The 72,089-nt window shown below is 34.9% G+C and overlaps 1 long non-coding RNA gene across 1 annotated transcript; it reads right to left on the bottom strand.

Moving 5' to 3' along the window:
• Positions 1–26,117: 26,117 nt before the first annotated feature.
• On the bottom strand, positions 26,118–66,532 carry LOC141697169 (uncharacterized). The gene is made up of 3 exons (XR_012564608.1): positions 66,310–66,532; positions 66,150–66,226; positions 26,118–26,206 (listed from the first exon to the last, which is right to left on the bottom strand). It is a non-coding gene; the product is annotated as an uncharacterized LOC141697169 (long non-coding RNA).
• Between the last annotated feature and the right edge of the window lie 5,557 nt (positions 66,533–72,089).

The raw sequence follows: 72,089 nt of genomic DNA, 5'->3' as shown, positions 1-72,089 counted from the left end.
TAAAGAGTGGAAGAAGAAAAAGAAAAAAGAAAGAAAGAAGAGAAGAAGAAGGAGCGGGGTCGACGGAGTTGTGGGAGGGAGGCGGTGAAGGAAAAAGAAGCAGTCGGGGGGGGGGGGGGTGATGTGAGAGTAAGGAGAGAGAGGGTTTTTTTTATTCATTTCATTGTTAAATATATATATATATATATTAATTTTTTTTAATAACAGCAAAACCAACAATTCTATATACAACACGTGTTTAGCAGTGGGATGATAATTCGACACGTACCAATTAAAAGATTTGTGTCCCGCAATCCGATTATAAGCCCGCAATTGAAATTTTTACTGACTAAACGCGCGGTAAATAAAATCCGAAAAATTACCGAATAATTATTAAAATTCTTGAAATAATTAAAAACTAATAAAAATAAAATTTCATGATTTTTAGTGAATTTTTGAATCGCACTCTATACCCGCATTTCACAATTAATGAACCGAGCTGCACTTAAAACAATTTCAGAAAAGCACGAAATTAGTCTTAAAATGTTACAAATATCCCGAAGTTTATAAAAACATAAATTTTGAAATTTTAAGACAATTTCTGAAATACAGTTTATACCCGCTTTTAACGAATAAACGAAACAACGCACGGTTGAAATTAATCTCAAAAATTCCCAAAATCATTTTAAAATTTTCGGAATATTCCAAACTTAAATAAATATGAGTTTCGTAATTTTTGAAGAATTTTGGAATTAAATACGGATTTTACAAATAAATGAAACCAGAAAATCATACAGGGCTAAATAATACATAAAATATTGATTTCTAAATTTTATAAAATCCCAAAAATAATTATTGTAATTATAAAGTCATAAAAATAATTGTAAAGATAATATAAATATTTATGAAATTAAATTTTCAATAAAATCACTTTTAAAGACAAAAACAAAATGATAGGACTCAGTAATTAATAATAGAAATAATCCTCAATCACAATTGAGTCCCATACAATTAATATTACATACAACACATAGCAGAAAGAATATCCATCCAATCCCTAATATTACTAAACAAACTCAATTTACCGATATCAATAAAATGATCGGTTTTCAAATAAACTTTTGAAAATAATACATTTAAGTAAATATTTTTCAGAAATTAATAAGGATCGATATAACACTTAACAATTAGCACATTACCATTTAATAATACCAACTCATCAAACAGGAATAAAATATCCAAAATTTTATTCCTTATAAATCATAAAAGCACATATATATATATATATTCAAATAATATTTATAATAATTCTAAAAAATATGGGATATTACATATTAGGTCTTGTATCTTTAGAACCACGCTTCCATGTTCAATATTTCTATAATTCGACCCTATTTGCACTCTTTACGAGATTTACAATCACAACTTCAAATTCCGCTTACACTACTGATCATTCAGTATATCCACTCCTTTGCTAATAACATTCTTTCTTTAGAAAGTCTGGAGATTTCTTTAATCTTCTTTGCTCGTACTCGGCTTCCTGTGAATCGACGTATTTTTTGAACTCTAATCGTCTCAGAAATTGGATGAACAATTTCTCCGTACATTGATCCTATCGTTAAACTTATCAGGCAATAATTGTACTCCTATTAGGAACAATCAAATCTTCCCCATAATAGCGGGTCTACTTGGCCTTCTAAATGAAACATACTAACTTCTAGAATAAGTATTCTTCTAGATAATCCAAATCTTATAACAATCGAGAAACTCAAGGAGTAATTGGACAACCAAGTTTTAAAACTTGTTTTGTTTAAAGGACTTTTAGAAAATATTTGTTAAGAAAAAATCTCTTTTGAAAACTGTTTTAAAATTTTGAAAATCATACACCTGGTCATCATTACTATATGAGTTGGTTGTCGTTCTTTTCAACCACTACAAAGTATCAAATTGGGAACACATTCAGATAAAAGATCTTTCATTTCTGTTTATCCTCTATCCCTCGTTGGGTCCATTTTTTACCTTCATTGGTCGACCAAAAATTCCAATTACCGTTGTGTATTATTTTATTCATAACTTCACTTCTAGTCTTTCATATCGGTAACACTCCCATCATTATCTCTTATGATTACTAGGTATAACAAGTCTATCCATTAATCATTAAATTCATTTTATAAAACAAGGTCGACTAATATCACATCACATTACTACTATACGTATCAGGATTTATCATAACATCATCATCAATTCCAAGAAAACTCTCGATATCCAACCTTCTCAAATTCTTTTAAAATCCATCTAGCTCACTTCACAAGATAATCATGGGTGGCATACTTACTAGTAGTTCCATATGACCTGGTAGCGGCTATCTTCCGGAACACACGTATCCTCATTCTAGGTCCTTTCTCACATTTCTTAATACCTCCATCCTCATAGGTGTTGTTACTTCATAAGACGAGTTCTAAACGGATGTTATAGGACAAGGTGTAGAGTAGACAGAAAAGATGCACTCATAGTTGAATATCCGGTAGAACCAGAATTAGCATGTGGGGGATTCTAGAATAGGTAGTCTCGCATCAGGGGATGATATAATAACGTGAAAAGATGCAAATGCTACAGCAGGATTTAGCATGGCTAACACCGGTGGATGAGCAGCGTGTGAATCAAATGATGGTCCTCTGGCTGAATGCTCTGAATGATCAGACGATCCCGGGATAAAAACGAATCTGCCATCGCCACTATCTGACAATCGCGTCGCTAGATAAGAATCTCGAATCTCATCACGAATCATACCAAAACCTATTGTACAGTCGCACTTAACCTCTCGACATTCTATCTTTGTATTTCCTAATCCTAATCCTAACCCTTTATCCATTCCCAACAATCTAGACTTGTTTCAGTGACTTATAACATGTGGCTCTGATGCCAAACTGTAACGCTCTCCAAACCCGGGTCCGAAGTTTGGGGCTCACAACACACACACCACAATATATAAACTTGTATATAAAATATTATATGTATTGACCCTTCTTTACACAACCACGGATCGCAACAGTTTAAAGTATGAAAATAAGCCAAAACCTTAACTTTTATTACATCGTACCAAATCCCAACTAGTTCAACTTACAACTGATAATGATATCATTCTTACAATTTCGCATAACTCATCTACAATATAAGGCTCCTGCTAGCTCGATCCAACTTAACCTGGAATCCTAGCTCGCACACTAGACTGGGAATCCTCATTACCCACAATTTCCTTTTCAACTGTTGAAAACATAAAAAGGTTTGCAAGAGTGAGCTAACTAGCTCAGCAAGTCATAATAACAATAACTGAGGTTAAACAATAATCAATTGAAATGATTCAAAAGAATCAAGTTTCTAAATAAGCAATGATTAGAATTAGATATTCACCTTTTATTTTAAAAACAAAGGTAAGGCTGCTGATCAGTCACGCACTAACCCCAAGCAAGGCTCCCAGCTTTGCTCTATATACTGGATCCAAGACACGCATTAGCCTATTATGACCACGAATCTAGTCCGACCATTAATCTGATCCGCATTTATAAAACCATCCAATTCTAAAACAATTCAATATGATAACCAATGTAATTCAATAAGCTAAATCATAAACAACATTTATTTTGGAGCATAGGGTGTTTCACAATACCATGAAGGTATAACAAGGAATTCAAAAATATTAGTTTTCAATCAAGGAAAGAATCAGAAAGTAGAAGACCAAGGGTTCAAGGGTTCCAAGGATTGGTCTTCTGTTAAACAAGGAATAAGGGTTGGTATGTCAAGCAATTCAATATCAGAAATCAGTATGTGGTAGATATGTATTTGTGGAGTAGTATCGTATGTGTCTGGCTCGAATCTGGGAATTCAACAATCAATGGTTTATGAAGAATAAGGCTTATGGCTTAAAATCAATAAGAATCAGGGTTAAAGGTTAAATAGTTTAAAGCGCTTGCAATATAAAACATGATTTATTTTGAACAATAGCGACATGTTATGAGACAGTTCAAAAATATTTGTAATATATCTTGAAGAAGGTTCATGTTAGGTCACACACACTGTAGAAGGGGGTTGAATACAGTGTATAGCACAATCAAATCAAATTCAAATAACACAAGTAACAGAAAACAGACTTTATTCAATGCAATAAACTCTATTACAATATGGAACTGTCCTCTCTCAGTGATGAACAAATATCACGAGAGCTGCTAGGATTACAATGAATAATATTCTCGATAATGATAACACTTATAGTGTAAACTCTATGTCTGTGTTTATATACTACACAGTTACAAGATAATCGCTAATTGATATGGAATATAATTCTGCTTCCTAAAATATATAAATCAGATATCTTTTCTTCCAAGTATTCCATTCTTCATAGAATTCCTTCTTCATGCATATCTCTTCTTACGTTTGTCTTGATCTTCTTTCCTTTCAATCAGCCGCCTTCCTTATCTGAAAGTTTCCTTTAAGTCCTGATATTATCTCCTGATAAATAACTCCTGAACCTTAAGTACTGATAACTTAAGTTCTGACTTCAGTATAAGTGATGATTTCAGTTAAGTACTGATTTGTCCTGTTTAAGTAAGATCTGAAAACTAAACATAAATCATATTAGTCATGACATTATCAAATATATCTAACAATCTCCCCCAACTTGTAAATTAGCATAATATACAAGTTTAACATATATTTGATTATGTCAAAAACATTAAGTACAAATGCATGAGAAATTGACTAGATAACTACAACTTACAGTCCTTAAAGCTTTACCAACTTTAACTTCTGATAACAACTTCAGTCTGTATATATATCAGAATTTGAGCAGTTGTAGATCTTGACTTGGCTTCACTTTCTGATCTCTCTGATGTCAGGAGTTGTTCTGAGATAGTTCTTTAACAAACATCTCTCAGCATATCTGAGTTCATCAATCATCCTCCTTTTAGCATTTTTAAGCTCTGTCAGAATCTTCACCAGTTTGGAAGATAGCAGCCCTGAGATCATTAATTCTAGCTTTTCTTATGTCCTGATCCAGTCTGATCAAATATGCCTTGTCAGACTCAAGATTGAATTCTAGAGCCTTATAACCAAGAAAGGTAGTTATAATCTTAGTAGAGTTAGGCTTCATCTCAACAATATCACCCTTGTGATCTCTGTACTTTGGAAGATATGTGCTGTCAGACTTTACAGAATAAAGTCTTTTCTGTTTCTGAATTTGAGTCTTCAAATAGTTTGCAGCACTTTCGGTTATTATGTCATTCACTTGAAGTAAGAATAAAACATGTTCCGGTTTTTCAAAATACTTCAGTGGAATAGCATTTTCCCTTATATGGTAAACCCTACCATCTGTCATGAAATATAACAAGATGTGTTCTTTCAAGTAGGTATGATAAACCATCTGTACAGATTCTAGTTGATTCAATCTTTCAGGATTTGCTCCAACACCTGGTTCACTTAAGGAAGTTGGATCATTGGTTGTGTTCTGTACTCTTCTTTCATCAGCACTACCCAATCCAGATTTATCTCTAGCTTCCTTTCCAGTAACCACTCTTGCTTCAAAACCACTTGCTGCAGTCTTCAAAGGTTGAGTCTATTTGGCTTTAGTGAAACCTGGTAGGAGTAACCTTGAGGATTTAACATGAGCAATGTCAGAGGTTTCCTTTGATTTATCTTCTGATATCAAGTCAACTTGAGCTATGTCAGAGGTTGTGCTTCATGGTTATATTAGAACTAACTATATCTTGACTCTGAACAACTTGAGCCATGTCAGAGGTTGTCTTAGAAATCTTTCTTGAAGTTAGAGTAAGATCAGCATCTTCAACAGAAATTTCATCATCCACAGGAGGCACATAAACCTTTATAGGTTCACCAACTTTTTCTTTGCCCTTGGACCTTGGATCTATCTGCAATTGTGATTTAGCCTTGGTTGCCTCAAAATTTGTCCTTTCTTTTATCAAAATGCCTTTGGCCTTAGGAAGTTTCTTTTTACCAACAGAAGCTTCAGATTTAGAATTAACTTTTTCTGACTTAAGTCTAGCTTCTTCTTCAATCAGACTCTCAAAGTCCATTCCTGGATTTTTTTTAAGAAATAACTGTCTTGAAATTTCTTTATCAAGATCCAAAAGTTCATCAGAACTTATCCTTTTACCAGTATCAGAGGTTATTCTTCTCCCAGTATCAGAACTTGTTCTATGACTTGTAGTTCCATCTCTTCTTGATGAGAGACTTCTACCTTGACCATGACCTCCACCCATTCCAGAGTTTCCCTGGTCATCTTTTTCATCATCCTTCCCTTTCAGTGTCTTAACATTTTTGCATTTGGACTTAATTTCTTTCTCCCCCTTTTTGGCATCAGCAGGTAAAAGAAGAGAGACAAGCAATTCCACTGAGGATTGGATTTCATCGAGTTGAGATTGCTGAGAAGCTTGATTTTTCAAAATTTCATCAATCTGAGATTGTTGCTTCTCTTGGGTTTTCTCAATGTAAGCAACTCTATCAAAGGTAGGTTTGAAAAAACTTTTCTTTTCAATTTTCATAGTCATTTCTTGCTTGAGCAAAGTTTCTTGAATTTTATGCAACTCAGCATGAGTTGTTGAGTGTTGACCTTGAAGATGTCTCGTACTCAATGCAGCAACTCTCAGCTGTGTCTTGAAATCATCATTAGCTAGCATCTCATCAGCTTTTGCCAAGTGATCAGCAAGAATCGATTGAGAAGGAACAAAAGTAACTGTGTTCCACTCCTTAGTCCACTCCTGTCCTCTAGGAGTTTCACTCCAAGGTACTGGTGCTTCCCCTATAACAAACTTCTTAACTATTTCAGCTTTATGAACAGTTTGTTAAGGTGCATGTCCTGATGGACCAGCTTCATCAGCATCTGCATTTGTAGCAGCATCACTAGTATCATCAGCATTTGTCATATCAGATGTTACAGATTTAGCATCCTCTGATAAAAGAACAGTATGAGAGGCTATGGAGGCTTCAACATCATCATCTAAGTGCTGATCTGCTTCCAAGTTCTGATCAATAGCCATATTCTGATGCTCACCTATAATCTGATCATCAATGTCTAGATGCAGAGAAGGTGTTGTAGACAATCCTGGAGTTTCATTAGCATCAGTAATTGATGTTGTTGATGGATTAATTTGAGCTGTTGGAGCTTCTAAATAGAGAACCTCAGGCACAATTAGGTTGTGAATATCAATCTCAGCACTTGTGCCTGGGTCTGCAGTAGATACCGGTTCATTGATAGGAGACACAGGTGGTGTTGATATTTTATCTTGAGCATTTTCCTGAGTTGGTGATAATGGAGGTGGAGATGCAGTAGCTTCAGCAAATTCTGGCTCTTTTGAGATCAGAGATTCCTGATCTCCTTCCTTAGCTGCTTCATCCTCATCCTCGGAAACTGGCATGTGAGCTCTCTGTTTCTTTCTTTTCTTTGAAGATGGAGATGTTGGGAACCACGGACTTAGGGTGTTACTACGTTTTACGATAAAGATTACGAAAAGAGGATTACCTTGTTAATGGTTGATTCCACGCTCTTCTATTGTATTCCCAAATTCCCTTGAGCGAAGTGTGGCCTCCGTCTTCTCAAGTTATCCTCTCTTCTTGCTCCTTGGTGGCTACAATATGTTTTCACACAATCCCAAGCAAGAAGAGAATAAGAATATATATAGGCTACAATAGGGACCATGGATAATTAGGTTGGGCCTTCTAATTACATCTTGAGCCTAGCCCAATGTAATTAAATATTAATTCAATCCACTAAAGAATTAATATTTGCACTACCTTTCCTAATACCGTAATTTAATTAATTCGGTTCCAATATTATTTGCTTATTAAATTCCCCATGTTTAAAATATCATATGTCCATTAATTAAATAAATTACTGATAATTTATTTAATTAATATCTTTTATCCTTGATTATCCACTCAACCTTTATTTAATTATGCCAGAATAAATTCCACCTGCAGGGTTTCACATAATTAAATCTTTTTGAGCTTTCAAGGGGACATCATTAACCCGAATATTATCAGGACATGGATTCCTTCAATAAATAATATCCACCATGTATATAATTCCATCACCCAAAATATAATGATATAATTCAAAAGAATTATTTCATATATAAATCAAAGCATGTAAATAATATACACGTGTCAATTACTATTTCCGGATTAAGAACCTAAGCATTAATAATAACATAGAATCTTAGTTCTCCTTCTTAATCAGTATTAAGGGAACAATTCTAAATTTGATCTTGTTCAATATACACAAAGTATACTAGTATTATTTATTAGTCAATATAAACTAATCTAAATAATAATACAGCCATACCAGTGGATTGTCCAACACCACCTGTGCTGTGAACCTTATTATATTATATAACCGTATTTAACAATCTAATATTATGTATCCCATTTGATACTAGATTGTTCACAATATATAATATTAGACAACATGTAAACATTCAAATGATTCTCAAATAAACTAGCCAGAAATAAATGTACATACTTCAAATAAATATTTTCAGTATACACTAACAATCTCCCACTTATACTCAAAATATTCTATGTGTACATCAGTGTTTATTTAATCCACTATTACATAAAAATCTATGTGTCCATCCATCTGACTCCTATCGCTTCCACATGCTTGTCAAAAACCTTGGTTGGCAAGATCTGCTCGGTTGTCTTCTGATGATATGTGAGCCACAACTATATCCCCTCGCTTTACGATTCCTTGTATGAGATGATACTTACGTTCAATATGTTTAGCTGCTTTGTGGTCTCGCGGTTCCTTTGAATTTGCCACAGCACCAGTGTTATCACAATACACCGTCAAGCTCCTAGGAAAATTAGGTACCACATCTAAGTCCAAAAGGAAGTTCCTGAACCATACAGCCTCCTTGGCAGCCTCAGAGGCCGCCACGTACTCGGCCTCCATGGTGGAGTCTGCAATGCATTTCTGCTTTACACTCCTCCATATAACGGCTCCACCTCCCAAAGTAAAAACATATCCCGAGGTTTATTTCCTCTTATCCCTATCTGATTGGAAATCTGAATCAGTATATCCCAAAGGAAATAGATCTGAGGCCTTGTAAATTAACATATACTCCTTAGTCCTTCTCAGGTACTTGAGTATAGTTTTTACTGCACTCCAATGTTCCTAACCTGGGTTTGACTGATATCTACTAACCATGCCTACAGCAAAGCAGATGTCAGGCCTCGTACATAACATAGCATACATTAAGCTTCCACATGCTGAAGCATAAGGAACTGCTTTCATGCTCTCTATATCCTTAGGTGTCGAAGGACACTGCTTCTTAGATAGAGCAACTCCATGCTTAAAAGGTAAAAAACCTTTCTTGGAGTTCTGCATGTTAAAACGAGCTAATACTTCATGAATGTAAGGCTCTTGAGATAAAGCGAACATCCTTTTCTTGCGATCCCTTATAACTTTGATCCCAAGGATGTATGCCGCTTCACCTAAGTCCTTCATGTCAAATTGTTTGAACAACCATGCCTTTACTGATGACAACATCTCAACATTGTTTCCAATGAGTAAAATATCATCTACATGTAGTACTAGAAAAACCACTGCATTACCTTCACTTCTCTTATACACGCATGATTCGTTTGGACTTTGATCAAATCCATATGACTGGACTGCCTGATCAAAATGAATATTCCAGTCTCTAGAAGCTTGTTTAAGTCCATAAATAGACCTCTTAAGCTTACATATCAGATGCTCTTGGCCTTCCTTAATGAATCCTTTTGGTTGCTGCATATAGATGGTTTCTTCAAGACTTCCATTAAGAAAAGCTGTCTTGACATCCATTTGCCAAATCTCATAATCGAGATGAGCTGCTATAGATAAAAGACTACGGATTGACTTAAGCATGACTACCGGTGAAAAGGTTTCCTCATAATCGATACCTTCTTTCTGAGTATACCCTTTCGCAATAAGTCTTGCTTTCCAGGCTTTCACCTTTTTATCTAATCCCCTCTTTTTCTTGTAGATCCACTTACATCCAATAGGTTTTATACCTTTGGGTGGTTCCACGAGCTCCCAGACCTGATTAGAATACATTGATTCTATCTCAGATTCCATCGCCTTTTGCCAAAGATCTGCATCTTTGTCTTGTACTGCCTCTTCGTATATACGGGGATCATCATCGTGTTCACCAGGGACCAAGTCTGAAGACTCTCCCAAAAATATGAATCTATCAGGCTGTTGAACAACCCTCCCACTACGACGAGGCACTGGTGCGGTATTAGTGACAGGTTGTACATTATGTTGTGGTTGTTCTACTTGTACTACAGCTTCATGGGTATTATTTGTCCCTCCCACTAGTTCCTCTAAAACGACACTACTCATGGGTTTGTGATTCATTATATAGTCCTCCTCCAAAAATCTTGCATTGGTGCTAATAATGACATCCCGATTCTTCGGACTATAAAATAAATATCCTTTCGTTCCCATGGGGTAGCCTACAAACAACCTTACTTCTGTACGAGATTCTAACTTAGTCGCGTTCTTGTTCAGCACATGTGCTGGACAACCCCATATTCGAATATGTCTTAGACTCGGTTTATCCCCGTTCCACAATTCTAAGGGGTTTTAGGAACCGACTTAGAAGGTACTAAGTTCAGAAGATAAGCTGCTGTCTCTAAGGCATGTCCCCAAAACGACTTGGGTAAATCCGAATAACTCATCATCGATCTAACACTCTCTAAAAGAGTCTGGTTCCTTCTCTCTGCTACACCGTTCTGCTGGGGTGTGCCTGGTGCAGTTAACTGGGATTCTATCCCATTTTCTGATAAATATTCCCTAAATTCTCCAAGCAAGTATTTGCCACCACGATCTGATCATAGTGACTTGATACTTTTATTAAGTCACTTCTCCGTTTTAGCTTTGTACTCTTTGAACTTATCAAAGCACTCAGACTTACGGCGTAACAAATAAATGTACCCATATCTAGAATAATCATCAATGAAAGTGACAAAATATTCATAACCCCCTCTTGCTTGGATATTCATGGGTCCACATAAATCAGAGTGAACCAATTCTAACAGTTGTTGGCTCTATTCCCTTTTTTCCTTGAAAGGCCTATTAGTCATTTTACCTTCCAAGCAGGATTCACAAACTGGAAATGGCTCCACTACCAATGAGCTTAAAGGCCCGTCTACTACCAGTCTTTGAATCCTCCTCGAGTTAATATGACCTAATCTCAAGTGCCAAAGATATGTTTGGTTCAAACTAGAAGGTTCCTTTCTTTTAGTAGAGTTAGAAGATGTGTTGTTCAATTTCCTAAATTGCAGTTGCAGTGCAGGTTGACTAGGATTAATTATATACAAATTGTCTTGCAATGTACCAGAACATATAATTCGTTTATTCATCATAATAGAAACATTACGATCCAAACAAACATTATAACCATCCAAAGCAAGTTTAGAAACCGAAATTAAATTCCTTCTAAAAGAAGGTACATAAAGACAATTGTTCAAAACGAAAATCCTATCAGAACCAAAAGATAAATGAATAACTCCTACTGCAACTACTGCTACTTTCGTAGCATCTCCCATGAACACGTATATCTCACCATCTCTAAGCATTCTGGATAGTTGGAACCCTGCATAGAATTACAAACATGATCAGTGGCTCCTGTATCTACACACCAAGTGCTCGTAGATATAGCCGCTATAAATGTTTCTGTAACTAGAGAAAGAGACATACCAGTATTGTTTGTCTTCTTAGGAAGAGGACAATCCTGTTTCCAGTGACCTGACTGTTTGAATCTGAAGCACTTTCCCTTAGGCTTTTTCACACCACCCTGAACTCCCACTGCCTTCACAGCTTTCTGTGTCTGAGCCTTTTTCTTCTTCTTAATACCTTTCGGCTTAGAGGAAGAACCTTTCTCAGCCACATTCACTTGAACACTCTGCCGAAATAATCCTTCAGCTGCCTGAAGTTCTGTCAGCAATTCCGCGAGACTATACTGCCTCTTGTTCATGTTGTAATTCCAGCGGAACTGCTCAAAACTCTTGGACAAGCTCATAAGGATAATGTCAATCTGGGTTTCCCCGTCAAGTTCAGCACCAAGGATCTCTATCTCATTCAGATGAGACATCATCTTAAGAACATGATCCCTTACAGGTGTGCCTTCAGCCATCTGAGTGTTCATTAAAGCCTTCATGGCTACTTACCTAGCAGCCCTATTCTGATCTCCAAAAAGTTCCTTGAGATTAAAGAGCATATCCGAAGTAGTGGCCATCGACTGATGCTGATGCTGCAAAACACCTGACATTGCTGCCAGAATATAACATCACGACATCTCATCAGCCTTAATCCACCGTTTATAATACTCTTTCTCATCTTCAGGAGCATCAACACCAGGCTGTTCAGGCTTGGGTTCATAAGTGCAAAACTTGTACTCCTCAGCAGTCAACACAATGTCCAAATTTCGTTTCCATTCAATATAGTTAGGTCTGGTAAGTTTGTTATCCTTAAGTATGGTGAATAGTGGATTAAAACCCATTTTATCCTGAGAATCATGCATAAAAACATCACATAAATAAGGGTGCATTAATTATTAAGATTTATTGATTCCTCTAACAATTATTAAAATTTAATGCACTAACATATAAACACCATAAGCTTCTGGTACGCCATGATGTGTGACATGTATACCACCTAATTTTGTTTAATTATTACTTCGGTCCTATTACTAAACAATATGCCACATTGGGGTGGACTATATTATTTTTCATAGCTAAGTGTATACCATCATCAAATCTTAAATTATTTGAAATCTATGGAACTTGGTACGCCACGATGGGTGGCATGTATATCTTCCAATATTCGTAATTTTGCCTTGAATAGAATACTTCAATTCAATATTCATCAATGGTTTGATTTCCAAGTAATGGAGGAGTCACATCGGTCTCGCTTAAAACCCACAGCCTTAGAAGTTCAATGAACCCGTTTTTGACAAGATCGCCCCAAATCAGAAATAAAGAAAATTCGTATTTATTCCTTTCAAAATTTATTAATTTAAGAAGTTTGTTCTAGTAATTTCTATAACATTCTAGACACCATAAATTACATGCCACGATGGGTGACGTATATATAATTTATATTCGTCTTTATGTTAAATTACCTACAACCAATAATGGAGACCATGGGATTTCATATTATTTCCCTCTCCCACTTAGAATTTTTTATTAAAATTGAGGAATTTTAAAATTAAATGGGGTCCTATGTCATTATAATTATGTCTAATCATGCATTCAAAATACACACATAATTTTAACAACATATAACATTTAATCAAAGAAATAAATAAAATTTATGTCCATGTCATCCTAATTAAGTTAAACATGCAATTTTAAAGGAATTACACACATAATTAACGATACACATAATCAATAAATTAAAGCAATAATTAAAAATTTAATAGAAAAAATTAAAATAAATTTTCCACTATTATGGCCTTTGAAAAAAAAATCCAGCTCTCAAAAAAATTCTGCCCCAAGCGCGCCCCGACGCCCCCAGTAGCCCCAACAGCCCCAGCAGCCCCAGCTCCCGCAGCAGCCCCAGCTGCCGCAGCGGCTGCAGCACGCGCGCCTGTTGCTTTTCTGTGAGTTTTGTTTTGATTTTGTTCGATCCAAACACCAACAGCAGCCCCTTGTAATCGCACAGCGGAACAGAAAACTACCGAAATTGATTTCCGATCGCACATAACTATTACAAAATACCCGGAACAATTACAAAAAAAATCGATCTAATATAAAACTTATTTTGTAAAATCTATTCTAACACGATCAACCCTCGTGTAAATTACAACCACGATTAAACCACGTGGAAACCAAAACAGAAATTAACCACGATTAAACCACGTGGGATCCAAACATATAATTAAAATATACATGGCCATAATAGTGGATTAACAACCTGTGTGACGGCGTCCAAACCCGGGGTCTAGATTTGGGGGTCACTAGCCAATAAACCAAAATGAAATAATCACAGCGGAATAATATAATAAATATGACCCCTTGCATGCAACTGGATCGATCACAGGTTATAGTATGGAACAGGCACTAATACAAACCAACTGTTATTACAAACCATAAGTCTAATTAGTTTTACAACATATTCAAATTTTATTACAAACCTTTATACTATTTAAGCGTCCCAAACTGTCTACCTGAAAAACACACCAAACTAGTTACAAGCACTCGACTTCTGATCAAACTTGGGACTCAAGCCTGCTCTGGCTTAGCTGAAATATTAGAATAATAAACAAGTATGAGCGAAAGAAATGCTCAGAAAGCAGTATAAAGTTTGTATATGAACAACAATAACAATATCTGAGTAAAATCAGAAGCTGATATAGACTTTAAAGTTTAAGCGACAGTTTAATAAAACACAATTATGCACTATGCTGTTCCTGATGATCGGTCATGAAATAACACCGGTATCCCGCAGCCATACCGTAAATATAGGTATCGATATCCCGCAGCCATACCGTACCTATTGGATATCCATGAAGAAGGCATATATTCGCCTAGCAAGATATTACACTTTCGTATAATAACTCACAGTGGACCGGTGCCTCGGCCCCTTATGCTAACCGAGAATCAATTCACGAAACAATTTTTGATTAAAGGAGTCGAATCAATGACATCCTTCTCTATTCAACTCCCCATGTCACATGGTCCGGAGTTATCTCAACAACTGATGGTGAAATAACTAAAACAATTAGTTATTCGCTAATCTCAATTCAAAGTCTCACTGTATAGAGTATATCTGGATAGTATAGTTATTAACTATCTATCGAATCAAAAGGTTGGTTCTAGCAGAATGATTGCTAGAATACGAGAATGTAAATAAATATAGGAATATTGATATTCAATATGCTATCAAAGTATTTATAACCAGTTCTTATATTTGAATATGTAAAATAATAAACTATTCTGAATTTAGAATAGGGGAGAATACTTGCATAATATAGTTCGAAATGAACATCACTTGAACGATAAGTGAAGTTAGGGTACTTGCCTGGTATGCTCGATAACCTCTTACTATAACTCTGCTTATAGATGCTAGCTACTATCTCCGTCTAACACTTGACTGCACTCCTTGCTACTCGATTCTATAAACAAAAGAACTATCTTAATTGATAGACCAAACTCAATCGACATAACTATACGCCTTAACATCTACCCGATCGTTTATAACTAGCATGGCATTTTAAAACTGTAACAGATAGCATGTATATCACGTAACACGTAATCATGGTATTCGTATAACACATAATTACGTATTTCATGTAACACATAAGTCAGATCATTAAAAGATAGGTCCTAGGGCGTTTAAAATGAAAATCAGATCAATATTAGCATTTACCGATCAAATACCGACTCAAACTGATTCACAAATCAAATGACATTGCAATACAAAAGAAATTAGGTCTCAAAAGTATTTTTATTGGAAGCGCAATATTTTTCTGAGTCTGTACGCGTTCGGTTCGTATTAAACGGACGAACAGTTTAATTATTATGAATAAAATAAGGAATAAATAGATTTAAATCAATTAATAATAATATTAATTGATTTTTAAATACCAAAATATAATTTTTAAAACCTAAAAAAATAATTTTTAGGAATTATTTGAATGAATTATAAATAATTTACATTTATTTAACTATTTATAAATAAAATTAATTGATTAATTAATTTTAAATCAATTAATTATATTCATAAATAATTAACTAAAATGAATTATAAATAATTAAATCAAATGGTATTTTTGAAAATAATTAAAGAAAATAATTCTTAGAATTTAAAATAATTAAATACATAATTTTTAGAATTTTAAAATAATTATTAAATGGTTTTTGAAATTAAATAAATGATTTTCAAAAATAGAAAATGAATTTTTAAAATAAATAAAACAGAAAATCCCACAAACAAGTTTTTAGGGCTGGGGTTTGGGGAATAAAAATCAAAACCGGGTCAAGGGTATTGGGTTTCCGGGTCCTGCAAGAACCCTAACGGGTCTGTATGAATGTGGCCGGAAAATTCCCGCCGGTTTCTGGAATTTCCAGATTCCGGTCGCCAGGAAATTTTCCGGCGTGGCCCTTTTCCAGTCCAACACAGTCCCATCGAATCCAGCATCAACCATTTAGCACTACAACACTTACTGGGTTTGTTTACCAGTCAAAAACGACATGAAATCGCCTGGAAAACACACAGGTCCGGTCGATTAACGCTCAAACACCGGCGAACTCGCCGGTTTTCCGACGAGCTGCCCAACATCAACCAAATCCAACCTCCTATAGCTAAAAACGAAGCCTACAATCTCAGGAAGTCATTCGTGTATTCACAATCATCAAATCATCAACAAGAAAAGCAGAGAATTCAATCAAAAATTCGATCCTTAAAACGAATTTGTACTACCTAATTAAGTGATCGTTTGCTACATTTTTATATACGAATAAGTTCAGAATCATCCTAGGAATCTAATTCAAGCATCAAAATCAAACGAAAATCAACAGATAGTAAAGACCTAAATCGAACAAAACGAAGAACAACGTTTTTTTCTAAAAACTGAACCTCAGTTCGTGATATTTGTATCGAAATAACGGCTGTGCTTTCGGCTTTGATTTGGGATTGAAATCGTTGTAAACGGATGCCTCCAGAGGAACCAATCGATCGAATTGGCTCAAGAACGAACCCTAGAACCCTAAATCCCCAATTATGATTTTCCTATTTTTTTTTCTGAATTTTTAATAAAATAAAAATAAATAGATAAATCAGTAATCAGCTATTTATACGTACAACAAATTATATCCCCAAAATTATTTAAGGGTGTTTTTATCCTTTAATTATAATAATAGGGCCCCAAAATAATAATTACGGGGAATAATTTTAAAAACAATAAAATACAAAATTAATGTCAAAATTCCCAAAAATTGTGAATAATTCAAAAATACCAAAAATAAAGGGTATTTGAAGTACGAATAATTTTATAAAAATAAAAACATCGATTTTGTGGGGTTTGTCGTCCCGGTGGGGTCCCGGTCCGTTGATTTTTGAAAAACAAAAACGATCCCTAAATTACCAGAAAATCCCGAAAACACGTAAAATACATTCAAACCCACATAAAATCAAATAAAACAGGTATCTTAATAAAGATGCTAATAATACGCGTCCCGATTGCAAATAAGTTCTTATAATTACAATTTAAACATATTTTTAATCAATCGAAAAAAATTTCTGGCCCGCACAAAAACACACATAACAGTTATAACATCTCATATCATAGCAACAATTACTTTAAATTTATAAAACACACAATATTTATTTATTTAACATATAATATTCACATAATTTTTCCGGATATTACATCCTTCCCCCCTTAACAGGATTCTGTCCTCAGAATCAGCCTAGGAAAACAAATGAGGATACTCGGATTGCATTTCGCTTTCCAACTCCCAAGTCGACTCTTCAACCTTAGGATTCCTCCACAAGACTCGTACTAAAGATACAGACTTATTCCTAAGTACTCTTTCTTTCTTATCTAAAATCTGCACTGGTTGCTCTACAAAAGACAAATCTTGTTGAATCTCGATTGGCTCGTATTCTATCACATGGTTCGAATCAGGCAAATAACGCTTCAACATTGACACGTGGAACACGTTGTGAATATGCTGCATGTGAGGGGGTATCGCTAATTCATAAGCAACCTTTCCCACACACTTCAAAATCTCAAAAGGACCAACATAACGCGGACTCAGCTTTCCTTTCTTCCCAAATCTTGATAGACCTTTCCAAGGAGAAACTTTTAATAGCACTGCTTCACCAACTTCAAATTCCATATCCTTTCTGACAGGATCAGCATATTTACATTGACGATCTTGAGCTGCTGTTAATCTTTTCCGAATGAGTTCTATTTTCTCCTTTTTCTGCTGGATCAATTCTGGACCCAAAATCTTTCTCTCACCAACTTCTTCCCAACATATTGGAGATCTACATCTTCTCCCGTATAAGGCTTCGTAAGGCGGCATCCCAATGCTGGCATGATAGCTGTTGTTGTAGGAGAATTCAACTAATGGCAAATGCCCGTCCCAATTCCCTTCAAAATTTAGTGCACATACCCTCAGCATATCTTCAATAGTCTGAATCGTCCTTTCACTTTGACCGTCCGTCTGCGGATGATACGCGGTACTCATGTTCAGCTTCGTTCCGAGACAATCTTGAAAACTTCTCCAAAATCTTGAGTTAAATCGAGGATCTCTGTCTGAAACTATGGATACTGGAACTCCATGTTGGGTCACAATTTCCTTAAGATATAACCGAACCAATTTATCCATTGAGAATCTTTCGTTGATAGGAAGAAAATGCAGTGACTTCATCAATCTGTCGATAATAACCCAAATAGCATCATGATTCGCCCTGGTCCTCGGTAATCCAACTAAGAAATCCATCGCGATATGCTCCCACTTCCATTCTGGAATGTCCAATGGTTGTATCAGTCCACTGGGCCTTTGATGTTCCGCTTTGACTCGCTGGCAAGTGTAACACTTACTTACCCATTCTACAATTTCTTTCTTCATGCTTGGCCACCAAAAGTTTTCTCTTAAATCTCTATACATCTTCGTACTTCCGGGATGAATTGAGTATCTGGAGTTGTGAGCGTCTCGAAGAATTTCATCTTTCAGCTCGGCTATGTTGGGTATCCATATTCTGGAAGAAAATCTTAATATCCCTTTATCATCCTTTTGACTCTCTATTTCTTCTCCTGTCAAACTGTCTCGTTCATGCCTCATTACTTCTTCTTGACATCTTCTTATTTTCTCTAATAATTCTGGTTGAAAAGACATTGCACACAATACCTCTGTAGACATACTTGGAATACTAACCTCTATTTCCAGCTTCTCAAATTCCCTGATTAATTCCTCGGATGAAGTTATCATGTTTAACCTTTCTTTTCTGCTTAGAGCGTCGGCCACCACATTTGTTTTGCCTGGATGATAGTTGATAGTACAGTCGTAGTCCTTGATCAATTCTAGCCATCTTCTCTGCCTCATGTTCAATTCCTTCTGGGTGAAGATATATTTTAAACTCTTGTGGTCCGTGTAGATCTCGCACTTTTCCCCATAAAGATAATGCCTCCAAATCTTCAATGCAAACACTATAGCTGGCAATTCTAGATCATGCATTGGATACTTTTCTTCATGTGGTTTCAACTGTCTTGAAACGTAGGCTATCACCTTATCATGCTGCATCAAAACACATCCCAGTCCTTTGTACGATGCGTCACTATAAATTACAAAATTTCCTTGATCATCTGGCAAGACTAGCACTGGAGAAGATACTAATCTATTCTTTAATTCTTGGAAACTCTCCTCACACTTCTTATCCCATTCAAATTTCTGGTTCTTCCTGGTGAGCTTTGTCAATGGCGTAGCTACCTTTGCAAAATCTTGCACAAATCTCCTATAGTAACCTGCCAGTCCCATAAAACTTCGCACTTCTGTTGGTGTCTTTGGCCTCTCCCAGTTGATTATGGCTTCAATCTTTGCCGGATCCACTTCCACTCCTTTATTGCTAATCACGTGCCCAAGAAATCGTACTTCTTTTAACCAAAATTCACACTTGGAAAACTTTGCGTACAATTTCTCCTGTCGCAGTATTTCCAGAACTATCCCCAAATGTTTTGCATGCTTCTCTTCTGTTTTAGAATAGATCAAGATGTCGTCTATGAACACGATCACGAATTTATCCAAATATTTCTTGAATACTCGATTCATCAGATCCATGAAAGCTGCTGGTGCGTTGGTTAATCCAAATGCCATCACTAGAAACTCATAATGCCCATATCTAGTTCTGAATGCGGTCTTCAGAATGTCGTCAGGCTTGATCTTCAGTTGATGATATCCGGATCTTAAATCTATTTTAGAAAACCATACAACGCCTCACAATTGGTCAAACAAATCATCGATCCTCGGCAACGGGTACTTATTTTTAATGGTCAGCTTATTTAGTTCTCGATAGTCGATACACAACCGCATACTTCCGTCCTTCTTCTTGACAAATAGTACTGGTGCGCCCCATGGGGATACACTGGGTCTTATAACTCCTTTCTCTAAAAGATCTTGTAGTTGAGTTGCCAATTCTTTCATCTCCACTGGTGCCATTCGGTACGGAGCTTTAGAAACTGGTTCTGTTCCGGGTGCTAGATCAATCGCAAACTCAATTTCTCTATCGGGAGGTAATCCTGGTAGATCGTCTGGAAAGACATCTGAAAATTCGTTGACAACTAGAATCGCTTCTAGTGCTGGAACTTCTTTGCTGGTGTCTAGCACATGGGCCAAATACGCCTCACAATTCTGACGCAATAACTTCTTTACTTGAGCGATCGTTAAGAACTTCTTCTCTTGCTTATTCCCCCGAAATATCACTTTCTTCTTACTATCCAAAGTTTGAAGTCTTACTTTCCTATTCTTACAATCAATCTGGGCTTTATTTTCTGACAACCAATCCATTCCTAAAATAACATCAAATTCTCCCAACTTAAAAGGTATCAAGTTGGCATAGAAATGATGTCCTCCTACCTCAATATCACACCTCGGGCACACTCGGTCGACGAAAACTTGATTCTTATTAGCTAGCTCTATCATTAATGCTTGTTCTAACAACTTAACTTCACAATGCAGTTTATCGACAAAATCTTGAGAAATAAATGATCTTGTAGCTCTAGAATCAAATAAAACTTTAGCATCTACGGAGTTGACTGGAAGCGTACCTGCAACCACGTCAGAACTCTGAACAACATCCTGCATAGTCATATTGAATGTTCTAGCTTTTGGCTGGTTCTTGACTGGTGCTCCTTCAATCCTTGGCACACCTTGAGATAATGGTCCTGCAATCCTTGGAACATTTACACTTTGTGCTTGCTCTTTGCAGTTGTTGGAATAATGTCCTGTCTTCCCACATCGAAAACACGTAACTTCTTGCATCTGATTGCGGCACTCATGTGCATGATGTCCCTTCATATTGCACTTGTAGCACACATAATTAGCTTTGCAAATCCCAGAGTGTTTCTTGCCACAAAACTTGCAATCTGGCATTGGTGGACGATTGGACCTCTGCTGAATTGAATTCTGAAAACGGTTGCCTTGTCCTCCATTTCCTGATTATTGTCTCTTGAATCCCACATTCCTATTACCCTGAAATCCTGGTCTTTTGTTGAAATGGCCCTGAAAATTACTTGACTGCTGACCTCCCTCTGAGGTTTCCATTTTCCTTTTCTTCCTATCCTTTCCTTTCTGAGACATGTCACTCCTACTTTCGATCACCATTGCTTTCTGAACCACTGCCACATATGAAGTCAACTCAAACATGGCCACTCTGTTCTGAATCCAAAACTTCAATCCCTGTTCAAATCTTCTGGCTTTCTTTTCATCCGTATCAACCTGGTCTGGCACGAACCTTGCTAACTCAGTAAACTTAGCCTCGTACTCAGCCACAGTAAGATCACCCTGGGTCAGATTCAAGAACTTAATCTCCATTTGATTCTTCATATACCTCGGGAAATACTTTTCCAGGAACAACTCTGTGAATCTCTCCCAAGTTATAAACTCACCTCCTTCCAATGCTCGCGTGGATTCCCACCAATAGTTCGCCTCGCCCTTCAAAAAGTAGCTTGCAAACTTGGTCTTCTGCTCAGTTCCTGCTCTGACTAATTCAAAAGCCTTTTCCATCTCCTTGAGCCATGCGTTAGCTTCCACAGGATCAGCACTTCCTTTGAACTCAGGTGGCTTCAATGCTTGAAACTGCTTAAAAGTCACTGCAGGTGGTGCTGCTGCTGTTGCTGTTGTTGCTGCTGCGTAAGATGTAACATGTGCTGCTGCATCAGTCCCAACATCTGGATAATCGTTAAATTCGTACAGCTCTCGGTACCATCCTCTCCTAAATTATTTCTTCTCTTTGGTGCCATTATTCTGGTAAGAAACAAGCAATATATATAATAATCTGTCAAGCATTGTGTCAAATATGTAGCAATTCCTTAGCATATTAAAGTTCGCAAACACTATCTCTTCTCAAAATATCATAAACTTGCTACCATATTAACACAAGCGACATGATTATCACATAATCCTGCTTAATATCTCGAGAATAATAACACAAAGAAAATTTACTCCGAATTATCCAAACTTTTTAAATCCTTGCTCGAAATCTTAACTAAACCAACAAAATAGCAGGGCAATGACATAAGGCCTAAAGCTAAACGCAAAACAGGAAACCTAAACAATTTAACTACAACCTAACCCAATAACCTAAATTTAATCCTATAAAAGCTAAACTACACGCGCCTATCTTATGTGATCTTCATATGACTCATCTATGACAATCCTATGCCTGTTTTAGTGACCATAACCTGTAGCTCTGATACCAACCTGTGACAGCCTCCAAACCCGGGGTCTAGATTTGGGGGTCACTAGCCAATAAACCAAAATGAAATAATCACAGCGGAATAATATAATAAATATGACCCCTTGCATGCAATTGGATCGATCACAGGTTATAGTATGGAACAGGCACTAATACAAACCAACTGTTATTACAAACCATAAGTCTAATTAGTTTTACAACTTATTCAAATTTTATTACAAACCTTTATACTATTCAAGCGTCCCAAACTGTCTACCTGGAAAACAGACCAAACTAGTTACAAGCACTCAACTTCTGATCAAACTTGGGACTCAAGCCTGCTCTGGCTTAGCTGAAATATTAGAATAATAAACAAGTATGAGCGAAAGAAATGCTCAGCAAGCAGTATAAAGTTTGTAAATGAACAACAATTACAATATCTGAGTAAAATCAGAAGCTGATATAGACTTTAAAGTTTAAGCGACAGTTTAATAAAACACAATTATGTACTATGTTGTTCCTCATGATCAGTCATGAAACAACACCGGTATCCCGCAGTCATACCGTAAATATAGGTATCGATATCTCGCAGCCATACCGTACCTATTGGATATCCATGAAGAAGGCATATATTCGCCTAGCAAGATATTACACTTTCGTATAATAACTCACACTGGACCGGTGCCTCGGCCCCTTATGCTAACCAAGAATCAATTCACGAAACAATTTTTGATTAAAGGAGTCGAATTAATGACATCCTTATCTATTCAACCCCCCATGTCACATGGTCCGGAGTTATCTCAACAACTGATGGCGAAATAACTAGAACAATTAGTTATTCGCTAGTCTCAATTCAAAGTCTCACTGTATAGAGTATATCTGGATAGTATAGTTATTCACTATCTATCGAATCAAAAGGTTGGTTCTAGCAGAATGATTGTTAGAATATGAGAATGTCAATAAATATAGGAATATTGATATTCAATATGCTATCAAAGTATTTATAACCAGTTCTTATATTTAAATATGTAAAACAATAAGCTATTCTGAATTTAGAATAGGGGAGAATACTTGCATAATATAGTTCGAAATGAACATCACTTGAACGATAAGTGAAGTTAGGGTACTTGCCTGGTATGCTCGATAACCTCTTACTATAACTCTGCTTATAAATGTTGGCTACTATCTCCGTCTAACACTTGACTGCACTCCTTGCTACTCGATTCTATAAACAAAAGAACTATCTTAATTGATAGACCAAACTCAATCGACGTAACTATACGTCTTAACATCTACCCGATCGTTTATAACTAGCATGGCATTTTAAAACTGTAACAGATAGCATGTATATCACGTAACACGTAATCATGGTATTCGTATAACACATAATTACGTATTTCATGTAACACATAAGTCAGATCATTAAAAGATAGGTCCTAGGGCGTTTAAAATGAAAATCAGATCAATATTAGCATTTACCGATCAAATACCGACTCAAACTGATTCACAAATCAAATGACATTGCAATACAAAAGAAATTAGGTCTCAAAAGTATTTTTATTGGAAGCGCAATATTTTTCTGAGTCAGTACGCGTTCGTTTCGTATTAAACGGACGAACGGTTTAATTATTATGAATAAAATAAGGAATAAATAGATTTAAATCAATTAATAATAATATTAATTGATTTTTAAATACCAAAATATAATTTTTAAAACCTAAAAAAATAATTTTTAGGAATTATTTGAATTAATTATAAATAATTTACATTTATTTAACTATTTATAAATAAAATTAATTGATTAATTAATTTTTAATCAATTAATTATATTCATAAATAATTAACTAAAATGAATTATAAATAATTAAATCAAATGGGATTTTTGAAAATAATTAAAGAAAATAATTTTTAGGATTTAAAATAATTAAATACATAATTTTTAGAATTTTAAAATAATTATTAAATGGTTTTTGAAATTAAATAAATGATTTTCAAAAATAGAAAATGAATTTTTAAAATAAATAAAACAGAAAATCCCACAAACAAGTTTTTAGGGTTGGGGTTTGGGGAATAAAAATCAAAACCGGGTCAAGGGTATTGGGTTTCCGGGTCCTGCAAGAACCCTAACGGGTCTGTATGAATGTGGCCGGAAAATTCCCGCCGGTTTCTGGAATTTCCAGATTCCGGTCGCCGGGAAATTTTCCGGCGTGGCCCTTTTCCAGTCCAACACAGTCCCATCGAATCCAGCATCAACCATTTAGCACTACAACACTTACTGGGTTTGTTTACCAGTCGAAAACGACATGAAATCGCCTGGAAAACACACAGGTCCGGTCGATTAACGGTCAAACACCGGCGAACTCGCCGGTTTTCCGACGAGCTGCCCAACATCAACCAAATCCAACCTCCTATAGCTAAAAACGAAGCCTACAATCTCAGGAAGTCATTCGTGTATTCACAATCATCAAATCATCAACAAGAAAAGCAGAGAATTCAATCAAAAATTTGATCCTTAAAACGAATTTGTACTACCTAATTAAGTGATCGTTTGCTACGTTTTTATATACGAATAAGTTCAGAATCATCCCAGGAATCTAATTCAAGCATCAAAATCAATCGAAAATCAACAGATAGTAAAGACCTAAATCGAACAAAACGAAGAACAACGTTTTTTTTCTAAAAACTGAACCTCAGTTCGTGATATTTGTATCGAAATAACGGCTGTGCTTTCGGCTTTGATTTGGGATTGAAATCGTTGTAAACGGATGCCTCCAGAGGAATCAATCGATCGAATTGGCTCAAGAACGAACCCTAGAACCCTAAATCCCCAATTTTGATTTCCCTATTTAATTTTTTTTTCTGAATTTTTAATAAAATAAAAATAAATAGATAAATCAGTAATCAGCTATTTATACGTACAACAAATTATATCCCCAAAATTATTTAAAAGTGTTTTTATCCTTTAATTATAATAATAAGGCCCCAAAATAATAATTACGGGGAATAATTTTAAAAACAATTAAATACAAAATTAATGTCAAAATTCCCCAAAATTGTGAATAATTTAAAAATACAAAAATAAAGGGTATTTGAAGTACGAATAATTTTATAAAAATAAAAACATCGATTTTGTGGGGTTTGTCATCCCGGTGGGGTCCCGGTCCGTTGATTTTTGAAAAACAAAAACGATCCCTAAATTACCAGAAAATCCCGAAAACACGTAAAATACATTCAAACGCACATAAAATCAAATACAACAGGTATCTTAATAAAGATGCTAATAATACGCGTCCCGATTGCAAATAAGTTCTTATAATTACAATTTAAACATATTTTTAATCAATCGAAAAAAATTTCTGGCCCGCACAAAAACACACATAACAGTTATAACATCTCATATCATAGCAACAATTATTTTAAATTTATAAAACACACAATATTTATTTATTTAACATATAATATTCACTTAATTTTCCCGGATATTACAACCTGCATCAAAACCAATACAAGCAAAACACTATATACACGCATATATAATTACGTCATGGACATTATATCATAAAATGTAGAACCCATTACCAGGCTCTTGATACCAATTGTTGGGAACCACGGACTTAGGGTGTTACAACGTTTTACGATAAAGATTACGAAAAGAGGATTACCTTGTTAATGGTTGATTCCACGCTCTTCTATTGTATTCCCAAATTCCCTTAAGCGAAGTGTGGCCTCCATCTTCTCAAGTTATCCTCTCTTCTTGCTCCTTGGTGGCTACAATATGTTTTCACACAATCCCAAGCAAGAAGTGAATAAGAATATATATAGGCTACAATAGGGACCAAGGATAATTAGGTTGGGCCTTCTAATTACATCTTGAGCCTAGCCCAATATAATTAAATATTAATTCAATCCACTAAAGAATTAATATTTGCACTACCTTTCCTAATACCGTAATTTAATTAATTCGGTTCCAATATTATTTGCTTATTAAATTCCCCATGTTTAAAATATCATATGTCCATTAATTAAATAAATTTCTGATAATTTATTTAATTAATATCTTTTATCCTTGATCATCCACTCAACCTTTATTTAATTATGCCAGAATAAATTCCACCTGCAGGGTTTCACATAATTAAATCTTTTTGAGCTTTCAAGGGGACATCATTAACCCGAATATTATCAGGACATGGATTCCTTCAATAAATAATATCCACCATGTATATAATTCCATCACCCAAAATATAATGATATAATTCAAAAGAATTATTTCATATATAAATCAAAGCATGTAAATAATATACACGTGTCAATTACTATTTCCGGATTAAGAACCTAAGCATTAATAATAACATAGAATCTTAGTTCTCCTTCTTAATCAGTATTAAGGGAACAATTCTAAATTTGATCTTGTTCAATATACACAAAGTATATTAGTATTATTTATTAGTCAATATAAACTAATCTAAATAATACTACAGCCATACCAGTGGATTGTCCAACACCACCTGTGCTGTGAACCTTATTATATTATATAACCGTATTTAACAATCTAATATTCTGTATCCCATTTGATACTAGATTGTTCACAATATATAATATTAGACAACATGTAAACATTCAAATGATTCTCAAATAAACTGGCCAGAAATAAATGTACATACTTCAAATAAATATTTTCAGTATACACTAACAGGAGATACATTGGGTGTTTCATCAGAATACATCCTTCTAAGCCTTTTGAGAAGCTTAGATCCCCCAATTCCAGTATCCTTCTGAGAAGAGACCTTCTCAGCTTATTTAATAACAGGTTCTGATACAGAAACCTGTTCCTCACTGTCCGACTCATCTCTCAGAACAATCTTCCTTCTTTTCTGTGGTGTCTGAGGTACAGTCTTTGTCCTCTTGGGCTTTGAAGATGAAGGCCTCACAGTATATGCTGATGATGAAGGTTGAAATATCTGTGAAGGTTTGATATATGTTCTGATAGAGGGTTGAGTAGGTTGAGGTGTATATGTGGTATGTTTTGATGGTTGTTGTGGTGTCTGGGATGTGTTGGTGGGTTGAACATCAGGGTAAACAGATCTGTAGGTTTGAGGATCAGCATTTACCAGGATCTATTTTACAGACTGAGGTATCTATAAGGGTCTAACCACCTTCTTCTTATAGTCAGCATTTACCAAGTCATTAAAAGCCCGTTTTGCAAATTTAAAGGGTGGAAATAAAGAACTGGCTATTTGAGGTTCATCAGCACAGCAAAAAGTATATATAAGCTGAAAGAATCTAGCAAAGTATACTACATTCCTATCCTCTGTCATCCTATCCCATATAAAGCCTAGCACAACACTTGCAAAATCAAAATGAGTTTGGTGAATAATAGCATACCCGATGTGCTGACTCATAATAGGAATGGCATCAAATTTGGAACACTTATTGCCGAATGCTTTAGTAATTCAGTCGAAGATATGTGCTCTTTTCAACTGTCCAAGCTTGGACAAACTCTTCTCATACCCCAAATTGGCCATGAGCTACTGGAGAACGGGTTCCTCCGGTGTTGAGAAAATGCAGCCTTCTGGTAAGTTTAGAGCTTTACGAACTGCTCCAGGAGTTACCACATGCTCAACAACATTTACTTCAAAAATAATGCTAGGAGTACCAGTAGCACCACCATTATCAAAATGCCCAGTCCGCCAGAACATCATAACTTGTTGGCTGAAAATGACTTGAGGCTGGGTCAATGCATACCCAATCTCACTGTGTGCTAGAAGATCTTGCACAAAGTGCAAACCAGATGGAGCTGCAGCATGGTTCAAGATTGCAGCATAGTTGTTGGGTACAAACTTGGCTCCATCTATAATCAAATCCTTAGGTGCCATGAGAAAAATTGAGAAATAAGGTTGCATGTAAGGTGTTTGATAAAATGTCTGAAAAAAATGTCAGGAGATGAGAGAGAATAGAAGTAAAGAAAGAGAGATAAAGTGTGAAAATAAATAAAAGATTTTACAATATTCTCTCTCTTTTACTTATACACGATGGAAAAAGTAACCGTTGGACACCTGTCAGACATGCAGTAGTAAAGAATAATTAATGGGCACGGGAAAACAGTAATTATTACTTATCACATGCAGTTTTTCAAGGAAAAACCGTTTCATTTACCAAGTAATCCCATTAATTAAGGTAGTTCAGTTTTAATTTAAAATTTAAAAATGTTCCCACTTAATAAATTATTTTTATTGCGAGACTAATATTCTGTAAAAATATGACCAATGATAAAATGACCATAAAGAAACCAAGTAACAAATATTTACAAGTCAGAATCAGAACTTGATTTGGATTGAAGTTCAAACGGTCATCAGAATATGGGTAAATCAGGATTTAAAAATGTATCAAACGACTCAGAGACAAAATCTTGCATAAAGACAGGTAGCATACATGATATCAGGTCTACTAGTAGTTAGATAAAGTAAAGAGCCAATCATACCTCTGTAATCAGTAATATCTACTGATTTACCAGTATCCTTATCCAGTTTTGTTGCAGTGGCCATGGGAGTGGATGCACTTGAACAATCTTGCATTCCAAATTTCTTCAGCAAGTTTCTGGTGTACTTGGTTTGACAAATAAAAGTGCCTTCTTCATTCTGCTTGACTTGAAGGCCCAGAAAATAGCTAAGTTCTCACATCATACTCATTTGATATCTTGACTACATCAGTTTGGCAAACTACTTGCAAAGTCTGTAATTTGTAGAACCAAAGATGATATCATCAACATATATCTGAACCAAAAGTAAGTCCTTTCCATGGTTGAGGTAGAACAGTGTTTTGTCTATAGTTCCTCTGTTAAATCCACTTTCCAGAAGAAACTGAGCTAAAGTTTCATACCATGCTCTTAGAGCTTGCTTAAGGCCATAAAGTGCATTATCCAGCCTGTAGACATGATTTGGATATTTGGGATCTACAAAGCCTGAAGGTTGTTCAACATATACTTCCTCTGTTAGATATATTTGATAATGTCATGGCTAATATGATTTATGTTTAGTTTTCAGATCTTACTTAAACAGGATAAATCAGTACTTACTGGAAGTCAGGACTTAAGGATATCAATACTTATATTATCAGGAGATAATCATCAGAAGATGGATATCAGATCTTAAGTGCTGAAGTACATTCAGATAAAGACAAGAGCTGATTAAAGGAAAGAAGATCGAGATAAGCATAAGAAGAGATATGCATGAAGAAGGAATTCTATGAAGAATAGAATACTTGGAAGAAAAGATATCTGATTGATATATTTTAGGAAGCAGAATTATATTCCATATCAATTAGTGATTATCTTATAACTGTGTAATATATAAACACAGACATAGGGTTTACACTATAAGTGTTATCATATTCGAGAAGATTATTCATTGTAACCCTAGCAGCTCTCGTGATATTTGTTCATCACTGAGAGGTAACAGTTCCATACTGTAACAGAGTTTATTGTCTCAATAGATTTTGTTTTCTGTTACTTAAGATATTAAAGTTCGATTTGATTGTACTTTATACTGTATTCACCCCCTCTACAGTGTGTGTGACCTAACAAGTGGTATTAGAGCCTATCTGTTAACGCACATACAGTTAAAGATCCAAACACAATCATGTCTGACACAGAAACTCCAACTAAGCCTACCAAAACCGAGGAACCACCAAAGACACAAATTCAAAGTCGGTATGAGACCATCAGAGTTCCCATACTGAGACCATCTGAATATCCCATATGGAAGGTGAGGATGACCATGGTCCTGGAAGCAACAGATCCAGAATATCTTGATAGAATCAAGGAAGGGCCTCACAAACCAACCAAGCTCGCAGTTGCAGTTGCAGGTGAAGCAGCAAAGACCGTACCAAAGGAGAAGAGTGAATATACTGCTGAAGATATAGCATCAATTGCTAAGGATGCTAAGGTACGACACTTACTGCATAGTGCCATTGATAATGTAATGTCAAACAAGGTAATTAACTGCAAGACTGCCAAGGAGATATGGGATGCTCTGGAAACAAGGTGTCAGGGGATCGATACAATTAAGAAGAACAGGAAGACAATACTCACTCAAGAGTATGAACACTTTGACTCAAAGGCTAATGAGTCATTGACTGATTTATATGATAGATTTGTCAAACTCTTGAATGATTTGTCATTGGTTGATAAGGAGTATGATCTTGAAGATTCAAACCTTAAATTCCTGTTAGCTCTTCTTGAATGCTGGGATTTGAAGGCAACAACAATAAGAGACAACTATAATCTTGATGAAACAACTCTTGATGAAATTTATGGAATGCTCAAGACTCATGAACTTGAGATGGAACAAAGAAGCAAGATGAAAGGAGGAAAGTCAAGGACAGTTTCTCTTAAAGCTGAAGAAGAATCCCCCAAGGCAGCTACCTCAAGGAAACACAAGGGTAAAGCTCTTTTCATAAAGTCTGATACTGAGTCATCAAGTTCTGAAAGTGATGATGACTCAGATTCTGAAAGCTTGCCTGAGACTGATGCTGATGAGGAGATGATGAAGCTGTGTGCTCTTATGGTGAAAGGGATCACAAAGATTGCATACAGGAAGTTCAGGAAGGGATAGAAGTTTTCCAGGAAAGGCACAAGTTATGATAAAAAGAATTTCAGAAGATCTGAGGGCAGAGGAGGAAAGTCTGATAGAGGAGATTATACCAATGTCAAATGCTATAACTGTGGTGAGAAAGGCCACATATCTCCTGATTGCAAGAAAGTGAAGGGTGACAAAGGCAAGGCTCTGGTCACAAAGAAGAAAAGCTGGACAGACACCTCAGACTCTGAAAGTGAGGAGAACTATGCTTTGATGGCAAATGCTGATAAAGAAAGTGCTGAGAGCAGTTCTGAAGCTGCTGAAACAAAGGTACCTCAGACTACTTATGCTTTTCATACTGATGATATTAATGAGTTCAGAAGATATCTTAAAACCATGTTTGTTAGTTATAGAGATCAAACTTTAACATGTGAAAGATTAACTTCTGAAAATCTTGCTTTTAAGAAAAGAAATGATTTCTTAGAAAAAGAGTTAGTTATGTTCCATCAAACTCAGAAGGATAGAGATGATGCTTTTTATGTTAGGGATGAAGTGCTAAAAATGAATGAATCTCTAAAAACTGAGTTAGAAAAGGAAAGAGAGATTATCAGGACTTGGACTAACTCTGGATGAACAACTCAAAATTTGCTAAGTAGTGAAAATTGGAAAGAGGGCTTAGGTTATGGAGAGGATAAGAATGATAAAGGAACTGTAGAAATTAAGCCATTTGTTGTCAAGCAAAAATCAAAGTTAAAACCTGTTAAGTTTGTAACTGTAAAGTCTGATAATGAGAAATCAGAAGTTAAAGTGGAATTAACTTCTGACAAACTAAAACAGGAAAAGACAGCTGAAGTAAACATAGGCTTAATGACTAAGAAGCAACTTAAGCATAAGATGAAAGATGTTAAGAATGCAAACAAGGTAAAATCACCTAGGAAAAATAGGAATGGAAAGGAAGGTGTGAATAAAAGCAATAATTACAAGCCTGTTCCTAAAGCTCCTAGGAAAACGTGTCATAACTGTGGAAGTTCTAACCATCTGGCTTCTTGTTGCAGGAAGAATAAGAACATAAACTCCTTACCTTCAAAGTCAGGAGTTAAGAGTTAGTTTGTTAGATACAAACCACAAGATCCTTGTTTTCATTGTGGTAGTTTATGGCATTCCATTTATACTTGTAAGGAATATCATAGTTTGTACTATGATTATTATCAAATAAAACCTTCTTTGAAGAAAGTTTCCATTGTTCCTTCTAGTGTAAATTCTGATTCAAAGTCTGATAGTATAAGTTCTGATAAGAAAATTGTTAACATAAACTCTGATGTTAAACCCGCTGCAAATGTTAACAAACTTGATAAGGCCAAAGGATCCAAGCAATTCTGGGTCCTTAAAACTAATCATTAGTGGTCTTTGTGATTGCAGGGCAACAGGAAAAATATCCTAGTTCTGGACAGTGGATGTTCAGGACATATGACTAGAAATAAGGCCCTGCTATCAGACTTTATGGAGAAAGCTGGCCCAAGTGTTTCTTATGGAGATGGCAACATTGGAAAAACATTAGGATATGGCAATATCAATCTTGGGAATGTCATCATTAAAGATGTAGCTCTGATCTCAAGACTTAAACACAATCTGCTGAGTATAAGTCAAATTTGTGACAGAGGTTAACATGTTGATTTCTTAGAAGAATACTGTGAAGTTGTGAGTAAATCCAAAGGAAAAGTTGTTCTGAAAGGATACAGGCGTGGTAACATTTATGAAGCTAAGCTTTCAACAAGTACTGATGGTTCTGCAATATGTCTGATGAGAAGAGCATCAATTGAAGAAAGCTGGAATTGGCACAAGAAACTCTCTCATTTAAATTTCAACAATATAAATGAACTAGTCAAGAAAGATCTTGTGAGAGGATTGCCAAAGTCAGTATTTGCTCCTGATGGCCTTTGTGATTCTTGTCAGAAGGCCAAACAAAGAAAATCTTTATTTAAGAGCAAGACTGAATCATCAATTCTTGAGCCTTATCATCTACTACATGTTGATCTATTTGGTCCAGTGAATGTTATGTTTATTGCAAAGAAGAAATATGCGTTGGTCATAGTGGATGAGTTCACCAGATACACATGGGTGTATTTCTTGCACACAAAAAGTGAAACTGCATCTATCTTGATTGATCATGTCAAACATCTGGATAAATTGGTCAAAGATTCTGTGAAAACCATAAGAAGTGATAATGGCACTGAGTTCAAGAATTTGATAATGGAAGAGTTCTGCAAAAACCATGGAATTAAGCAGGAATTTTCTGCTCCTGGAACTCCACAGCAAAATGGAGTTGTTGAAAGGAAGAATAGAACTCTCATTGAAGCTGAACGTACAATGCTTAAAGAAGCAAAGCTTCCAACCTATTTCTGGTCTGAAGCTGTGCAGACTGCTTTTTTTACTCAAAATGCAACACTCATTAACAAGCAAGGAAAAACACCATATGAGATGGTGAAGAAAAAGAAGGCAAATCTGAAGTACTTTCATGTATTTGGATGCAAGTGTTTTGTTCTCCAGACTCATCCGGAACAACTATCCAAATTTGATCTAAAAGCTGATGAAGGAATCTTTGTTGGATATCCACTTTCCACAAAAGCCTTCAGAGTCTATAATTTGAGAACAAGAGTGGTCATGGAATCTATCAATGTCTCTTTTGATGACAAGAAGATTACTGGTCTTGAAGATTTTATTGATCATGATCAGCTGAGATTTGAAAATGAAGACTCAAATTCTGATCCTGAAAATCCTGACTGTCTAAGTCCTGATACTGTAAACTCTGATGGATTAAACTCTGATGTTATTGAAACTGTGGTGAGTACGCCAAAGGAAGATGCACCTATGCAGGGGGAGCATACTCAAGATCTTACCACATCTCAAGAAGCATCAGAACATACATCTGGCTCTTCAAGTTCTGATTCGTCAAGTTCTGATAAGCCAAGTTCTGATAGTTCTGAAAATCAAAATTCTGAAGAATCCAACTCAGAGAGCATAGTTTCAGGGGGAGCATCAGAAAATGAAAATGAAGACATCATGGATCATGGGGGAGCATCCAGTTCTAGAGAAAACCTTCCATCTGCAAGGAAGTGGACTAAATCACATACACCTGATTTGATAATTGGAAATCCTGATGCAGGTGTCAGAACTAGAATAGGTACTTCAAACGAATGTCTTTACAATTCTTTTCTCTCTCAGACTGAGCCAAAAAAAGTGGAAGAAGCTCTTCAAGATGCTGATTGGGTGCAGGCAATGCAGGAAGAGTTAAATGAATTTGAAAGAAACAAAGTCTGGACCCTAGTGCCAAGACCAAAGAATAGATCTGTTGTTGGTACAAAGTGGGTATTCAGAAACAAAACTGACAGTGATGGCATAATTACAAGGAATAAGGCAAGGCTGGTTGTAAAAGGATATTCTCAACAGGAGGGAATTGATTATGATGAAACATTTGCACCAGTTGCTAGGTTAGAAGCCATAAGGATATTTTTGACTTATGCTGCTCACAAAAAGTTTATTGTCTTTCAAATGGATGTGAAAAGTGCTTTTCTCAATGGAGAATTAGAGGAGGAAGTATATGTTGAACAACCTCCAGGCTTTGTAGATTCCAAACATCCAGATTATGTCTACAGGCTTGATAAAGCACTTTATGGACTTAAGCAAGCTCCCAGAGCATGGTATGAGACTTTAGCTCAGTTTCTTCTGGAAAGTGGATTTAACAGAGGAACTATAGACAAAATACTGTTCTACCTCAACCATGGAAAGGACTTACTTCTGGTCCAGATTTATGTTGATGATATCATTTTCGGGTCTACAAATGACAGACTTTGCAAAAAGTTTGCTAAACTGATACAGTCAAGGTATCATATGAGTATGATGGGGGAACTTAGCTATTTTCTGGGCCTTCAAGTCAAGCAGAATGAAGAAGACACTTTTATTTGTCAAACTAAGTACACCAGAAACTTGCTGAAGATATTTGGAATGCAAGATTGTTCAAGTGCATCCACTCCCATGGCCACTGCAACAAAACTGGAGAAGGATACTGGGAAATCAGTAGATATTACTGATTACAGAGGTATGATTGGCTCTCTACTCTATCTAACTGCTAGTAGACCTGATATCATGTATGCTACCTGTCTTTGTGCAAGATTTCAAGCAGATCCAAGAGAACCTCACTTAACAGCTGTGAAAAGAATTTTCAAGTATCTTAAGGGAACAGCTGATCTGGGATTGTGGTATCCCAGAGAATCAGATTTTAAACTAATAGGTTACTTAGATGCAGATTTTGCAGGTTCCAAAATTGACAGGAAAAGCACAAGTGAAAGCTGCCAATTTCTTGGAGGCAGATTGGTTTCTTGGTTTAGCAAGAAACAAAAGTCAATTTCCACATCAACTACAGAAGCAGAATATATTGCTGCAGGAAGCTGTTGTGCACAGATTCTTTCAATGAAGAATCAGTTACTGGATTATGGGTTAACATATTTCAAAATCCCTATTTACTGTGATGATCAAAGTGTTATTGCTATGACATGTAATCCAGTTCAGCACTCTATGACAAAGCACATCAGCATCAGGTACCACTTCATCAGGGAACATATGGATGAAGGTACAGTAGAATTGCGCTTTGTTCCAACAGATCAACAACTAGCAGATATCTTCACAAAACCATTATGTGAAGCTACTTTTACAAGATCGGTAAATGAACTTGGAATGGTTTCAGGTTCTTTCTCTAAATCTGCTTAGTTTTGTTCTGATGTATCAGACTTTATGATCAGTATTTACAGAATTTAATCTCTTTATGTATTCTGTGCTTACTTGAAAAATATGTTTTAAGTACTGACTGTTGTCTGATCAATGTTTCTAAACTCTGATAGTGATATGTCTGTTTAGGTAACTATTCAATCCTATGAGGATAACTGTGCTAGATGCTGACCTAGTAGTCTTCAATAAACAAGGGATCCCATGTAAGAAGTAATTATTTCTGTGGAAATCTATTGAAAGAAGCAAATTCTGATAATTGAGCTTAGTTGAGTTTACTTTGTCTATCTTATTACTAAGTCACAAACTAGAATAATGCTACTCATCTGTTAAGTTCTGATGCTAGTAAATCTGTTGAATGTACTAAGTGCTGATAAACCTCACTTATCAAAAGAAAAAGAAAGAGAAACAATGATTAAAAATCAGGTACTCCTTTGAGATCTTGAGTAAAAATGTGGAAGGGAAGACCCAAGTGCATTGCTGGTATTAAGTAATATGCATCAGAAAAGCAAATAAAATATTTTCTTGGTGACTTTTCACACTCTATGATTACTGGAGAAATACTCTGATAATAGCATAAATTCTGATAAGCAGTCGTGACTCACTTACACTGAGAAGCCACTGTAAAATAGAATTTAAAAAGATGCACAAAATTAGCACAAAATAGTTGAGGTGAACTCAAGCATGAATTCATTCAATAGTAGGTTTCAGAATATTGATAGGTTTTTAGTAAAGTTTTAGTTATGCCTTATTTTTAAGATGTACTGAAGTGAATCAGACTTTTCTCTTTGTCTGATATTTAGCTTAATGCACACACTAACCACTCCATATGAATGATGAAAATCACTGTGGGGATCTATGTTGTTTTAGATGAACAGTCATTGTATCACATTGCACAAATTCTGAGGACAAGTTCTGATTGCATGTTCTGATGATTAAGTTCTGAAGAATATAAATCAGAATTTGTGTGAGGACTTACTAAAATAGGCATTCCTTTTTCGAGTTAAGAAATTATGATCTGATGATTGTTAAGTTCTGATATAACTCTAAGTTCTGATATTACAGTCTGATTCTTTACTTGACTTATTTTTGGATAAAATTTGACAACAGTCTCAGTTTAAACCAGAATACTGTTGAAGTGGAAGATTAATAGTCACTATAGTCAGGGATAGTGGTACTCGTACATGAACAGTCAACTTTTACTTGCTTCTTATGCGCATTAAACCATGTTTTCTCTTTCCAATGATTGTTTTTCTTTTTCCAAGTCTGGGGAGACGAGGTAGAATTAATTCCACCTGTCAGCATTAAATTTCTTTGCGTCTCCTGGCATTCTCTTGCCTATATAAACAATCACTTCACATCAGCCTTCCCATCAACTCTTTTATCATAAACTCACCTTCATACTTTTTCTATCAAAAACACCATGGTCAATTACAATATATTTTTGAACTATGAAACATTCAACATGGAGCTGAGCTGTGCCGATTGGCAGCAGGAATGGCACGTCACTGCCATTCCTGATGAGATATGGGACTTTATTCCCCAGGAGGTACTCACCTACCTCCTGTTCTTCTACATGGACTACCATCGCCATCTGGAGCGATTGGAGGAGGAAAGGCTGGAAGCTCTCCGCCAGCAAGAGCGAATCATTTGACTCGCTATTCTGTTTGTCGAGAGTAGGAAGAAGAAATAATTTATTTTCTTCTTCCTATTTTTCTTCATCATCAGCCTTGCCCTGCTTCTTGAGCTAGGACTAAGGCTGTTGACGTTAGGTTTAGCAGCTTAGGGAAATCTTGTACAAGTTCTGATGTAATTTAAATTTCATGAATGTATTCTCTTGATATATTAATGAAATTTGTTTTTGTTTCAAGATCTTGTCTCTGAGATATTTTGTAATGTATTGATAAATCCTGATACATATTCATATTCTGATGACCATATAAATTCTGTTTTAACTTAAGTTCTGATTTTATTTTATCAGTACTTGCTCGTCCGATTTATTATGGTCATTTTCACTCGATTTTTTTTTCCAGAATATTGATGTTGTAGTGAAAAATAATTAAATAAGTGGGAACAGTTTCAATTTTGAATTAAAATTGATTCACCTTGATTAATGGAATAACTGGGTAAGTGGAACGGTTTTTTCCTTGAAAAACTACAAGTGGGTGATTCTCAATATGTAGTCACTCCTGGTACAATACGCAAGGCTCTACATCTCCCAGAAGGATTTACTTTTTCAATTCCAGAGGAATCAGCTCTTCAGGAGTTAATGGCCAGTTTGGGGTATGAACAGAGTTTGGCAAAGCTTGGGCAGTTGAAACGGGCTCATATCAGAAGGGAATGGAGTTTCTTCTTCGACTGCATTACTAAAGCTTTTGGGAACAAGTGTTCAAATTTTGATGCCATCCCCATAATGAGTAAGCACATCGGGTATGCCATTATAAACCAAACTCATTTTGATTTTGCAACTGCTATAATAGGTTTTATTGGGGATAGGATAACAGAGGATAGGAATGTTGTTTACTTTGCTAGATTTTGTCAACTTATATATACTTTTTGCACTGATGAACCTCGACTAACCAGTACCTTAACTTCACCTTTCAAAGTTACAAAATGTTACTTTAATGACCTGGTAAATGCTGACACTAAGAAACCAGTGGTTAGGCCTTTACAGATTCCTCAGTCTGTAAAACAGATCTTAGTAAATGCTGATCCTGATTCCTATAGATCTGTTTATCCTGATGTTCAACCAAACACCACCTCCCAAACACCACAACAACCATCAGAACATACCACTAATACTACTCAACCAACCCTCAGGCAATATATCAAATCCTATCTCTCCACTTCACAGACAGTTCAACCCTCATCCTCAGCACCTACTGTGAAGCCTTCATCTTCCAAACCTAAGAGGACAAAGACTGTTCCTCAAACACCTCAAAAGAGAAGGAGGATTGCTTTGAGAGATGAGTCTGACAGTGAGGAACAGGTTTCTACATCAGAAGCTGTTGTCCAAGAAGCTGAGACTGTGACTTCTCAGAAGGATTCTGAAATTGGGGGATCTAAGCTTCTCAAGAGGCTTAGAATAATGACTGTTCCTGAAACTCCCAAGGAATCCATATCTACAAAGAGATACAAGAAACAGAGGGTAAAAAGGCCAGTTTCAGATGATAAAGAAGCAGTAGCTAAGGAAGGAGATCAGGAATCTCTGATCTCACAAGAATAGGAATTTGCTAAAGTCACTACTTCTCCATCAACTCCAACTCAGGACGCTGTTCCTGAACAGGCACACACACCATCTGTGTCTCTTGTTCAAAAGTCTGTATCTCCAGTTAATACAGGCACAAGTGCTGATATTGATATCCAGACCTTGGTTGTGCCTGAAGTAATTCTTTTAGAAGCTCCAATAACAACTAATCCATCAACAACACCTGTTACTGATGCTGCTCAAAATTCAGACTTCTCTTCTACACCTTCTCTGCATCTCGATGCTGATGATCAGAATATAGGTGAGTATCAGGATATGGCTGTTGTAACGACCGAGGAATTACGCTTGTATTATATTATAATAATGATAAATTATGTGTATTATTATGTGATTAAATGTGTTAAGTCGTTAAACCCTAACTGCTATGTGTTATGTGTTGGCTGTTTTGATACCAACGTGTTTTGGATATTTATTGAGCGTTTTATCGTCAGTTATATATGTTATATTAAAACCTGTACAGCTCAAAACTATGTTTTAAAAGCCCATATTTCAAACAAAATCATTGGCTCTATTTTATTAAAAATGCCTTATACCATATCGCTATTCTGAACCCCTAGACGTTTTACAAACTGACCTTTTTCGCAAAAAAACGACTTTTTCGGACCCTACGGATACCAAAAACCCCACAAAAATTACATTTTTATTTTTATATGATCATGAAATTATCATATATCATTTTTCTTTGTATTTTTGTAATATTCACAATTTTTGGGAATTTTTAGCATTTATTTTGTATTTATTGGATATTTAAAAAATTCAATATTAATACACAAAAATTATAAAAATTGGGGCCAAATATTTTTATTAGGAGTGTAATTAGACCCTTAATTTTACTTAGGGGTATTATTTTCATAAATATAAATACCTGAATTATTATTAATTAAATCAGTTAATTATACAGAAAAATCAGAAAAATAAAAAGAAAAAGAAAAAGGGAATTAGGGTTAGGGTTTGTGAAGAACAGAGCAGGAGAATCAAGGTCGAATTTCATCGTGATTCCGGAGTCCAAATCAGTCGTGTGAGTACTCGTTTTGAAGCTTATGATCTCTAGTTTTCAATTATGTAATTGTTTTTCGTGTTTGATTGATCGAATTGAAAGTTGTTATTTCGGGTTTTAATTTCGAATTCGGGTTTTGATTTCTAGTTATTGTTTGATGTTATTGTTGTTAGAAACGTGTAGATCATCGAATAGGGAGTCGTTTGGCACCGGTTTCACTCGATTTGGTGTCCGTTTCGAGCTCGTCGGAAAAACGGTGATGCCGCCGTTGTTCTTCGTTTCCGGGGACGACGTCGACGACTGGTTCAGAAGGAAGGAAGGAGTGTTGTGCTTCAGAAACGCAGAAGAAACGAACTGGAATCGAGCGTTTTGGCTGCGTTTGGTTCGCCGGAATCAGCCCGCCGGCGTCGGGTTCTGGGCAGCCGACCGGTTGTTCTTCCCGACCCGTTTGGGTTGGGGACGACCCGGTTTGCAACCCGGTTTCGACCCAGGTTCAATCCTAAAAACCCAAAATCTGTTTCTGTTTTTGTGTTTTTGATTTAATTAATTATTTATTTATATTTTAGTAATTAAAAATCAGTTTTAATAATTCTAAAAATTAATTAAAAATTAGTTTTAAATTTTGAAAAATAGTATTAATAATTTCTGAATTATTTTATTAAATTATAAATTCGAATTTATTTATTTATTTAATTATTTAATTATTTATCTAATTATTTATTAATTATCTAATTAATTAATAATTGGGTAATTAATTAATAATTAGGTAATTAATTAGTGAATAAAGATTAGAAATAATTAAGTAATGTGATTAATAATCTAATAATTAGTTAATAATGAGAATAGTGATTCACTAATTAGAATTATTATTCGAGCGTTAGTTATTCGAATAATATTGCGGTAATTATTCATATCGTATAATTAGTTATCGGTAATTATCTGTTTAGCGAATCGTACGAGTTTCAATAATAATCTAATAGTTCGATAATTATGCGAGTAGCTCATAGTTATACGAGTGATTAATCATTAAGTTAGTTTATAATTCGAGTAATTCGTAGTTATTCGATAAATAGCGTATCGGTTAATTAAATCGATTGATTATTTGTAAATAATCGATCTGATCGAATAAATAATAATAATTTGTAATAAATAGTAATAATTCCTAATAATTAGGGATTAATTATTTTTAAAATACAATAATTATTATTTATTTATTTAAAAATATAATTAAGGATTGTTTAATTATAATTAATTATTTATAATTAATTATTAATTAATTAAATCTTGTTTAATTCATAATAATTCAACAGTTAGTCCGATTTGAGCGAAATGAAGACCTCTAGACTAAGAAAAATGAGACGAATCCAATAAAAATAGTTGTAAGTTATAATTTCTTCCGAAACAGAGTGGTTTGGTGATAATTGATAGTTCGTAGGTCCTAATAGGGGTATAATTGAGCCGAATAAATCCTGAAAAATTATAATAAAATCAGATAAGACTAGTAATGCAGGTATGAGTCTAGAATTGATTCTAAAAAAAAATTATAAGTCTAAAAAAATGTTTTATGTGTTTTATGTGCTATATGCTTTACGTGATTATGTAAATATATGTGCTGTATAAATGTATGTGTATATATGCGAGTCAGATAGAAATGCATGGGTAGACTGATAAGGTTGCGTGATATCAATTCAAGATACACGTATATAGTAAGTTATCTAAACGACTATTTTTCCATGATTGGTTCAGTGTTAGCAAGGCAGAGCAAGCTAGGGTCAGAAGACGGTGAGTTAAACCAGGTTAAGTACGCGCAAGGTAAGTTTTTCCCCTATTCTAAATTCAGAATAGTAATTTATATTTCTTTTCTATCGTATCAATTCTCTTTGATAATCATTGTTCATATACACTGTTACCCATTTATTATTGCTTGTTCCAATTTCATTTCAATTCTTGATTTACCCAATTTATTGAATTCCCTGTTCATATTTCAATCCTTTTTTACCCTTGTTACATATACTCTGGTATATCCTGGTGTTGGGATATATCAATAGCATTCCGATTGTCCCGGATGCTAAGCCTTGGACTGGATGGTTACTATACGGGCTGGGTTTTACCCAGACCATTATTTAATAGGCCATAGTTGCCTGAGTACTTCTTATATTGGTTGGGTCTATGTAGTTGGGTATAGATCCGCACTATATTCTGACTGATCAGCAGGTTATAGTGCATATGTTGGTTCTTGTTTCCAGTCTTGTTCATTTGGTACTCGACAGCATTGGCAAATTACTATCCTATACAGATTCAGATGGTTGATCCAACCAGCAGCTTATTGGTTCACTTATCTCTCTTTCTTTATACTATATATATTGTTGCAGGCTTGTTGAGCAATTTTGGCTCATCCCTTTTTATTGTTACTCCTATTGTTTTACAGTTAAGGTAGAGAATGAAACCCATCAGGACCCGCATAGTCAAGAAGCGAGTCAAGCAGCGGGACCCTCTTATACCAAGAGTGTTCCTTCCTATTCCCGAAGAGAGCTTTGAATTGCCAGATTAGGTGTAGCAGAATAAGTAGAAATGTTGGGTTGAATAAAAGTATTGTGTAGTTTGAATAAAAGTTGTGTAGTGAGAGTGTAGATAGAATAAAGTTTTGTAACAAAGAGAGTTCTTGAGACATATTTTATTTAGTTGGGTTTGTAATAAAGTGTAGTATGTGGTTCTTGTTTTCAACTCAGACCTTAAAAGATCCTGAGTAGTGATAGTTCGGGGTAATTATTATATTTATATTCCGCTTGTGCAGGTTTAATTGGTAATTGTTGTTAATAATGCCCCAAATCTATACCCCGGATTTGGAGGGTGTTATAGTTGGCATCAGAGCTTAGGTTTGACCTTTGAAAACAAGAACGTTAGGGTTAAGATAAGATAGGAAAATGAGATAGGATAGAAGTAAGAGTGTTAGGATTGTCTGTTTATGTGACTAGAAGTTATGAGTTTTAGAATTGTGATTTGATTGTTTTTGTGTTATTATTTTTATGTATACTAGATGGCTTCTTTATCATCATCTACGGAGAGAACCGAGATAGATCCAGTGGATGCACCGATATTAGCCCCAGTGTCAGAGCATATCTTACCTCCATTGCCACTACCTGCACCATTGCCACCTGGACCAGCACCAGAGATACCACTTCCCCCAGAGGTACCGGGTTTTGCAGATTATTTTCCATATTTTGAGCCAGAGATACCAGTGATTAATCATTAAGTTAGCTTATAATTCGAGTAATTCGTAGTTATTCGATAAATAGCGTATCGGTTAATTAAATCGATTGATTATTTGTAAATAATCGATCTGATCGAACAAATAATAATAATTTGTAATAAATAGTAATAATTCCTAATAATTAGGGATTAATTATTTTTAAAATACAATAATTATAATTAATTATTTAAAAATTTAATTAAGGATTGTTTAATTATAATTAATTATTTATAATTAATTATTAATTAGTTAAATCTTGTTTATTTCATAATAATTCAACCGTTAGTCCGATTTGAGCGAAACGAAGACCTCTAGACTCAGAAAAATGAGACGAATCCAATAAAAATAGTTGTAAGTTATAATTTCTTCCGAAAGAGAGTGGTTTGGTGATAATTGATAGTTCGTAGGTCCTAATAGGGGTATAATTGAGCCGAATAAATCCTGAAAAATTATAATAAAATCAGATAAGACTAGTAATGCAGGTATGAGTCTAGAATTGATTCTAAAAAAAAATTATAAGTCTAAAAAAAATGTATTATGTGTTTTATGTGCTATGTGCTTTACGTGATTATGTGAATATATGTGTTGTATAAATGTATGTGTATATATGCGAGTCAGATAGAAATGCATGGGTAGACTGATAAGGTTGCATGATATCAATTCAAGATACACGTATATAGTAAGTTATCTAAACGACTATTTTTCCATGATTGGTTCACTGTTAGCAAGGCAGAGCAAGCTAGGGTCAGAAGACGGTGAGTTAAACCAGGTTAAGTACGCGCAAGGCAAGTTTTTCCCCTATTCTAAATTCAAAATAGTGATTTATATTTCTTTTCTATCGTATCAATTCTCTTTGATAATCATTGTTCATATACACTGTTACCCATTTATTATTGCTTGTTCCAATTTCATTTCAATTTTTGATTTACCCAATTTATTGAATTCCCTGTTCATATTTTAATCCTTTTTTACCCTTGTTATATATACTCTGGTATATCCTGGTGTTGGGATATATCAATAGCATTCCGATTGTCCCGGATGCTAAGCCTTGGACTGGATGGTTACTATACGGGCTGGGTTTTACCCAGACCATTATTTAATAGGCCATAGTTGCCTGAGTACTCCTTATGTTGGTTGGGTCTATGCAGTTGGGTATAGATCCGCACTATATTCTGACTGATCAGCAGGTTATAGTGCAGATGTTGGTTCTTGTTTCCAGTCTTGTTCATTTGGTACTCGCCAGCATTGGCAAATTACTATCCTATACAGATTCAGATGGTTGATCCAACCAGCAGCTTATTGGTTCACTTATCTCTCTTTCTTTATACTATATATATTATTGCAGGCTTGTTGAGCAATTTTGGCTCATCCCTTTTTATTGTTACTCCTATTGTTTTACAGTTAAGGTAGAGAATGAAACCCATCAGGACCCGCATAGTCAAGAAGCGAGTCAAGCAGCGGGACCCTCTTATACCAAGAGTGTTCCTTCCTATTCCCGAAGAGAGCTTTGAATTGCCAGATCAGGTGTAGCAGAATAAGTAGTAATGTTGGGTTGAATAAAAGTATTGTATAGTTTGAATAAAAGTTGTGTAGTGAGAGTGTAGATAGAATAAAGTTTTGTAACAAAGAGAGTTCTTGAGACAGATTTTATTTAGTTGGGTTTGTAATAAAGTGTAGTATGTGGTTCTTATTTTCAACTCAGACCTTAAAAAATCCTGAGTAGTGATAGTTTGGGGTAATTATTATATTTATATTCCGCTTGTGCAGGTTTAGTTGGTAATTGTTTTTAATAATGCCCCAAATCTATACCCCGGATTTGGAGGGTGTTATAGCTGTTGATCAAAACTTAGAACCAGATCAGCAATTAGAGGATGTTGAAGCCTCTATTGCTACTCACACTGTTGTTTTATCAGAAGATACTGATTCTGTAAGTTCTGATGCTGCAAATGTTGGAGATACTGGTGATGCTGCTCCAAATGTAGATGCTGATGAAGCAGGTCCTTCAGGACATGCTCCTCAACAAACTATTCTTAAATTTAAACTTGTTAAGAAGTTTGTTACCAGAGAAGGACCAGTGCCTTGGAGTGAAACTCCTGCAGGACAGGAGTGGACTAAAGAATGGAACTCAGTTTCCTGTGTTCCAAATGCAAAGCATCTTGCTGAGCACTTGACAAAAGCTGATGAAATGTTAAATTCTGATGATTTCAAAACCCAGCTTAGAGTCACTGCATTGAGTACTAAACATCTACAAGGTCTCCATTCAACTACTCATGCAGAGCTACACAAGATTCAGGAAGAATTCATCAAACAGGACCAAATTCAGAAAATTGACAAGAAAAAGTTCTTCCAACCTACCTTTGACAGGTATATTCAGAAGACTCAAGAGAAACAACAAGCTCAGATTGATGATATTCTGAAAAATCAAGCTTCTCAGCAATCTCAACTTACTGATATCCACGCCTCAGTGGAATTGCTTGTCTCTCTTCTACTACCTGCTGATGCCAAAAAGGGGGAGAAAGTAATTAAGTCCAAATACAAGACTGGCAAGACACTGAAAGGGAAGGATGACGAAAAGGATGATCAAGGAAACTCTGGAATGGGTAGAGGTCATAGTCAAGGTAGAGGTTTCTCATCAAGAAAAGCTGAAATCACAAGTCACAGGACAAGTTCTGATACTGGGAAAAGAATTAGTTCTGCTACTGGTAAAAGGATAAGTTCTGATGAACTTTTAGATCTTGATGAAGAAATGTCAAGACAGTTATTTCTTCAGGAAAATCCAGGAATGGACTTGAAGAGTTTAATGGAAGAAGAAGCCAGACTTAAATCAGAAAAAGTCATATCTAAATCTGAAGCTTCTGGTAAAAAGACACTTCCAAAAATCAAAGGCATTGTGATAAAGAAAGGACAAATACTGAAGCAACATTGGCTAAATCACAACCGCCATATAGATCCAAGATCCAAGGGTAAAGAAAAGGTTGGTGAACCTATCAAGGTTTATGTGCCTCCTGAGAATGAAGAAATCACTGATGAAAAGGATGATCTTGCTCTGACTTCAAGAAAAGTTCTTAAAACAACCTCTGACATGGCTCAAGTTGTTCAGAGTCAAGAGACAGTAAGTTCTGATATTCCAAAGAAGCAAGTAACCTCTGACATAGATCAAGTTAACTTGATATCAGAAGTTAGACCAAAGACACTCCTACCAGGATTCACTAAAGCAAAACAGACTCAACCTTTGAAGACTGCTGCAAGTGGTTTTGAAGCAAGAGTAGTTACTGGAAAGGAAGCAAGAGATAAAACTGGATTGGGAAGTGCTGATGAAAGAAGAATACAGAACACTACCAATGATCCAACTTCCTTGAGTGAACCAGGTATTGGAGCAACTCCTGAGAGATTGAATCAACTGGAATATGTACAAATGGTTTACCATACCTACTTGAAAGAACACATCTTGTTGTACTTCATGACGGATGGTAGGGTTTATCATATAAGGCAAAATGCCATTCCATTGAAGTATTTTGAAGAATTGGAGCATGTATTATTCTTACTTCAAGTGGATGATAGATTGACAGGAAGTGCTGTAAACTATTTGAAGGATAAGATTCAGAGACAGAAAAGGCTTTATTCTGTTAAGTCTGACAGCACATATGTTCCAAAGTACAGAGATCACAAGGGTGATATAGTTGAAATGAAGCCCAATACTGCTAAAATTATAACTACCTTTCTAGGTTACAGGGTTGTGGAATTCAATCTTGAGTCTGATAAAGCTTATTTAATCAGACTGGATCATGATATAAGAAAAGCAAAGATTAATGATCTCAGGGCTGCAATCTTTCAAATTGGTGAAGATAATGCAGAGCTTAAAGATGCTAAAAGGAGAATGATTGATGAACTTAGATATGCTGAGAGATGTTTATTGAAGAACTATCTCAGAACAACTCCTGACATCAGAGAGATCAGAATATGAAGCCAAGTCAAGATCTACAACTGATTAAATTCTGATATTTGTACAGACTGAAGCTGTTATCAGAAGTTAAATATTTGTAAAGCTTTATGGACTGTAAGTTGTAGTTATCTAGTCTAATTCTCATGCATTTGTACTTAATATTTTTGACATCATCAAATATCTGTTAAACTTGTATATTATGCTAATTTACAAGTTGGGGGAGATTGTTAGATATATTTGATAATGTCATGGCTAATATGATTTATGTTTAGTTTTCAGATCTTACTTAAATAGGATAAATCAGTACTTACTGGAAGTCAGGACTTAAGGATATCAGTACTTATATTATCAGAAGATAATCATCAGAAGATGGATATCAGAACTTAAGTGCTGAAGTACATTCAGATAAGGACAAGAGCTGATTAAAGGAAAGAAGATCGAGATAAGCATAAGAAGAGATATGCATGAAGAAGGAATTCTATGAAGAATAGAATACTTGGAAGAAAAGATATCTGATTGATATATTTTAGGAAGCAGAATTATATTCCATATCAATTAGTGATTATCTTGTAACTGTGTAATATATAAACACAAACATAGGGTTTACACTATAAGTGTTATCATATTCGAGAAGATTATTCATTGTAACCCTAGCAGCTCTCGTGATATTTGTTCATCACTGAGAGGTAACAGTTCCATACTGTAACAAAGTTTATTGTCTCAATAAAGTTTCTTTTCTGTTACTTGAGATATTAAAGTTCGATTTAATTGTACTTTACACTGTATTCACCCCCTCTACAGTGTATGTGACCTAACATCCTCCTCTAATTCTCCATTGAGAAAAGCACTTTTCACATCCATTTGAAAGACAATAAACTTTTTGTGAGCAGCATAAGCCAAAAATATCCTTATGGCTTCCAATCTAGCAACTGGTGCAAATGTTTCATCATAATCAATTCCCTCCTATTGAAAATATCCTTTTGCAACCAACCTTGCTTTATTCCTTGTAATTATGCCATCACTATCAGTTTTGTTTCTGAACACCCATTTTGTACCAACAACAGATCTGTTCTTTGGTCTTGACACTAGGGTCCAGACTTTGTTTCTTTCAAATTCATTTAACTCTTCCTGTATTGCTTGCACCCAATCAGTATCTTGAAGAGATTCTTCCACTTTCTTTGGTTCAGTCTGAGAAAGAAAAGAATTATAAAGATATTCACTTGAAGTAGTTGTTCTAGTTTTGACACCTGCATCAGGATTTCCAATCAGTATCTTGAAGGATTTAGTCCACTTCCTTGCAGATGGAAGGTTTTCTCTAGAACTGGATGCTCCTCCATTATCCATGCTATCTTCATCAACATTTTCTGATGCTCCCCCTGAAACTATGCTCTCTGAGTTGGATCCTTCAGAATTTATGTTTTCAGAACTATTAGAACTTGGCTTATCAGAACTTGATGAATCAGAACTTGAAGAGCCAGTTATATGTTCTGATGCTTCTTGAGATGTGGTTATATCTTCAGTATGCCTCCCCTGCACAGGTGCATTTTCCTTTGGCGTAGTCACCACAGTTTCAATGACATCAGAGTTTAATCCATCAGAGTTTGCAGTATCAGAATTTAGACTGTCAGGATTTTCAGTATCAGAATTTAAGTCTTCATTTTCGAATCTCAGCTGATCATGATCATAGAAATCTTCAAGTCCAGTAATCTTCTTATCATCAAAGGAGACACTGATTGATTCCATGACAACTCTTGTTCTTAAATTGTAGACTCTGAAGGCTTTTGTGGAAAGTGGATATCCAACAAAAATTCCTTCATCAGCTTTTAAATCAAATTTAGATAGCTGTTCAGGATGAGTCTTAAGAACAAAACACTTGCATCCAAATACATGAAAATACTTCAGATTTGGCTTCTTTTTCTTCACCATCTCATATGGTGTCTTTCCATGCTTGTTAATGAGTGTTGCATTCTGAGTAAAACAAGCAGTCTGCACAGCTTCAGCCCAAAAATAGGTTGGAAGCTTTGCTTCATCAAGCATAGTTTGTGCAGCTTCAATGAGAGTTCTATTCTTCCTTTCAACAACTCCATTTTGCTGTGAAGTTCCAGGAGCAAAAAATTCCTGCTTGATTCCATGGTCTTTGCAGAACTCTTCCATTGTCAAATTCTTGAACTCGGTGCCATTATCACTTCTTATTATTTTCACAGAATCTTTGACCAATTTATCCAGTTGCTTGACATGATCAATCAAGATAGATACAGTTTCACTTTTTGTGTGCAAGAAATACACCCATGTGTATCTGGTGAACTCATCCACTATGACCATAGCATATTTCTTCTTTACAATAGACATGACATTTACTGGACCAAATAGATCAACATGTAGTAGGTGATAAGGCTCAAGAATTGATGATTCAGTCTTGCTCTTGAAAGAAGATTTTCTTTATTTAGCCTTCTGACAAGAATCACAAAGGCCATCAGGAGCAAATACTGACTTTGGCAGTCCTCTCACAAGATCTTTCTTGACTAGTTCATTTATATTATTGAAATTTAAATGAGAGAGTTTCTTGTGCCAATTCCAGCTTTCTTCAATTGATGCTCTACTCATCAGACAGATTGCAGAACCATCAGTACTTGTTGAAAGCTTGGCTTCATAAATGTTGCCATGCATGTATCCTTTTAGAACAACTTTGCCTTTAGATTTACTTATAACTTCACAGTGTTCTTCAAAAAATCCACATGATAACCTCTGTCACAGATTTGACTAACACTTAGCAGATTGTGTTTAAGTCCTGAGACCAGAGCTACTTCTTTAATGATGACATTCCCAAGATTGATATTTCCATATCCCAATATTTTTCCAATATTGCCTTCTCCATAAGAAACACTTGGGCCAACCTTCTCTACAAAGTCTGATAGCAGGGCTTTATTTCCAGTCATATGTCCTGAACATCCACTGTCCAGAACTAGGATGTTTTTCCTATTGCCCTGCAATCACAAAAACCACTAATGATTAGTTTTAAGGACCCAGACTTGCTTGGATCCTTTGGCCTTATTAAGTTTGTTAACATTTGTAGCGGTTTTAGCATCAGAGTTTATGTTAACATTTTTCTTATCAGAATTTACACTATCAGACTTTGAATCAGAACTAACACTAGAAGGAATAATGCTAACTTTCTTTAAAGAAGGTTTTATTTGATAATAATCATAGTACAAACTATGATATTCCTTACAAGTATAAATGGAATGCCATAAACTACCACAATGAAAACAAGGATTTTGTGGCTTATATCTAACAGACTGACTCTTAACTCCTGACTTTGAAGGTAAGGAGTTTATGTTCTTATTCTTCCTGCAAAAAGAAGCCAGATGGTTAGAACTTCCACAGTTATGACACATTTTTCTAGGAGCATCAGGAATAGGCTTATAATCATTGCTTTTATTCACACCTTCCTTTCCATTCCTATTTTTCCTAGGTGATTTTACCTTGTTTGCATTCTTAACATCTTTCAGCTTATGCTTAAGCTGGTTCTTAGTCATTAAGCCTACGTTTACTTCAGTTGTCTTTTCCTATTTTAGTTTGTCAGAAGTTAATTCCTTTTTAACTTCTGATTTCTCAGTATCAGACTTTACAGCTACAAACTTAACAGGTTTTAACTTTGGCTTTTGTTTAACAACTATAGGCTTAATATCTACAGTTCCTTTATCATTCTTATCATCTTCATAACCTAAGCCCTCTTTCCAGTTTCCACTACTTAACAAATTCTGAGTTGTTCTGCCAGAGTTAGTCCAAGTCCTGATAATCTCTCTTTCCTTTTCTAACTCAGCTTTTAGAGATTCATTCATTTTAAGTACTTCATCCCTAATATAGAAAACATCATCTCTATCTTTCTAAGTTTGATGGAACATGACTAACTCTTTTTCTAAATAATCATTCCTCTTTTTACAAGCAAGATTTTCAGAAGTTAATCTTTCATATGTTAAAATATTATCTCTATAGCTAATGAACATGGTTTTAAGATATCTTCTCAACTCATTAATATCATCAGTATGAAAGGCATAAGTAGTTTGAGGTACCTTTAACTCAGCAGCTTCAGGACTGCTATCAGCATTCGCCATATCAGTATTTGCCATCAAGGCATAGTTCTCCTCAATTTCAGAATCTGAAGTATCTGTCCAGCTTTTCTTCTTTGTGACAAGAGTCTTGCCTTTGTCACTCTTCAATTTATTGCAATCAGGAGATATGTGGCCTTTTTCACCATAGTTGTAGCATTTGACATTTGTGTAGTCTCCTCTGTCAGACTTCCCTCCTTTGCCATCAGATTTTCTGAAATTCTTCTTATCAGAACTTGCACCTTTCCTGGAAAACTTTTTTCCCTTCCTGAACTTCCTGTATGCAATCCTTGTGATTCCTTTTACCATAAGAGCACACAGCTTCATCATATCTTCATCAGCATCCATCTCAGGCGAGCTTTCAGTTTCTGAGTCACCATCACTATCAGAACTTGATGACTCAGTATCAGACTTTGTGAAGAGCGCTTTACCCTTGCCTTTCCTTGAGGTAGCTGCCTTGGGAGATTCTTCTTCAGCCTTAAGAGCAACTGTCCTTGACTTTCCTCCTTTCCTCTTGCTTCTTTGTTCTATCTCAAGTTCATGAGTCTTGAGCATCCCATAGATTTTATCAAGAGTTGTTTCTTCAAGATTATAGTTGTCTCTTATGATTGTGGCCTTCAAATCCCAGTTTTCAGGAAGAGCTAACAGGAATTTAAGGTTTGAATCTTCAAGATCATACTCCTTATCAACCAGTGACAAATCATTCAAGAGTTTGACAAATCTATCATATAAATCAGTCAATGACTCATTAGCCTTTGAGTCAAAGTGTTCATACTCTTGAGTGAGTATTGTCTTCCTGTTCTTCTTAATAGAATCAGTTCCCTGACATCTTGTTTCCAAGGTATCCCATATCTCCTTTACAGTTTTGCAGTTTATTACCCTATTTGACATTACATTATCAATGGCACTATACAGCAAGTGTCGTACCTTAGCATCCTTAGCAATTGATGCGATATTTTTAGCAGTGTAATCACTCTTCTCTTTTGGTACAGACTTTGTTGCTTCACCTGCAACTGCAACAACGAGTTTTGTTGGATTGTGAGGTCCTTCCTTGATTCTATCAAGATATTCTGGATCTGTAGCTTCTAGAAACATAGTCATCCTCACCTTCTATATGGGATATTCAGATGGTTTCAATATGAGAACTCTAATAGCCTCATATCAACTATGGATTTGTGTCTTTGGAGGTTCTTCAGTTTTGGTGGGCTTAGTTGGAGTTTCTACTTCAGACATGATTGTTTTTGGAACTTAAACTGTTTGTGTGTTAACAGATCGGCTCTGATACCACTTGTTAGGTCACACACACTGTAGAAGGGGGTTGAATACAGTGTATAGCACAATCAAATCGAATTCAAATAACACAAGTAACAAAAAATAGACTTTATTCAATGCAATAAACTCTGTTATAATATGGAACTGTCCTCTCTCAGTGATGAACAAATATCACGAGAGCTGATAGGGTTATAATGAATAATATTCTCGATAATGATAACACTTATAGTGTAAACCCTATGTCTGTGTTTATATACTACACAGTTATAAGATAATCGCTAATTGATATGGAATATAATTCTGCTTCCTAAAATATATCAATCAGATATCTTTTCTTCCAAGTATTACATTCTTCATAGAATTCCTTCTTCATGCATATCTCTTCTTACGTTTATCTTGATCTTCTTTCCTTTCAATCAGCCGCCTTCCTTATCTGAAAATTTCCTTTAAGTCCTGATATTATCTCCTGATAAATATCTCCTGAACCTTAAGTACTGATAACTTAAGTTTTGATTTCAGTATAAGTGCTGATTTCAGTTAAGTACTGATTTGTCCTATTTAAGTAAGATCTGAAAACTAAATATAAATCATATTAGTCATGACATTATCAAATATATCTAACAGTTCAAAAGTACTTGCCTTATCACCGATGATTTCCAACTTTACTTGTACCCATCTAACAGTTTTACTTTTCCATCACTTTCCTTCTTTTTCTATGCCTTGCTTCTATTCATCGATCACTTGCTTTCTTTTTCTACACTTCAGTTCTATTTACCGATCACTGGCCTTCTTTTCTATGCCTCGCTTACTCTTTTAGGCATCACAAGTATCTGTCAATACTCAATCTCATATCATTCTAATCGTCACAGAGACGTCATAAGCTTTTATCTACCCTTCGTTTTACCCAAATCCGATTTATGGATTGAAAGTTATAGCAAAAACCGTCAAACAACAACCACATAGGCATATAACACATCAATCAGATAGCACGTAGAACATAGCACGCAAGATATTCGATCAAAATAATTTTTCAAAGAAGATTTAGGGTCAAAATGATTTTCCAGGTATTTAATACGAATTTTTGAACATTTTTCGGAATTAAAACGGGACTCCGAATCATTTTATAATTAAATAATAGGGTTCAAACACCCGAATCTGACTTTAAAATAATTTTATAATAATTATCGAGCTTTGAAAATAATTTAAAATAATATTTTAAAGCTCGAAACTATTTTTCGGAATTTTTAAATCCAATTAAATAATTAAATCCCATTATTAAATCAATTAAAATCAACTAATAATTAATTAAATTAATTAATCAATTAATATTAAATTAATATTAAATTAATTAAAATAATTAAAATTAATTAATAAAATAAATCAGATTTATTTTTGGAATTAATAAATAATTGAAATGAATTTTAGAATTAAAAATGAATTTTTAGAATTTATAAATAGGATTTTGAATTAATTTTTAAACAAAAATATGTAGAAACAGATTTTTAGAAACAGAGTTAAGGGAAATTGGATCGAAGGCGGGTCGGAAAAGAACCCAAACGAGTTGGGAAGAAACAGGTCGCGTCTGCCAAGAACCACCGGCTGAAACCCAGAATCCGGCGACACTTGGCAGCTCCGGCGAGGCTCCGATCTCAGTCAAAACATCGCGATTTGGCCTTCCTTTCGACTGGGTTTCAATCAACATCCTAACAGAAATCCAATTACTACAATAACAACCGCAGATTGTGTCCGTATATAAAATCCGGTGATATCTCCATTAAAACCGGTCAGAAATCCGACCACCTTGACTAACCACTTCCGAGTATCGTTCCATACAAATAAATACTTGAATTGAATATAAACGATGCCAGGAAACTCTTTATATCATCAAAACTAATCCATAACCCCCGAATCAGAAAATCCTAAATCTCAATTAAGAACATTCATCGCTTATTTGAAAGGAATATGTCCTAAGTCCAATCATGTATTAGGATTTAGGAATAACTCTTTATGTAATCTGTTTTGATTTCATTGATTTTAATAAAAGACTTGTTTTGTTTTTATTACGGGCTCTATCTATTTAAGTGTTTAAATAAGATATACGATAGTTTGGAGTAAAGCTTTTTATGGATTATGATGAGATCATAATAGTGAGACCTAAAAAGATGATAACTCTAAACTTAAATAGTTCCTGGTCATAGGATTACTAACTTGTAATTAATAATCCGCAAAGATCGGTACATACTATGTTTGCTTCATTATGAAGGATGTCTGTTCTCATAGACATTTGTGTGGTGACACTATAGCTAGTATGTAGGTGCTTATTATAGAATAAGTTCACTGAACATGACTCGCACAGCTGAACAACTGATGGAGTTCACTCACGTGTCAGCAGTTGTTCACCTAGTGATAGTTGTACAAGTATCCTTAGACTTGAGGTCATCATAGTCATCTTGTGTACACTGAACTATGCTTTGGTTTAGTTCTTAGTCTCTAGGGACAATTATTAGGGCTCTTCTGGGAATAGGAATTTGTACACGAAGATAGTGTATGATCAATAAAGGATCTATCCCTTCCAGTGAAGGAAGCGAATGTTCAAGGCTGATCCATTTATGCTAGTTCAGGAATCGCTGGCCAGAGTAAATGAAATTAGAAAGGAGTTTCTAATTTGCATAGAACTAAGCATAGTAAATGGTAAGCAAGTGATTGAATTAGATAGGCTTGACACGAGATCCATGCCTTGTATTTAATCGGGACATTGTAGGGTAGAAGGAGTTTATTGTACGGTAACTATTCACTGAATAGGTTCTTGATATTCTAAGCAGTGAATTCATATTATCCGGATAGTCGCGATATGCTGAGAAGTATCCCTCACGATGTAGAATAAATGTGATTAATTAATTAATCATATTTAATAAATTAGAGAATTTATATAAATAATGATAAAATAGTTTTATTATTATTTATTTCTACTACCGGCTTAATATTGAACCTACAGGGTCACACCATAAAAGGAGAATAATTTAATGGTGGAGGAATTAATTAATAATGGCTAAATAATTATTTATTTGTGAAATAAATAATTAATTGGCAAATTTAATAATTGATTAAATGAGATTTAATTGATTATAAATTAATTAAGAAAAGTTCTTAATATTATTAATTAAAGGATTTAATTTTTGGAAATTAAATCAAGAGAGAGAATTATTTCTAAAGTGTTTAGAAAAAGGATTAATAATTAAAAGGTGTTTTAATTATTAATGAGAATAATAAATGGGATAATAATAATAATATTTATGGGAAAATTTCAGCTGAAAATTTTGCCTATAAATACACTATTATAGACCCTATTTTATTCTAACCCACATCAAACCCGAAAACCCAAAAAGTTTGGAAAACCCAATTCTCTCCACCTTCTTCCTCCTCCTTAACATCGTTTTCTTGGTGTATACCGGTGGAGTGCTTCACACTTGAGGAGCAACTGCTAAGGATCTCTAATTATTGTCTCCGAATTATATTAAAAGGTTAGATTCGATCCCTCGAATTTTTATTCACGATTTATATGCTTTTATTTGGATTTTGTATGTGTAAAAGTGTTTTCCATGCCCCCGCTGCGTTAAAAATCCAACATTATTAACCCTGATTTAACAATCCGAGAATCAAACCCAATTTTGAGCATGTTATTGAACTCCGTTTTTGACATATAATATACCAAAATGACCAGGAAGAAAGGATCTATATGATTATACCATCAAATCATATCAAAAATATCAAGAACAAAAATTCCTAATTTAATCCATAAATAATTCGAATTAAAATAATTAAATCAGAAAAATACCTTGATTTCTGCACAAAAATGGATGGTTGATTCAGAAAGGTATTTTCAAGAGCTTCGTTTTGATATATTGCACGCCCGAATCAGAGTTCGATAACGCCTTCGTTCGTGCGTTTGATTCTCAAGAACGTAACGTTTTTAGGGTTTTTCCTCTGTAAATTCGATATTTTTACTGATCGATTATGATTATACAAATAAAATAAAATAATAAAAGGGCTATATATATTTATGGAATATTGGTTCATTTTGGATCGTTTTGGATCGATAAATTAGTTACTTAGCCGTTAAGTAACTGCAAAACGATCCGAATTAATACCCGTATTGGATAATTATCCAAACCGGACTTTTTATAAAACACTTTATATGAAAATAATGTAACCGTACTTTTTATGAAACACTTTATATGAAAATAATGTAATAATATCCCGTCTTTCAAGAATACGGGTTTTGTTGATTCACCGAAATGATTACCGTGTCAAAAATTTTGCACCGGGCCGCGCACGGGTCAACCCGTAATCCGGATTGAAAAAGTCAAAACACGGAAAATGTCCGGAATTACCAGATTCGGTTAGGAAGGAGTTTTCGGAAAAGTTTCGGGTTAAGAAAACGTAAAAATGGTTGAAGTTGGACGATTCCCGGCTTTATAAAATAATTTTGTAATTATTCAAAAAATAATTAATAAGTTCATAAATTAATATAAAATGATATGACAGTCTAAAAATTACCAGAAAAATATCTTAGTTATCTAATATATATTCTGGACATAATAAAATTAACATACTTTACCACATATCAACATCCACATAACAACACCAATCGTCAAATAATTCACCAAAAATCACATAATAATCACATAATAATCATTTATCGATAAAAATAACTGCACACAATATCCCGGATATTACACAAGATCTTCTAGAGAAAAGAGTTATAAGACCCAGTGTATCCCCATGGGGTGCACCATTACTGTTTGTCAAGAAGAAGGACGGGAGTATGCGACTGTGTATTGACTATCGAGAACTGAATAAGCTGACTATTAAGAACAAGTATCCGTTACCAAGGATCGATGATTTGTTTGACCAATTGAGAGGCATTGTATGGTTTTCTAAGATAGATTTAAGATCTGGATATCATCAACTGAAGATCAAGCCAGAAGACATTCCGAAGACCGCATTCAGAACTAGATATGGGCATTATGAGTTTCTAGTGATGGCATTTGGATTAACCAATACACCAACAGCTTTCATGGATCTGATGAATCGAGTATTCAAGAAGTATTTGGATAAATTTGTGATCGTGTTCGTAGATGACATTTTGATATAATCCAAGACAGAAGAAGAGCATGCAGAGTATTTAAGGATAGTTCTGGAAATAATGCGACGGGAAAAATTGTACGCAAAGTTTTCCAAGTGTGAATTTTGGTTAAAAGAAGTACGATTTCTTGGGCACGTGATTAGCAATAAAGGAGTGGAAGTGGATCCAGCAAAGATTGAAGCCATAATCAACTGGGAGAGACCAAAGACACCAACAGAAGAAAGAAGTTTCATGGGATTGGCAGGTTACTACAGAAGATTCGTGCAAGATTTTGCGAAGATAGCTACGCCGTTGATAAAGCTCACCAGGAAGAACCAGAAATTTGAATGGGACGAGAACTGCGAGGAAAGTTTCCAAGAATTAAAGGATAGATTAGTATCTTCACCAGTGCTAGTCTTACCAGATGATCAAGGAAACTTTGTGATCTATAAAGGATTGGGATGTGTATTGATGTAGCATGACAAAGTGATAGCCTACGCTTCAAGACAGTTAAAACCACATGAAGAGAAGTATCTGACGCATGATTTGGAATTGGCAGCTATAGTGTTTGCATTAAATATTTGGAAGCATTGTTTGTATGGGAAAAGTGCGAGATCTACACGGACCACAAGAGTTTAAAGTATACCTTTACCCAGAAGGAATTAAATATGAGACATAGAATATGGCTCGAATTGATCAAGGACTACGACTGTACCATTAACTATCATTCAGGTAAAGCAAATGTGGTGGCCGACGCTCTGAGCAGAAAAGAAAGGTTAAACATGATCACTTCATCTGAGGAATTGATCAAGGAATTTGAGAAACTTGAAATAGAAGTCAGTACCCCAAGTATGTCTACAGATGTGTTGTGTACAATGTCTTTTCAACCAGAACTATGAGAGAAGATAAGAAGATGTCAGGAAGAAGTAATGAGCCATGAATGAGACAGTTTGACAAGAGAAGAGCTAGGGAGTCAAAAGGATGATAAAGGAATCTTAAGATTTGCTTCCAGAATATGGATACCCAATGTAGCCGGGCTGAAAGATGAAATTCTTCGAGATGCTCACAACTCCAGATATTCAATTCATCCCGGAAGTACGAAAATGTACGAAGATTTAAGAGAAAACTTTTGGTGGCCAAGTATGAAGAAAGAGATTGTTGAGTGGGTGAGTAAATGTTATACGTGCCAGTGAGTTAAAACGGAACATCAAAGGCCCAGTGGACTAATACAGCCATTGGACATTCCAGAATGGAAGTGGGAGCATATAGCGATGGATTTCGTAGTTGGAATACCAAGGACCAGGGCAAATCATGATGCTATTTGGGTTATTATTGACATATTGACGAAGTCAGCGAATTTTCTTCCTATCAACGAGAGATTTTCAATGGATAAATTGGTTCGGTTATATCATAAGGAAATTGTGACACGACATGGAGTTCCAGTATCTATAGTTTTAGACCGAGATCCTCGATTTAATTCAAGATTTTGGAGAAGTTTTCAAGATTGTCTCGGAACGAAGCTGAACATGAGTACCGCGTATCATCCGCAAACAGATGGTCAAAGTGAAAGAACGATTCAAACTATTGAAGATATGTTAAGGGTATGTGCACTAGATTTTGAAGGAAGTTGGGACGAACATTTGCCATTGGTTCAATTCTCCTACAACAACAGTTATCATACCAGTATTGGAATGCCGCCTTACGAAGTTTTGTACGGGAGAAAATGCAGATGTCCAATATGTTGGGAAGAAGTCGGTGAGAGAAAGATTTTGGGTCCAGAATTGATCCAGCAGACAAAAGAGAAAATAGAACTCATTCGAAAAAGATTAATAGCGGCACAAGATCGTTAACGCAAATATGATGATCCTGCCAGAAAGGATATGGAATTTGAAATTGGTGAAGCAGTGTTATTGAAGGTTTCCCCTTGGAAGGGTTTATTAAGATTCGGGAATAAAGGAAAGCTGAGTCCGCGTTATGTTGGCCCTTTCGAGATTTTGAGGCGGGTGGGAAAGGTTGCTTACGAGTTAGCATTACCACCTCACATGCAGCATATTCACAATGTGTTCCATGTGTCAATGTTAAAGCGTTATTTGCTTGATTCGAACCATGTGATAGAATATGAGCCAATCGAGATTCAGCCAGATTTATCTTTTGTAGAGCAACCAGTGTAGATATTAGATAGGAAAGAAAGAGTGCTTAGGAATAAGTCTGTATCTTTAGTGCGAGTTTTGTGGAGGAATCCCAAGGTTGAAGAGTCGACTTGGGAATTGGAAAGTGAAATGCGATCCAAGTATCCTCACTTGTTTTCTTAGGCTAATTATGAGGTCAGAATCCTGTTAAGGGGGAAGGATGTAATATCCGGGAAAATTATGTGAATATTATATGTTAAATAAATAAATATTATGTGTTTTATAAATTTAAGGTGATTATTTCCATGATATTAGATGTTACAGTTGTTATGTGTGTTTCTGTGCGGGCCAGAAAATTTTTCGATTGATTAATATATGTTTAAACTGCAATTATATGAATCTATCTGCAATCGGGACGCGTATTTATTAGCATCTTTATTAAGGTACTTGTTTTATTTCATTTTATCCGTGTTTGAATGTATTCTAGGTGTTTTCGGGATTTTCTAGTAATTTAGGGAGCGTTTTCGTGTTTCAAAAATCAACGGACCGGGACCCCACCGGGACATCAAACCCCACAAAATCTGTGTTTTTATTTTTATAAAATTATTCGTATTTCAAATACCCTTTATTTTGTATTTTCGAATTATTCACAATTTTTGGGAAATTTTGACATTAATTTTGTATTTTATCGTTTTTAAAATTATTTCCCGTAATTATTATTTTGGGGCCCAAATTATGATAATTAGGGGACAAAAGCACCCTCAATTTATTTTGGGGTATTAATTTCTGTATATATATAAATAGCAGTTGTTTTGTTTTTATTATTTTATTGGTGTTTAAAAAAATCAGAAAATAAAAGAAAAACCAAGAAACTGTTCTTGGGGATGTTCTTAACTTAGAGAATCAATCCTATTTTTTTGAGTGATTTTGATTTCGGATTTTAAAGCTTGAATATCCAAAACGAAGCTTGGATCATCAGCTTCATATTCGTACAATCAGATTCATCAAGTGGTAATCAAATCGATTTTTTGATTTTTTTGTTTATAACCTTCGAATTGGGGCTTTGCAATCTAGTGATTGTTGGATTGTTTGTGTGACATGAGTAGTATTATCTGTTAAATTGCAATTGATTCATAAGTATAAATTGATTAAACAACTGATATAAGATATGGATCAAATTAAATTTTAATTGTTAGTTTCAATCGAATCTAGTGTTTTTATACGTTGATGGGATGATTGTTTGGATAATTATAATAGATTTGTATTGATTCCAGGTTTTATTTGAGATATAAATGATTGATTTTGGTGATGTTATCACTGGAAACGAAGTTCGGCCGGAAAATCGTCGGCTTCGCCTCGACCTCGTCGGTTCTTCGACGGAGGGGATGATTACTCGCTGTTTCGAGACGGTTTGCAAGTGTTCTGATCGTGACTGGAATGTTAGAAAGAAATGATGTAACTGTGGACTGAAAATCGGTGAAATCGGGACTGTTTTGACCTCGTCGGAACATCGCCGAATTCTCGGCCTTCGCCGAAATCTGCAACTGTTCCGGCAGGGTTCTTGATGTTCTTCCCCAACCCGATTTTTGACCCATGACCCGACCCGGACGAAACCCTAACCCTAGTCCCTTGATCCTTTCTCCCCAAATTCAAAATCTTAAAATCTGTTTCTGTCTTTCTTTTTTAAAATTTATTTTGAAATTACTTTCTTATTACCAAAAATCATTTATTTTATGTTTAAAAATCATTTACTTATCATTTTTAAATTCTAAAAATTATTTTCCTAATTCTTTTGAATTCCCAAATATTTTTCTTTATTATTTTCAAAATTCAATTTGATTTAATTATTTATAGTTTATTTTAGTTAATTATTTATGAGTTTAATTAATTGATTAATTCAGTTAATCAATTAATTTTATTTATAAATAGTTAAATAAATGTAAATTATTTATATTTAATTCAAATAATTCCTAAAAAAATTTAAAAATTATATTTTGGTATTTAAAAGTCAATTAAAATTATTATTAATTGATTTATTTCCATTTATTTATTATTTTATTCATAATAATTAAACCGTTCGTCCGTTTAATACGAAACGAACGCGTATAGACTCAGAAAAACATTGCGCTTACAATAAAAATACTTTTAAGCCCTAATTTATTTCGTATTGCAATAACATTTGATTTGTGTATCAGTTTGAGTTGGTATCTGATCGGTAAGTATTATTAGTGACCCGAATTCAACTCTGAGACATTTCTTTTAATGATCTGACTTATGTATTACATGAAATATGTGATTACGTATTATACGAATGCCATGATTACGTGTTATGTGATACGCATGCTATCTGTTTACAGTTTTAAAATTCCATGCTTAGTTATAAATGATCGGGTAGATGTCAAGACGTATAGTTACGTCGATTGAGTTTGGTTCTGTCAATTAAGATAGTCCTTTTGTTTATAGAATCGAGTAGCAAGGAGTGTGGTCAAGTGTTAGATGGAGATAGTAGCCAGCAGCTATAAGCAAAGTTACAGTAAGAGGTTATCTAGCATACCAGGCAAGTACCCCTAACTTCACTTATCATTTATGTGACGTTTATTTCGAATCATATTATGCAAATATCTATATCTTCACTTATCATTCAAGTGATATTGACTTTGAACCTTATTCTTTCAATTTCCATACTATTCTAAGTTCATAATAGTTAAATGTTTTATATTTCACTATAAATTGCTCTATACAGTGAAACGTTGGATTGAGATTAGTGAATAACTAATTGTTCTAGTTATTTGCCATCGATCATTGAGATAGCTCCGGACCATGAGAAATGGGGAGTTATACAGTTAAGGATGTCCTTTGATTCGGCTCCTTTGATCAAAATGTTTTATGGATTGGATGAATGCGTAAGTGACCGGGATGGACGGTCCAGCGGAGGGCTATTTCTTTGTGTTATATGAAATATTATGATACAATTTGTGCCACAGGCATATATATTCCCTTTTTATTTGAGTACTCATGTTTTGGGGACATGTTTCTATGCATCATGAACCAGTGCTATCACACGGGCTGATCAGCATGTGATAGTACGTCCGTCGGAGTTAGATTCCAATCTAAAAATTTTCGTTTATTGCTGATAGCTTGTGAAGCGTTTATTATTGATCAAATATTACTGATTTTATCCCGTTGTTCAGTTATTATCAAAATGTGGTTTATCATTTAAAGCACATTTTATACTGCTTGCTGAGCATTTCTTTCGCTCATACTTGTTTATCAATCTAATCTTTCAGCTAAGCCAGAGCAGGCTTGAGTTCCAGGTTTGAACAGAAGTCGAGTGCTTGTAGATAGTTGGGTGTGTTTTCCAGGTAAACTGTTTTGGGACGCTTGAATAAGCCTAGAGGTTTGTAATAAAATTTGAATAAGCTGTAAAACTAATTAGACTTATGGTTTTTAATAACAGTTGGTTTGTATTAGTGCATGTTTCATACTATAACATGTGATTGATTCAGTGTATGCAAGGGGTCATATTTATTATATTATTCTGCTGTGATTATTTATTATGGTTTATTGGCTAGTGACCCCCAAATCTAGACCCCGGGTTTGGAGGGCGTCACAATCCAAGTGAATGGTCTTACTCCAGAGATCTCGAAGAAATGCATTGAATTTTATCAACGGCTTCGCAACATCAGCTTTGACAGATTTCTTCACAGCAAATTACTACAGATAATGAAGTATAAAATGCGCATCGTGGCTCTTATGCCCCCAATACCTTCCTCTCGTTTATGTGCACATAACGACTAATATTAGAGGCACAGTCGTAAGGTAATTTTGCATTCTTCAATACCTTGAAAAATATATATTTCTCCTTATTTGACATGTCAAATAAGGCTGCATTAATTTCATACGATTTCCCATCAGAAGATTCCACCGGATGAAGGGACTTCCGTATTCTCATTTCTTGTAAATCAAATTAGGCTGCCAAATGATCTTTTGACTTGCCACTAATGTTAAGCAAGGTACCTAATATATTTTCACAATTTTTTTTCGATGTGCATGATATCGAGGTTATGTCTTAATGGATTATGCTTCCAATAAGGCAAATCGAAAAAAATGGACTTCTTTTTAAAAGGGATGCCAGTTTCACGCTTTCTTTTTTATTTTCCCCGAATTGGTTTTTAAACCCAAACAACTGCTGTTCAACCTCTGTTCCCGTCAACGGTTCTGCAATCTGCCTCGTCTTAATTGCCCCATTAAATTTTTTCTTGTCAAACCTCCATTTATGGGAAGGATCAAGAAACCTATGATGACTCATATAACACATCTTATGGCTGTGTTTTAAATATTCTGAGCAGGTCTCGTAATGGCACACCAGGCACGCGAACTTACCCTTTTGTGCTCCAACCGGACAACACAGCATAGCCCGAAAAGTCGCTAATGGTCCAGAGTACCCCTGCCCATAAATTAAAGTTTTGATCAGTCATGGCATCATAAGTTTGGATGCCAATATCCCACAACTCTTTCAACTCGGCGATTAATGGTTGCATATATACGTCGATACTGTTTAAAGGAGAATGTGGACCCGATATCAACGTCGAAAGAATTAAATTTTCTTGTTTCATGCAAATCCAAGGAGGCAGGTTGTAGTTTACTAGAACAATAGGACATGTAGTATGAGTTAAACTCATTGTACGATACAGACAGAATCCATCAGCAGCTACACCTAGTCTTATATTTTGAATTTCCGAATAAAATTCAGGATAATTAGTGTCCATCATCTTCCAAGCTAAGGAATCAGCCGGGTGCCTTAGCTTCCCATCTTCTACCCGTCCCGTTGCATGCCAAGTCATGAGTTTAGAAAATTATTTGCACATAAAAATTCTTTGCAACCTAGTTTTAAGGGGAAAGTATCTCATGACGTTTGCTAGCACTTTGCTAATAATTCTCACTGGATCATCATTAGCACCTCGAAACCCAACATTTATCACAAACTATTTTATCCTTATTATCGCCCAATACAGCATGCAACTGTTGGGGCAGCCATGTATTTTTTTGATAATGCAGACCTAAGTCTTTGATTATATTTTTAGCAGATGTAAAAGATATAGGTACATTGGCTTCAGGAAAGGCCTCTGTAATCAGAACTAATAACTCACTGAAGCCCGACTCGGTAATTCCATGAAGACACTTCAAATGGTAAATCCGGATAATAAAACTTAGACGAGAAAATTTTGTGTAGCCCGGATATAGAGGTTTTTTTCCCTCCTCGACAAGACGATAAAATTTTTTAGCCTCCGCATTTGGTCCTACTTCTACATTCTGAAATCTCCTACCTGTACAATCGAACATCTCTTGTAAATTATCCCCGAAGGCAGTCCCCGCTTCACAGTCCTTAAAATCGGTCTTATTTCTTATTTTGGCTCCTGAAATCCTATAAATCCATTGGATATGTGACAGAGATGGTTCCCTGTAGATTAGATTATCATAAAATACATCTGCACGATGCCACTTACGATCATCACAATCTTTGTAGGGGCACTTTAATTCATCATCAACAGAAAAAATGGCAAATGCCTTCTCAACAAAATCTTTTATCCCCTTTTCATATTCTTCGTTGTATCTTGGAAGTCCTATCCATCTTATATTATCATAACCAGTTTCTATTTCTAAAATCTACCGTTAACAGATTCAATAGATTGTGCACCTATAAGTCAGCATAATATTAATATCTACTATATCAATACATATTAATACATATCAACAGTAGTCTAACCAGCTGGACCAGTTTTATTAGTAGCATATATAAACATTTCCCCTAATTCGAAATATCTACAATATATATAATTATCTTATCGCGTTAACAGTTGAGGTAAACGTAGGTGCATATCACTAAACAGAAAAATACCAACTATTCATAAAGGATTGTGAGTATATAAACCGAAAACAAGTACCGTATCATACATAAACAGAAAAACCTCTGCATTCATACCATAAAAATACTCACTTATTCGGTTAACAAATAAGAATAAATACCAACTTATTCAATAGCATAACCAACTTGAAGAACAGTATATCATGTATATCACTAAATTAAACCATACCCAAACATCGTGCATAAACCCAATAATACGCAAAATAAACCCAATCGAACACAAAACAAACCCAATTGAACATAAAAACAACCCAATCGAACACAAAATAAACCCAATCGAACAAATACAATAATTAATTATTAAACACATAAACATATAAACCCAGTGAAAGTTCTTTACCTTAATGCAAGCTTTTTACCCACTGAAATGCTTCAAAAATCGAAGAACCCCCAAATGGCCTGAAAAACTTCAATCCCCTGAAATGCAAGATATAAACTGTTAGTAAAATAGTTTATACAACTAAATGCAAGAGTAAAAAAAGAAAATAAAGATATATTACCAGTTAATCGAAGAACCCCCAAATTGAAGAACCTTAATTACCCATAAAACAAAAATCGATGTGTTAGTAAGCCTAATGGAAGAAAGTGTGTATGTTTGTGTATTCAAGTACCAGTTAATCCATGCTTCAATTAGGATGCGAGCGTGAATCGAAGAAGAGAATCATTTTTTTTGTGAAAATGCGTGTGTTTGTGTATCGAGAAGAAAGTGCGTGTGTGTGTGCGCTTTTGTGTATCGAGAGAGAGTGTCTGAGTGTATTGTGAGTGTGTGAGTGTGTTAGCATAGTTTTTAGTTGGAGGGAAAAACTACCGCCCAGACAATTCACCTCAGGAATAGCATATTTCTATTTATTTTTTTATAAATTAATTTTTATTTAATTATATAAGTAAAAAATGTTTTTTTAATTTTATATATTATTATTTGTTTTTGAAATAATTTAAAATGTAAATTTATGATAATATAATTTATGATATTATTTCTAGTGTTACATGTTATGTAACACCATCACTTTCATGTAACAATAGGTTAACAGCTATTGTAACACCAATTTCATGGTGTTACAATAGACCTCAACTTTCTAAGCTACCGCAACGAAATGCTTGTAACGCTTTAGAAAAAGCATTGCAGTAGGCCGTTTATGGCGTAGTGCAAGTCTAAGGACCATTACATCATTATCATAGTGAGAATTATTTATGACATAATAGACATGAAGAATCTCACATTAGGTCTGTCCAGCACAATGTACATTTATATCTGCATGTGTTTTTAATTTAGTATCACTATACAAATGATTAATAAGATGTGATTATCACACAACAAACACACCGGTCTTAATGCATTATTATTGTCCCTAAATAATAATACTCGACTAGGGACCTTTAGATATATTGATACTATTCTCATAATCTCATTTCTAAGTCATGTACTTTGAGATATAGAATTCATATCATATTCCAAGGATATTTATTAATCTAATATTTATATCGCAGTAAATGAAGACATAATAAATTATAAAGGGAATAATCGATAGAACATAAACATTAATAATCTAAGTGTCTTAAACAAAAACTTATAATGTTGTCCTTAGGGCACAAACACTAACAATCTCCCACTTGCACTAGAGCCAATCACCCATGTATCTAATACTCATGTAACTAGTATGACCACCGTGCTTCTGCTGCGATAAAGCCTTAGTCAGTGGGTCTGCAATATTATCATTACTATGCACTTTATATATATCTCCTTGATCATTAATCTCATTAATAAGGTGATATCGCTTAAGGACATGCCTAAACATTCTCCTTGGTTGTTTCGAAAGCATCAATATATTTGGCTTCCATTATAGAATCATCAATGTTCTTGTTGTGAACTATTCAAGCTAATATCATTTATATTTAGACAAAACACAAACCAGACATAGACACATAATCATCTTTGTCTATCCAAAACTTAGGTTCAGAAACTAGCATCAGTGTAACCCTTTACAACTAGTTTCGTATCTTCTCCATATACCAAAAATAAATCTTTAGTCCTCTTTAAGTACTTAAAAATATTCATGACAACTATCCAGTGACCCTCACCTGGATTAGACTGGTATCTGATCGTCATGCTCAAAGCTTACGAAACATTGGGACAATTACGTCATCCTTGTCAAACTCTGATATCAAATATTGATGGCAAACTCTGATAGCTAAATACTCATATCATCAATTTCATCAAACACAACTAAACAGTTATTGGAGAACATTTAAACACACATAACATCGAATGTTACACAATATACGGAGCAACGAATATTCACTTACAGAACACGTTGGTAAACAAATAATAGAGAGTAACGGAAAGTTACTTACAAAGCACGTAGGCAAACAAATAATACAGGGCAACGAAAAATTACTTACAAAACACGTGAGCAAATAAATAATATATAGCAACTAAAAGTTACTTACCTCGGTTACACAAATAGATAATTCACAAAGGAACACATATTCAATCCTAAGCAACATATCAAACACGAAACATCTAAAATCTCGATCTTCTCCACGATTCCAATTCTGATCAGATCCTTATTTAGACTTTTTGACCCTCTAAAATACATCTTCTTGAAAAACAAGAAGTATAAAAGTTATAGAGAATGAAAAGGCATTTTCTAAAAGTCAAGGATCAACGAATTCTGACTTGCGATGAATTTTCTACGAATTATACAAGATTATTGATTTATGTGGGAAAAAAACCTAAGAATTTTGACAATTAAAGGGGGAAATACAAATATGTTATATTTGTAACTATAAAACTCTCTTTTTTAACCTACAAGTTATTCCTATTAAAATTCGATCCAAATTTTAGGCCCATTAATCTAATTAATTTTAAATCCCAGTCCTTATCGAGTTTTACTCTTTTTCTATTATTCTTTTATTAATATTTTTCTAAAATTACAGGATATTACAACAAACCGGGCATGAGAGATTTCCGTGTCCTGACCATTCACTTTTCATCCCTAATCCTAGAAAATTGGTCACGGACCCATAATTGCCGCCTTCATCGTGAAATTTTGTTTCTTTGAATGATCATATGTTTCCACACATACTTCCTACAACATTTTAGTTCAATTATTAAAGGGAAAAAATAGACATTAAGATCTTGTGTCGGACTCCTTTCACCGAGGACTAGAAGAGTAAGAAATGTGAATGATTATTTCATCCCATAGAAGGTGGAAGATTATAAAAAAGTACAACCACAAATTCATTACACACATATTCATTACATAAATATCTTCATCAACTAATTACACACACAAATTTATTACATAGACACGTACACATATATTTATTACACATAAAATACAAAGAAATTTGCAAGTACATGGACAAATTAAACTTACAATTGCAAATATTCAAACTCTTCCTCAAATTTGATAATTCACATAATTCAAGATCTACAAACAGATAAATATAAATAAATAAATAAATATGTCTGTGTGTGTGTGTGTAAATTTAGCAAAAATTTGCATAAAACCAAATAATAAAGTCAACAAGAACTTAAAGCAAAAATAATTCAAAAGCCTTAATACCGACCGAAAACCGTCGGTCTAGACAATGACATATGATTAAAATATTATATCTCACAGCAAATAAACAGGAGGTTAGTGGAAATATTTAATGCAGAAAATTGTAATCGAAAGTCAGTCCTAATATCGGTCGCAATTAGATATTGCACACAAATCAATCAAGTAGTTGGTGGGAAATTTTAATACAGCAAATTGCGACCGCATATCGGTCCGAAAGTCGGTCCCCAAAAGACTGCACCTATAGTCGGTACACCCGGTCGATATAGTTCCAGTTAATACATTGTGTTAACATATAACAATGACTAATTTATACCGACCGGTATATATGATGACGGTCGATATATGATAAATGTGGTCATTATTTCCATAAGCCCGGTCAGAATATATTTCTCAGAAAATATGATGAATGTGGTCAGTTGTTATCCGGCCAATCGGTAGTTATAGGCGGTTGGTTTAGGTTTAAACCTTTCTTAAAAATATGCCCGATGGTTTTAAGACCCAAAGTTCTTAAATAAAAATTACAAACACATTGAAATCATAGTTCTTAATAAAGAAACATACTTAAATAAAAAAAATCAAAAGACCAAACATCATTAATCAACGGCGCCCTCTAACATAATTGTAAAACATCTTTAAATACATGGTCTCCTGCTTAGCATCCTGCAATTGCTCTTCGAGATCCTCCACCCCGATCTCAACTTTTACCCTCTTCTCAAAAATTAGATGAGTCTCAATATTTGCCTCCTGTGGCTTCGTTTGATGTTTCGGTATGTTTTCCTTCGCTTCAGCAAGTTTTCGAGATACCCTTTATAGAAACGTTCTTTTGCTTCGGCCATGCCTTTTACAAAATAAACAAAATTGATTAGATCCTATATATAATCCAAAATCACACACGCACACACAAACAAACACACACACACACACACTCATTAATAAACATCACCAATTCTATATATATTGTTAGGACCAAAAGGTACATACAGAGGGGGTGAATGTATGTTTTTCATTTTTATCGATTTAATGCAACAGAATATCAAAACTAAAATGAAATAAACACACAAAGAGATTCTAGGTAAATATACTTTTATTCAAAAGTATAAATATTAGGAGGGTTTGCTTACAACTTCAAATACAAAGATACGAAGCAACAAATATAAAAAGAACCAAAGCAATAAGCTATAAGTCTAGGGTTCTTCTTATCACTCTAAAAATCTAAATCTCTTATTAAATTATATTAAATGTAATCAAAGAAGCTTTAAATAGTGAGTGTTACAAGTTTGTATGGCTTTAAATGGTGTGAATAAAAATTGGAAATGAACTCTCATTGTCAAATCAAGCTTTTAAAAAATGCTGAAACTATTTTGCAAGAGTTTCGCACTGTTGAAAAATGGAGAGATGCATTTTTAATCTGCATATATTGTTTATATAGGCCGATATGCTAGAGAGAGAAGAGAGACGATGTGGCTGCATAATATTCACTCATTTGAATTTGACAACTTGGTAAAAAGGAATGTTACTTGCGTCCCTAAAGTCCCATTTCTTTTATACTTGCGACCATGAAGTAATTCTAGCACTTGGAATTGATTCTGCATCCTTACAGGCGACTGGAGCTACTCCAAGAGACTTTGCCTTAGTCAAATTAATGTTTACTTGCGACCTATACAAGCAATGGAGTGTTACTTATGACCTTGGTTGCTAGAGAGAGAGTTTTGTACTTAGTTTCTTGTTCAACATAGCTAACTGGCGATAATACATCCTTGTGCAACCTAAGTTGCGACCCTAGCAGCTAGTACAAGTCTTACTTGCAACCTCACCATGCTAGTACAGATGTTAGTTGGACCAAAGACCTTGTACAAGCTTAAGGAATGACTCTATGGGCCATGGAACACATGCAAGGCTATTTCTATCTCTTGCTACTTTCTAACTTGCGACCAAGACTCGTGCATGCTAACTGGTGACCAAGGGGTGCATACATGCACTTCTGATTTTGTTTTTGCTCCTGTTTATTCCCTGAGGCTCGTACCAAGTCAAGATCAGTTCCTGTACTGAAATATTGAACTGTAGTTCCAGGATATTGCTTCTGACATTCAATATACTGATCAGGGTAACTCCCACTACAAGGTAGTGATCGCTTTGACTTAGTTTTTTTAGAGCACTGCAATCCTAAAGCTGTCATGTCTTCAAGTCTTCTCTCTTGAGTCTTGGTCTGAATCATAAAATCTGTATTCCGAGATAAGAACTCTCACTTCAAAATTGTTCTAATGATAGTACTTAGTTTCCTTTCACGAATCAATGACACCTAGTGCGATGGTCTGGTTCATAGGTGACTAGTTCCGCTCTCAGGACTTCATACTATATCTTCTGAAATCATTGTCAAGTCTTCTACCAGATATAAACAACTTCACTAAGAATCCTTGAGTTCTTCACACTGATTCGGATAACTGCTTCGAATGACTTCAACTTTATTATTCTGATGCCTAAACATATTAATGAACTTCATACGGATTACTATTGAAGTCTTCTTTACTGTAGCTACCAAAACCTTTGTGTATATGCCCAATAAACAATATGTATTGGTTCTAGTGGAATATAGATTCTATATTGACTTATCCAAACCAGTATTGTTGAGTTATACATACAACTTTAATCTTGCTCAACAATCTCCCCCTATTTGACTGTTACACCTAACGATCAAATAATAATGGAGAAGCCAC

This window comes from Apium graveolens, chromosome 11 (assembly GCF_009905375.1).
Source record: "Apium graveolens cultivar Ventura chromosome 11, ASM990537v1, whole genome shotgun sequence".
Lineage (NCBI taxonomy): Eukaryota > Viridiplantae > Streptophyta > Magnoliopsida > Apiales > Apiaceae > Apium > Apium graveolens.
The sequence above is the reverse complement of the archived record's forward strand: the minus strand, read 5'-3'. Positions and strand labels throughout refer to the sequence as shown.